Source organism: Triticum aestivum, chromosome 1B (assembly GCF_018294505.1).
Source record: "Triticum aestivum cultivar Chinese Spring chromosome 1B, IWGSC CS RefSeq v2.1, whole genome shotgun sequence".
Taxonomy (NCBI): Eukaryota; Viridiplantae; Streptophyta; class Magnoliopsida; order Poales; family Poaceae; genus Triticum; species Triticum aestivum.
This window is the reverse complement of record NC_057795.1, coordinates 634,914,555-634,984,518: the sequence shown is the minus strand read 5'-3', so window position 1 is coordinate 634,984,518 and position 69,964 is coordinate 634,914,555. Positions and strand designations below refer to the sequence as shown.

The 69,964-nt window shown below is 43.9% G+C and overlaps 3 protein-coding genes and 1 long non-coding RNA gene across 11 annotated transcripts; 2 read left to right on the top strand and 2 right to left on the bottom strand.

Annotated features, from left to right (window-relative positions):
- Nucleotides 1-12,153: 12,153 nt before the first annotated feature.
- On the top strand, nucleotides 12,154-15,414 carry LOC123143994 (heat stress transcription factor A-2c). Of its 2 annotated transcripts, XM_044563013.1 has the most exons (6): nucleotides 12,154-12,493; nucleotides 12,576-12,902; nucleotides 13,541-13,614; nucleotides 13,736-14,593; nucleotides 14,846-14,956; nucleotides 15,081-15,414. In XM_044563013.1, the coding sequence occupies exons 2-4, from the start codon at nucleotides 12,782-12,784 to the stop codon at nucleotides 14,510-14,512; spliced, it is 972 nt and encodes a 323-aa protein (XP_044418948.1). In that variant the 5' UTR covers nucleotides 12,154-12,493; nucleotides 12,576-12,781; the 3' UTR covers nucleotides 14,513-14,593; nucleotides 14,846-14,956; nucleotides 15,081-15,414. The 2 variants fall into 2 exon arrangements, with proteins under 2 accessions (XP_044418948.1, XP_044418941.1); XM_044563006.1 differs by lacking the exon at nucleotides 13,541-13,614 and having other exon boundaries at nucleotides 12,156-12,493.
- Nucleotides 15,415-16,343: 929 nt separating this feature from the next.
- Nucleotides 16,344-20,037, bottom strand: LOC123143990 (uncharacterized). The gene is made up of 7 exons (XM_044562994.1): nucleotides 19,901-20,037; nucleotides 19,615-19,658; nucleotides 18,577-18,703; nucleotides 18,196-18,362; nucleotides 17,394-17,709; nucleotides 16,758-16,924; nucleotides 16,344-16,662 (listed from the first exon to the last, which is right to left on the bottom strand). The coding sequence occupies exons 2-7, from the start codon at nucleotides 19,634-19,636 to the stop codon at nucleotides 16,511-16,513; spliced, it is 951 nt and encodes a 316-aa protein (XP_044418929.1). The 5' UTR covers nucleotides 19,637-19,658; nucleotides 19,901-20,037; the 3' UTR covers nucleotides 16,344-16,510.
- Nucleotides 20,038-53,353: 33,316 nt separating this feature from the next.
- Nucleotides 53,354-57,169, bottom strand: LOC123097751 (uncharacterized). Of its 2 annotated transcripts, none has more exons than XM_044519576.1 (7): nucleotides 56,994-57,169; nucleotides 56,612-56,655; nucleotides 55,832-55,958; nucleotides 55,162-55,379; nucleotides 54,414-54,729; nucleotides 53,795-53,961; nucleotides 53,354-53,698 (listed from the first exon to the last, which is right to left on the bottom strand). In XM_044519576.1, exons 2-7 carry the CDS (start codon nucleotides 56,631-56,633, stop codon nucleotides 53,547-53,549), a joined length of 1,002 nt encoding a protein of 333 aa, XP_044375511.1. In that variant the 5' UTR covers nucleotides 56,634-56,655; nucleotides 56,994-57,169; the 3' UTR covers nucleotides 53,354-53,546. The 2 variants fall into 2 exon arrangements, with proteins under 2 accessions (XP_044375511.1, XP_044375519.1); XM_044519584.1 differs by having other exon boundaries at nucleotides 56,612-56,650.
- A 1,189-nt stretch (nucleotides 57,170-58,358) lies between these two features.
- On the top strand, nucleotides 58,359-62,131 carry LOC123143971 (uncharacterized). Of its 6 annotated transcripts, none has more exons than XR_006471166.1 (4): nucleotides 58,359-59,804; nucleotides 60,222-60,340; nucleotides 61,483-61,731; nucleotides 61,810-62,131. It is a non-coding gene; the product is annotated as an uncharacterized lncRNA (long non-coding RNA). The 6 variants fall into 6 exon arrangements; XR_006471179.1 differs by lacking the exon at nucleotides 61,810-62,131 and having other exon boundaries at nucleotides 58,359-58,838; nucleotides 59,679-59,804; nucleotides 61,483-61,759; XR_006471181.1 differs by lacking the exon at nucleotides 61,810-62,131 and having other exon boundaries at nucleotides 58,359-58,838; nucleotides 59,642-59,804; nucleotides 61,483-61,759.
- The last annotated feature ends 7,833 nt before the right edge of the window (nucleotides 62,132-69,964 follow it).

The window sequence follows — 69,964 nt, the reverse complement described above, 5'->3', positions numbered from 1 at the left end:
ACTTCAGATCCTCTTCAGTTTTTTTTTTTTTTGAGGGGTTCAGATCCTCTTCCTTTGCTTCTGGGAGCTGCCTCCTATGTGCGCCCGACTGGGCCGGCCCATTACGGTGCCCCGCGAATGCGATAGTAAAATATCGCAAAAAAGGCAGTTCGCGCTTTGCTTTTCCTGGAAATCAAACTTTACGACTGAAGATGACTCATGACAAAAATGCATCGCCAGAATTCAAAAACTAAATAGCGGTAGGAGACTTAACACTATCTGAAAGAATCCCAAACAATATTCTAAAATTTGAGTTGTTTACCGAAATTACGAAACATTTTCGACAAACCTGAACAATTCCCGAAATGGCGAACACATTTTGAAATTTCTGAACTTTTTCCGTAAACATGAACATTTTCTGAATTTTTGAACAAAAATTTGAAATCATGAACATATTTTGAATTTTAAGAACAAATTTCAAAATGGAGAACAACTTTGAAAATCGTAAACTAATTTGAAACGCAAACAATTTTTTTGATACGTGAATAAAATTTTGGAAATGAGAACATTTTCTGAAATTTGTGAACAATATTTTAAAATAGGAACATTTTTTGAAATCCGGTCATCATTTAAAGTTCTGATAAAATGAACAAAATATTTCGATTTTTTTAAAGTAACAGAAACATTTTTTAAATTCCCAAACGATCTTTTAAAAAAGCAAAAAAAAAATTGAATATATGATTTTTTTTAAATCACGACTATTTTTTAAAAAATTGAGCATTTTAAAAGCACAAAGGTTTTAAGTTTCCGAACAATTTTTGAAACATGAACATTAAAAAAAGAATTTAAACTTGAAATATAAAAATGAAACAAAAAAGAAAAGGAAAAGAAAAGAAAAGAAAAAGAAAGAAGAAAAAAAAATTGAAAAAAAAAGAAAAACCAAATGGAAAACAGAAAACTGGTTCGGGAAACCTTCTAGAAGGTTCCAAAAGCAGAAAAATCCGGCTGGGAAACTCTAGAACATTCCCAAAACCAGAAATGTTGGAACACGTTAATGGGCCGGCCCAGGTTACCGCTCGATCGCGAGCTCTATGCGAAACGTCGATTGTTCGACGCAAAATGCGTCGAATAGGATATTCAGTTGCTTCTTTCCATCGTCGCAACACAACTCTATGATACCTGATACACGTAAACGGTCCACTGCTCCGCAAACCTACCTGGATGCCTTTTAGTTAACCGGACCGAGAGGCTGTGGACCATGTGGCCACGAGAGGACGAGTTTGTAACGAACTTACCTCTCAAACTACTACGTTCTCTTCCTCCTTTGATTCATGTCTCAAAAAAATCTCTCTACTTTGATTCCACCTGAAGTGTCGCCTCCTAGCGCGGTCGGCGGGCGCTAGAGCATGGTGATGGAGCTCCTGGTTCGATCGTTTCTGCCCTTTTTTCCTCCCTTTGCGTACTATGATGTCGGAGATGTGTTACTCTCCTTTCATCTCCCTTGTTGGTCTTTCTTCTCGTCCTCCTCCACCTTTCCGACAACACAGATTGGCACAGCAGCAACTCCATTCTGCTCTCGAGCGGAGGCTAGATGGTGGAAATCTGGAAGAGATCGGCGCGAAGGAGGCAACAATGGAGTAAATGGTAAAAAAAACTATCACAATACGGGCTAGGGTTATGGAAAACTACCACTTCACTTGATTTTTAAAATGCTACCACAAATTTGGTTCGCTGTTCCAAAAAACGACCATGTCACACTGATGACTATGTTGGTTAACTTTAAGCGTTATTATGATAGCTTGGGTCCACTCGTCAGGTTGACCATTGACAGGTTATGATAGGCGGGGCCCAAATATTTTTTGAAAGGCAATTAGATCCCTACAGTAAAAACTAAAAGCAATTAAGTCACTGAAAAGAAGTAATCGGGTCCCTACAAAATTAAAAACTCAAGCAATCGGGTCCTCGTCGGCGAGCTTGTCGCCAGAGCCGATGAAGGGACCTTTGCTGATCATCCGGCGTTGCTTTTGGACGTGGTTGCGACAGCTGTGGCCGGCGGGAATTAGTAGCGGCGGTGGCGGCGGGCTGGAACCGCCCGTGCTCCCTGGCTACTCCCCGCCCGTGCTCGAGCTCGTGGCCAAGGTGGGTGTGGTCGATGGGTGCGACAGCTTGCGGTGCATCCTGGTGGCGTTTGGCCGGGGCGTCGACGGCTACGGAGCTCCTCCCCCTCTCTGCTGCAAATCCCCATAACCCCGGTTGTCCTCCCGCGGGTGCTGCCATGGGCGAGTATGAGCTCGACTCCGACCACCGGCGAGCCACTCCGAGCCGCCCACTCGTCGCCCTCCTTCCATCTTCTCCGTGTTCATGGCGTGTTGGGGCCGGCCTGGCGGCCCTGGCCTGGTGCTGGCTGACCCTGGAGTTTGAGTTAGATCAAAGCTAATATGTGGAGTAAATAAAAACCGAGGGAGCACTACACTTCCTTTCTCCACCCGTGTTTATTACGACCCCTCTTATTTTGTCTTAATGTTCGATGTGTAAATTTAACAAGCAAAATGTGAAGCATATGTCACAAAAATTACATCGTCGAAAAGGTTTTTCAAATACAAATCCAACAATATATTTACCATATAATTTATATTTTATATTAATCATATATATTTTTTTGCAAAAACATATAGACGATTATAATAAACTAAGGGTCAATAAACCCAAACAGAGATTGTACAAGATAATGTAGTATGCGTGGTGGATCTCGGCCCTTACCGGTGGGAGGGCTCTGTTTTCAGTTGTTCCTTCTGTTGGGGAACGTAGCAGAAATTCAAAAATTTTCCTACGTATCACCAAGATCTATCTATGGAGAGACCAGCAACGAGTAGAAAGGAGAGTGCATCTACATACCCTTGTAGATCGCTAAGTGGAAGCGTTCAAGTGAACGGGGTTGATGGAGTCGTACTCGTCGTGATTCAGATCACCGATGATCCTAGTGCCGAACGGACGGCACCTCCGCGTTCAACACACGTACAGCTCGACGATGTCTCCCACGCCTTGATCCAGCAAGGAGAGAGGGAGAGGTTGAGGAAGACTCCATCCAGCAGCAGCACAACGGCGTGGTGATGATGGAGGAGCGTGGCAATCCTGCAGGGCTTCGCCAAGCACCTACGGGAGAGGAGGAGGTGTCACGGGAGGGAGGGAGGCGCCAAGGGCTCAGGTATGGATGCCCTCCCTCCCCTCCACTATATATAGGGGCATGGGAGAGGGGGGAGGCGCAGCCTTGCCCCTTCCTCCAAGGAAGGGGTGCGGCTAAGAGGGGGGGAGGAGTCCATCCTCCCCAAGGCACCTCGGAGGTGCCTTCCCCCTTTAGGACTCTCCCCTTTTTCCTATATCTTGGCGCATGGGCCTCTAGGGGCTGGTGCCCTTGGCCCATGTAGGCCAAGGCGCACCCCCTACAGCCCATGTGGCCCCCCGGGGCAGGTGGCCCCACCCGGTGGGCCCCCGGGACCCTTCCGGTGGTCCCGGTACAATACCGATGACCTCGAAACTTGTCCCGATGGCCGAAACAGGACTTCCTATATATAAATCTTTACCTCCGGACCATTTCGGAACTCCTCGTGACGTACGGGATCTCATCCGGGACTCCGAACAACATTCGGTAACCACATACAAGCTTCCTTTATAACCCTAGCGTCATCGAACCTTAAGTGTGTAGACCCTACGGGTTCGGGAGACATGCAGACATGACCGAGACGTTCTCCGGTCAATAACCAACAGCGGGATCTGGATACCCATGTTGGCTCCCACATGTTCCACGATGATCTCATCGGATGAACCACGATGTCAAGGACTCAATCGATCCCGTATACAATTCCCTTTGTCTAGCGGTATGGTACTTGCCCGAGATTCGATCGTCGGTATACCGATACCTTGTTCAATCTCGTTACCGGCAAGTCTCTTTACTCGTTCCATAACACATCATCCCGTGATCAACCCCTTGGTCACATTGTGCACATTATGATGATGTCCTACCGAGTGGGCCCAGAGATACCTCTCCGTTTACCCGGAGTGACAAAATCCCAATCTCGATTCGTGCCAACCCAACAGACACTTTCAGAGATACCCGTAGTGTACCTTTATAGCCACCCAGTTACGTTGTGACGTTTGGCACACCCAAAGCACTCCTACGGTATCCGGGAGTTGCACAATCTCATGGTCTAAGGAAATGATACTTGACATTAGAAAAGCTTTAGCATACGAACTACATGATCTTGTGCTAGGCTTAGGATTGGGTCTTGTCCATCACATCATTCTCCTAATGATGTGATCCCCTTATCAACGACATCCAATGTCCATGGTCAGGAAACCGTAACCATCTATTGATTAACGAGCTAGTCAACTAGAGGCTTACTAGGGACATGGTGTTGTCTATGTATCCACACATGTATCTGAGTTTCCTATCAATACAATTCTAGCATGGATAATAAACGATTATCATGAACAAGGAAATATAATAATAATCAATTTATTATTGCCTCTAGGGCATATTTCCAACAGTCTCCCACTTGCACTAGAGTCAATAATCTAGTTCACATCGATATGTGATTAACACTCAAGGTCACATCCCCATGTGACTAACACCCAAAGAGTTTACTAGAGTCAATAATCTAGTTCACATTTACCATGTGATTAACACTCGATGAGTTCTGGGTTTGATCATGTTATGCTTGTGAGAGAGGTTATAGTCAACGGGTCTGAACCTTTCAGATCTGTGTGTGCTTTACAAATCTCTATGTCATCTCCTAGATGCAGCTACCACGCTCTATTTGGAGCTATTCCAAATAACTGTTCTACTTGGAGCTATTCTAAATTGTTGCTCCATTATACGTATCCGGTATCTCTACTCAGAGCTATCCGGATAGGTGTTAAGCTTGCATCGACGTAACCCTTTACGACGAACCCCTTTACCACCTCCATAATTGAGAAAATTCCTTAGTCCACTAGTTACTAAGGATAACTTTGACCGTTGTCCTGTGATCCATTCTTGGATCACTCTTGTACCCCTTGACTGACTCATGGCAAGGCACACTTCAGGTGCAGTACACAGCATAGCATACTGAAGAGCCTACGTCTTAAGCATAGGGGACGACCTTCGTCCTTTCTCTCTATTCTGCCGTGGTCGAGCTTTAAGTCTTAACTTCGTACCTTACAACTCTGGCAAGAACTCCTTCTTTGACTGGTCCATCTTGAACACCTTCAAGATCATGTCAAGGTATGTGCTCATTTGAAAGTACTATTAAGCGTTTTGATCTATCCTTATAGATCTTGATGCTCAATGTTCAAGTAGCTTAATCCAGGTTTTTCATTGAAAACACTTTCCAAATAACCCTATATGCTTTCCAGAAATTCTACGTCATTTCTGATCATTAATATGTCAACAACATATACTCATCAGAAATTCTATAGTGCTCCCACTCACTTCTTAGGAAATACAAGTTTCTCATAAACTTTGTATACACCCAAAATCTTTGATCATCATCAAAGCATACATTCCAACTCCGAGATGCTCACTCCAGTCCTCAGAAGGATTGCTGGAGCTTTGCATACTTATTAGCATATTTCAGGATAGACAAAACCTTCCGGTTGTATCACATACAACCTTTCCTCAAGCATCATCGAGGAAACAATGTTTTGACATCCTATCTGCAAGATTTCATAAATAATGCAGTAATTGCTAATATAATTCCAACAGACTCTTAGCATCGCTACGAGTGAGAAAGTCTCATCGCAGTCAACTCCTTGAACTTGTCAGAAAACATCTTAATGACAAGTCGAGCTTTCTTAATGGTGACATTTACCATCATTGTCCGTCTTCCTTTTAAAATCCATCTATACTCAACAGCCTTACGACCATCAAGTAGTTCTTCCAAAGTCTACACTTTGTTTTCATACATGGATCCTCTCTCGGGTTTTATGGCCTTGAGCCATTTATCGGAATCCGGGCCCACCATCGCTTCTCCATAGCTCGTAGGTTCATTGTTGTCTAGCAACATGACTTCCAAGACAGGATTACTGTACCACTCTGAAGTAGTACGTATCCTTGTCATCCCACGAGGTTTGGTAGTGACTCGATCCGAAGTTTCATGATCACTATCATAAACTTCCACTTCAGTTGGTGTACGTGCCACAGGAACAACTTCCTGTGCCCTGCTACACACTTGTTGAAGTGATGGTTCAATAACCTCATCAAGTCTCCACCATCCTCCCACTCAACTTTTCGAGAGAAACCTTTCCTCGAAAAAGGACCCGATTCAAGAAACAATCCCTATTGCTTTCGGATCTGAATTAGGAGGTATACCCAACTATTTTTGGGTGTCCTATGAAGATGCATTTTATCCGCTTTGGGTTCGAGCTTATCAACCTGAAACCTTTTCACATAAGCGCCGCAGCCCCAAACTTTCAAGAAACGGCAACTTAGGTTTCTCCAAACCATAGTTCATACGGTGTCGTCTCAACGAAATTATGTGGTGCCCTATTTAAAGTGAATGTGGTTGTCTCTAATGCCTAACCCATAAACTATCGTGGTAATTCGATAAGAGACATCATGGTATGCATCATATCCAATAGGGTGCAGTTATGATGTTCGGACACACCATCACACTATGGTGTTCCAGGCTGTATCGGTTGTGAAACAATTTCCACAATGTCTTAATTCTGTGCCAAACTCGTGATTCAGATATTCATCTCTATGATCATACCATAGATCTTTTATCCTCTTGTCACGAGGATCTTTCAACTTCACACTGAAATTACTTGAACCTTTCAATAATTCAGACTCGTGATTCATCAAGTAAATATACTCAACATCTACTTGAATCATCTGTGAAGTAAGAACATAACGATATTCACTGCATGCCTCAGCACTCATTGGACTGCACACATCAAAATGTGTTACTTCCAACAAGTTGCTATCTTGTTCCATCTTACTGAAAACGAGGCTTTTCAGTCATCTTGCCCATGTGGTATGATTTGCATGTCCCAAGTGATTCAAAATCAAGTGAGTCAAAACGGTCCATTTGCATGGAGTTTCTTCATGCATATACACCAATAGACATGGTTCGCATGTCTCAAACTTTTCAAAAACGAGTGAGCCCAAAGATCCATCAATATGGAGCTTCTTCATGCGTTTTATACCGATATGACTTACGTGGCAGTGCCACAAGTAGGTGGTACTATCATTACTATCTTTTGGCATGAACATGTGTATCACTACGATCGAGATTTAATAAACCATTCATTTTAGGTGTAAGACCATTGAAGGTATTATTCAAATAAACAGAGTAACCATTATTCTCCTTAAATGAATAACCGTATTGCGATAGACGCAATCCAATCATGTCTATGCTCAACGCAAACACCAAATAACAATTATTTAGGTTTAACACCAATCTCTTTGGTAGAGGGAGCGTGCGATGCTTGATCATATCAAGCTTGGAAAAACTTCCAACACATATCGTCAACTCACCTTTAGCTAGTCTCCGTTTATTCCGTAGCCTTTTGTTTCGAGTTACTAACACTTAGCAACCGAACCGGTATCTAATACCCTGGTGCTACTAGGAGTACTAGCAAAGTACACATTAACACAATGTATATCCAATATACTTCTATCGACCTTGCCAGCCTTCTTATCTACCAAGTATCTAGGGTAATTCTGCTCTAGTGGTTGTTCCCCTTATTACAGAAGCACTTAGTCTCGGGTTAGGGTTTTACCTTGGGTTTCTTCACTAGAGCAGCAGCTGATTTGCCGTTTCATGAAGTATCCCTTCTTGCCCTTGCCCTTCTTGAAACTAGTGGTTTCACCAACCATCAACAAATTGATGCTCCTTCTTGATTTCTACTTTCGCGGTGTCAAACATCGCGAATACCTCAAGGATCATCATATCTATCCTTGATATGTTATAGTTCATCACGAAGCTCTAACAGCTTGGTGGCAATGACTTTGGAGAACCATCACTGTCTTATCTGGAAGATCAACTCCCACTCGATTCAAATGATTGTTGTACTCAGACAATCTGAGCACAAGCTCAACAATTGAGCTTTTCTCCTTAGTTTGCAGGTTAAGAAAGTCATCGGAGGTCTTATACCTCTTGACATGGGCATGAGCCTGAAATCCCAATTTCAGCCCTCAAAACATCTCATATGTTTCGCGATGTTTCAAAAACGTCTTTGGTGCCTCAACTCTAAACCGTTTAACTGAACTATCACGTAGTTATCAAAACGTGTATGTCAGATGTTCGCAACAACCACAGACAACGTTCGAGGTTCAGCACACTGAGCGGTGCATTAAGGACATAAGCCTTCTATGAAGCAATGAGGACAATCCTCAGTTTACGGACCTAGTCCGCATAATTGCTACTATCAACTTTCAACTAATTTTTCTCTAGGAACATATCTAAATAGTAGAACTATAGCATGAGCTACGACATAATTTGCAAAAACCTTTTGACTATGTTCAGGATAATTAAGTTCATCTTATGAACTCCCACTCAGATAGACATCCCTCTAGTCATCTAAGTGATTACATGATCCGAGTCAAACTAGGCCGTGTCCGATCATCACGTGAGACGGACTAGTCATCATCGGTGAACATCTTCATGTTGATCGTATCTTCTATACGACTCATGTTCGACCTTTCGGTCTCCGTGTTCCGAGGCCATGTCTGTACATGCTAGGCTCGTCAAGTTAACCCTAAGTGTTTCACGTGTGTAAATCTGTCTTACACCCGTTGTATGTGAACGTTAGAATCTAACACCCGATCATCACGTGGTGCTTCGAAACACGAACCGTCGCAACGGTGCACAGTTAGGGGAGAACACTTCTTGAAATTGTTGTAAGGGATCATCTTACTTACTACCGTCGTTCTAAGCAAATAAGATGTATAAACATGATAAACATCACATGCAATCAAATAGTGACATGATATGGCCAATATCATTTTGCTCCTTTTGATCTTCATCTTCGGGGCTCCATGATCATCATCGTCACCGGCATGACACCATGATCTCCATCATCGTGTCTTCATGAAGTTGCCTCGCCAACTATTACTTCTACTACTATGGCTAACGGTTAGCAATAAAGTAAAGTAATTACATGACGTTTAAGTTGACACGCAAGTCACAAATAAATAAAGACAACTCCTATGGCTCCTGCCGGTTGTCATACTCATCGACATGCAAGTCGTGATTCCTATTACAAGAACATGATCAATCTCATACATCACATATATCATTCATCACATCCTTTTTGACCATATCACATCACATAGCATACCCTGCAAAAACAAGTTAGACGTCCTCTAATTGTTGTTTGCATGTTTTACGTGGCTGCTATGGGTTTCTAGCAAGAACGTTTCTTACCTACGCATGAACCACAACGTGATATGCCAATTGCTATTTACCCTTCATAAGGACCCTTTTCATCGAATCCGATCCGACTAAAGTGGGAGAGACAGACACCCGCCAGCCACCTTATGCAACTAGTGCATGTTTGTCGGTGGAACCGGTCTCACGTAAGCGTACGTGTAAGGTTGGTCCGGGCCGCTTCATCCCACGATGCCGCCGAATCAAGATAAGACTAGTAACGGCAAGCATATTGAACAATATCGACGCCCACAACTACTTTGTGTTCTACTCGTGCAAAGAATCTACGCAATAGACCTAGCTCATGATGCCACTGTTGGGGAACGTAGCAGAAATTCAAAAATTTTCCTACGTATCACCAAGATCTATCTATGGAGAGACCAGCAACGAGTAGAAAGGAGAGTGCATCTACATACCCTTGTAGATCGCTAAGCGGAAGCATTCAAGTGAACGGGGTTGATGGAGTCGTACTCGTCGTGATTCAGATCACCGATGATCCTAGTGCCGAACGGACGGCACCTCCGCGTTCAACACACGTACAGCTCGACGATGTCTCCCACGCCTTGATCCAGCAAGGAGAGAGGGAGAGGTTGAGGAAGACTCCATCCAGCAGCAGCACAACGGCGTGGTGATGATGGAGGAGCGTGGCAATCCTGCAGGGCTTCGCCAAGCACCTACGGGAGAGGAGGAGGTGTCACGGGAGGGAGGGAGGCGCCAAGGGCTCAGGTATGGATGCCCTCCCTCCCCTCCACTATATATAGGGGCAGGGGAGAGGGGGGAGGCGCAGCCTTGCCCCTTCCTCCAAGGAAGGGGTGCGGCTAAGAGGGGGGGAGGAGTCCATCCTCCCCAAGGCACCTCGGAGGTGCCTTCCCCCTTTAGGACTCTCCCCTTTTTCCTATATCTTGGCGCATGGGCCTCTAGGGGCTGGTGCCCTTGGCCCATGTAGGCCAAGGCGCACCCCCTACAGCCCCATGTGGCCCCCCGGGGCAGGTGGCCCCACCCGGTGGGCCCCCGGGACCCTTCCGGTGGTCCCGGTACAATACCGATGACCCCGAAACTTGTCCCGATGGCCGAAACAGGACTTCCTATATATAAATCTTTACCTCCGGACCATTCCGGAACTCCTCGTGACATCCGGGATCTCATCCGGGACTCCGAACAACATTCGGTAACCACATACAAGCTTCCTTTATAACCCTAGCATCATCGAACCTTAAGTGTGTAGACCCTACGGGTTCGGGAGACATGCAGACATGACCGAGACGTTCTCCGGTCAATAACCAACAGCGGGATCTGGATACCCATGTTGGCTCCCACATGTTCCACGATGATCTCATCGGATGAACCACGATGTCAAGGACTCAATCGATCCCGTATACAATTCCCTTTGTCTAGCGGTATGGTACTTGCCCGAGATTCGATCGTCGGTATATCGATACCTTGTTCAATCTCGTTACCGGCAAGTCTCTTTACTCGTTCCATAACACATCATCCCGTGATCAACCCCTTGGTCACATTGTGCACATTATGATGATGTCCTACCGAGTGGGCCCAGAGATACCTCTCCGTTTACACGGAGTGACAAAATCTCAATCTCGATTCGTGCCAACCCAACAGACACTTTCAGAGATACCCGTAGTGTACCTTTATAGCCACCCAGTTACGTTGTGACGTTTGGCACACCCAAAGCACTCCTACGGTATCCGGGAGTTGCACAATCTCATGGTCTAAGGAAATGATACTTGACATTAGAAAAGCTTTAGCATACGAACTACATGATCTTGTGCTAGGCTTAGGATTGGGTCTTGTCCATCACATCATTCTCCTAATGATGTGATCCCGTTATCAACGACATCCAATGTCCATGGTCAGGAAACCGTAACCATCTATTGATCAACGAGCTAGTCAACTAGAGGCTTACTAGGGACATGGTGTTGTCTATGTATCCACACATGTATCCGAGTTTCCTATCAATACAATTCTAGCATGGATAATAAACGATTATCATGAACAAGGAAATATAATAATAATCAATTTATTATTGCCTCTAGGGCATATTTCCAACACCTTCACATTTTGTTAGGGTTTGTGTCCTGCTCAGGAAGACGAGATGGCGGCGCTTCCCTGAAGATGAAATAAGGTTCTCCCCGCCCAGCCCCCGTCCATGGTGTGTCTAGCATCATCGATGGGCGTGAGGAGGTGTGTCACCGACGGATCTGTTCTTGGTGGATTTGCTCGGATCTGGTCGTAGTTCGTCTATGTTCATGTGTTTTTATGTTGGATCCTTCCGATCTACACTACTCTTCTTCGGCGGCAGTTTCTATTCTGCTGCGCTGGTCCTTTGGGATCTTAGCATGACGACTTCCCGACTGTCTAATACAACAAGTTTTCCCCCGGCTTCGACGAGGAAGGACAATGACAGCGGCGCACCTTTGGCTTGCTTCAGTACTTGCAGCCGTTGTTAGGTGGTCTACAGATTTGAATGTAATTTTGTAGTATTATTTATGGTTTCGTTTTACTATTATGATCGAAGATGAATAGATTCTAAGTTTTCTAAAGAAAAGTATGTGCGATTTGACTCAGGGTACAAGTGCAACAACTGTGCAAGCATGTGCGTTGCTGATTGGCAGACGACACCACCATGCACAAGTTTTTTTTTTAGGCGTGTGCAGTAACAGAAAACAGAAAAATCTAGGCCCGCGCTCCGAGGAATCTTTCCAAGGCATAAAACAACGAAGCAGTTGGGCCATGCCCCGGTGAGCTGTCGACCGGCGGTTGGGCCTGCTGGCCGAGCCGCAGCCCGGCCACTTGGGCGAAAGAATCACCCATCCTCCAGAACCTTCCGAGGCCACGCGCCCGGCGCGCGATCTAGAACCTTCCACAGCCTTCCCGACGCCTCCCGACGCGCGCGCACTGTACGGACGGGTATTTAGCACTGCGGCCGCCACTCCACCCCGCCGCCCGACGAAATTCACCCACCGTCTCCCTCATTTCTTTACCCACCCGCCCACCATTTCTTTACCGCACGACAAAGATCTATCCCGCCGCCTTCGATTCCACCCGAGATATCCCGCGATTCCACCCGAGCTTCAGCGGGAGCAGAGTTGGTCGGTGTCCGATCCGAGCTTCTTCTTTCCCGGCGCCGCCGGCAGAGTTTCTTGGGCTTGATTCGTGTTCTTGCTTGGGCAGGCGGGGGTCATGGAGGCGGCGGTGGCGGGGGGCGTTGTGAAGGAGGAGGAGCTGCTGCTGCACGAGGAGCAGCCGCCGGCGGGGCCGCAGCAGCAGGACGGGGCGCTGCCGCGGCCGATGGAGGGGCTGCACGAGGCCGGGCCGCCGCCGTTCCTCACCAAGACGTACGACCTGGTGGAGGACCCGGCCACGGACCAGGTCGTGTCATGGGGCCGCGCCGGCAACACCTTCGTCGTCTGGGACCCGCACGTCTTCGCCGAGGCACTGCTCCCGCGCCTCTTCAAGCACTCCAACTTCTCCAGCTTCGTCCGCCAGCTCAACACCTATGTGAGTACTCAACGCCCTCTTGCCTCCTGTGTCCTGGTGCTGATTAGTCTTGCTAACTTCTTCTAGTCATGGTGCTTATTTGGGACTTGTTTTGGTAATAAGGGATGGAGAGGTAGAATCATCTTTTAAGCTACTTATTAATTAATCAATCGATCTTGCTACTTTTTTTGTCTTGTCATGGCTGCAATTAAGCATATGCGTGTTTGTATTAACAAGTCGGCATCATATATTCATATTCATTTCATCTGTAGCTAGTCTTGGTAAATCGGCAGCATTTCAGACAAGCACTGTGCTCTTCAGATTGCGATATGAGAACTGGATCTGTTGCTGTCCAGGGTAATGCACTGTGCTTCTGTGTGTGTTGTATTGTACTCTACTTGAGATTATTTAATTAATAAGTGTAAAATAAGCCAACCACTAGTGTAAAAGGGCTTTGCAGCTTTAATGCAAGTATACATCCTAGTTCTAAAACTTTTAACATTGTACTGATTATGTGTGTGTGTGGAAATCTTCTGAATGTGCTTATTCTTGAAGCAATATGTCCTGCAACGAGCTTCATCCGACGGTGAGGCATGGAGATGAACTCTCCAGAAAAAATTGTATCATCCTGACATCATTCCTTGAACCTCTTATTGTAGCTACTAGATGGAACAAGATACTGGATGAAGTACAGGAACCAGATTGTTTTGTTCTAGAAGACTCTACTGATGATGTAGTGTACTGATGATCAAGCTATAATCTAGAAGTTACAGCATAGCCATGTTGCCTTGTGACTGTTGTGAGTTCTGTCCATGGCCTAACCGTGGTCGTTACTTACCTCTTGCAATCTGCAGGGATTCAGAAAGGTTGATCCTGACAGATGGGAGTTTGCAAATGAAGGTTTCCTTAGGGGTCAGAGGCATCTTCTCAAGATGATCAAGAGAAGGAAGCCGCCATCCAACGCGCCCTCATCGCAGCAGCAGGCCCTCACATCTTGCCTGGAGGTTGGCGAGTTTGGATTTGAGGAAGAGATTGACAGGCTCAAGCGCGACAAGAACCTCTTGATCACAGAGGTAGTGAAGCTAAGGCAGGAGCAGCAAGCTACTAAGGATAACGTGCAAGCCATGGAAGGCAGGCTACGAGCTGCTGAACAGAGACAGGCCCAGATGATGGGGTTCTTGGCAAGAGCAATGTGTAACCCACACTTCTTCCAACAATTAGTCCAGAAGCAAGATAAGAGGAAGGAGCTTGAGGATGCCATCTCGAAGAAAAGAAGGCGGCCTATAGACAATGCTCCATTTTATGGTCCCGCGGCGACAACAAGTCAGAGCGAGCAACTTGATTCACAGTTCCTGTTTGATTCTGGTGTCCTCAGTGAACCTGGAATGAATGGGATGGAGAATTTAGCGCAGAACATTCAGGAGCTTGGGCAGGGCAAAACAGACGAGGAGAAGAAGGATGAAGCTAATGGGCAGTTGGATATCAACAACGATTTCTGGGCAGAGCTATTTTCTGATGATTTTGGAGACGGAGACGGGTCTGGGCTGTCAGAGTTGGAGGGAAGGAGACCTGAAGATATCGACGAACTGGCACAGCAGTTGGGGTATCTGAGTTCTACTAGCCCGCAGTAGAGTTTTGTTCACAGTGGTTCACTTCAACCAACAAACATTGCTTCTTCAGTACTACTATTGCAGATCATCTTGAACAACCTGGTATATTTCGTGTTCAATGACACAAATATCATAATCTTACTAATAAGTGTAGTGAAAATATCGTAATATGCTAATTAACGCAGTGACACATGTATTGCCATAAGTCTGCAAGACTGAGAGTTAGTGTAGTGGTTGGATCTTTGAGAACATGGTTGAAATCTACATGCCTGTTTTCATTCTCGATTGGTCTGGTTTATGGCTTTCCCTCTTTTGCTATACTTACTGAAGCTTTCTCGTTTGTTCATTAACCAGATTTAGTTGATTGGTGGCAACATGACTGGCTATCTGAGGTGTTCCATACCGGAGATTGGACCGTGTTGATGGCACCTCTGGGTAGAGAGTAGAAGCTGAAGACTAATTGCTGTAAGTACTCACCTGCCTCTCTCCACTTGCTCAAGTCGTGTCATTTAGGAATTGTTCTAGAATTCCTGCAAAAAAAAGAGAGAATTGTTCTAGAATATAACAATGCTCGCTTTCTTCGATGCAGGCGTCGCTTGATGGAGACCCATGACGTGTATTGAATGGGTACCTAAACTCGCAACTCTGAAGAAGATGGTCCAGATCGTCGACATTCGGTTGGTCTTGAGCTGGTGTTCAGCAGCAGTAGCTGTGGAAGTGTGTTACTGTATATACTCGTTGGGTGAAGTTTTGTTGTGGAAGTCTGGTCTGTAGTCAGCCGTTGGCATCTGGGTGTGGGTTTACCCATTTCTCCTGCTGCTGTCCATTTGCCAATTTACCTTACTTTTAGGGCCTGTGTCCTGTGTGATGATTGGTAGTGTATGCTGGAACCTCTGTTATATTGAGATAATAAATGTTGATAACCTTTGCAAGGTACTCCCTCCATTTGGAATTACTTGTCTTGAAAATAGATGTATCTAGAACTAAAATACGTCTAGATACATCCATTTCTGCGACAAGTAATTCCGAACGGAGGGAGTATTGGCTAGTGTTCTTATTATTGAACTCGAAGCTAAGCACAATCACCCTTTAGGCAATGTGCACTGATAGGCAGTTTTTTATCAATCATGTTTAAGTTGATGGATGTAGCCATGCTAACACATGATCTGCTAGCCGCTTCACACGAGGAAAACTTGGACATGCCAACATACATTCAACCCTGAACCACAAAGGCGACCAAGCAGTTCAGTTATAATGTAACATAATTATCTTTTTCTCATGCCAAAGCAATGACTATTATCGAAAAAGGCTTTCGCCCCGCTCTATATATAAAGCAACGATCAATCACAGCCCAAGTACAAATGCATCCCACGACAACACACACCCACCCAAGGCGGGACACATAGGCGCTAAGCGCAACAACACCACCCCTGACACTACAAGAGCAATCAGGGTCCTCCACCGCAAAGAGATGAAGCCGCATATAACGAACCATGTGCTCCAAGGCGGTGCCTTCAAGAGGGTTACGACGCTAACACGCCGCCACCGCCCGACCCGAGGATCAGAGTTTCCCCTAGAGCAACACGATGACTGATGAGAGCTAACCCATCTCTGAACCCTTACGATGACTGCGCTAACCCATCTTTGAACCCTTATGAGCATACATATGTATGCGACGGGGAAGATTTCTGTGGAACGTCCCCTCCCTATGCGTGTCCATAAACAAATATAGCACTTAACCTCTTGTTGGCTGACATTTAAAAATGCATGAGGCCATGATTACATGATCGACGGAACATCATCCATCCAAACATTGAAGTACTTGTAAATAGAAATATATTAGAGGCAATGTACCTAGAAATCCTTTCTCAACTTACTAGTTCATCTTTATACTACCATAAGAACATCAAACAAATCAGCAACACCATCTCATATATATAACTCTAACTAGTAGTAGGATGACTCTACATCTACCCGCAAAAAAAAGGATGACTCTACATCAGGCCACGAGGTAAAGATCTAGCCATCATTCGACGACCCGAAGATAGTGAAATCTGCCTTGAGGACGCACTTCGATTCTATAAGATAGCCTCTGGACATACCCTGGAGTTCCTTGAGTGGCAAGAAGTTGAACCATCCCCACCCTTCTCGATGTGTACACACCAAAAGATCTGCCATCACCTCAAAAGTAAGATCAACGGTAATTATCAGGGGGTTACAAACAGTATTTCACACACCGCACTATAGTCGCTAGGGAGATCTTAACCTGTAGTTCTAGTGAAGTATTTCCCAGTCTTTTGGTCTAGGATGGACAGCGTAATTTGAACCACCTTCCTGGACTCGATAAAGAGCTCATCCAAGGACTCCAGGTACAATCCCAAGGCGAGGCAATCAGTACTGCGCCTCTCACCATGTGGATACATGCCGATGTACCTATTGACAAGAATGGGAAGTGATACTTCAAATACAATTGGGTACCCGGGTAAATGTATTTGAAGAATGTAGTTAGTTATGACATCAGAAAGTTGTGTCTGAGCTTGTGTGTAGGCAGGTACACCCATTAACTCTGAACACGACTTGGTGGCATCAAAATTAGAGTATTACAATTATACAAAAAATCTAAGCAAAAGATGACTACAGTACAATATAGTAAAAATGTTACTGTAAATATACTTGAAGTAGAGTTCTTTGGTTCCATGCTTAGAGATCAAACTAAGATGTCCAGTTGGAATATCTGAAGGGATAACAGACCTTGCCTTGCACAAAGACTTGGCCATCGGTAATGTCTGTTGACACAAAGCACTAAAAAATGCTTCTGTCCACTATGTGTAAGCAATCATGTCGGATAACACATGCATGGTATATATATAATTAGTGATGCAACTGGTAACAGGGTGAATACCATTTATGCCCGCCAACTTCAAATGTAGGAGAACGGACAAAGTTCTGAGAGTCCAATTCTAGGAAATTGTTTATGGTCCAAGTGTAAGTCCCTTTGATGAATCCCTTCTTCTGCACAAAGAGGTTCTGAACTGTGGTAGCCTTCTTTTGAACCACGACGGCCTTCTTTTCAGGAGAAGAGACATCAATTTTTAATATCTCCACACCAAAGACACAACTATCATCAACTAGAAAAGCAGATGATTTCAGTAGCTCCTGAAGAGGAATCAAGCATTCCTTTTTCGATTGGGCATTGTTGAAAGCGAAGTTGTAGCTAGCTGTGTTTAGGTAAAAGTTAGAAAATTAGAGAAATACAAACTTGAAAATATTCCAAGTAACATATAATCAACTTTCCCCCGCAAGCAAAAAACATATAATCAACTTTCACCCCAGTTAAGCATTTAAGGAGAGATGAAAATAGTGAAATCCATCCAAATAAAGATTATCAAAGTAAAAGAGAACATGTATATGTACTCTGGAACACCAGGATATTGTTTGAATCAGAAGAGTCTCAAGCGTGACACAAATGGCAGTCAACAGATAAACTTAACATAGAAAAACATATGAAGCAACTTGTTAATGGGAAAAGTAAATGACCATGTTACGACATTTATAGCTATTGATTTGTAATGATGGAATTTATAACTCAAACTTGTGATGCACTAAGACTATATATAGAGTCATAGCTAATAGGATGGGTCTACTTTTTGTGTGTGTGGGGAAATAGGATGGATGTACTTGAAAAAACACATTCACGAGTCTACCTTTGTATCCACAATACATTCCATTTGAATTGTTGAATATTGACAACTCAAACACTGCATGCATCGTTTGACCTTGCTCCAAGTCTCCCTTGGATATCATAAGAGAAAGAGCAACATATAGATTTTCTTTATCATCTTGTTTGTGCTTTGGAGTCAGTAGCAAGCACCTGCGAAGGGAATTTAAGAAGAACCAGGTAAGTCTAGAAGTCATAACTGAATCAAACCTAATTTCCTCATTTCATGCATGCTTCATTGTCTGGCTGTTTTCACGGGTTTGCGTGATTGTGATTGATATTTGAACCCGACCGAAACATGACCGCATGATATTTATACATATAATACATTAACTTTGTACAGTTCCTTTTGTGTTATGATGCGTACCAATTGTACCCAGAGCAGTGAAAAAGAGCGGATATCGCCGAGGTAGCTTTCGTCTCAAGTAGCGCAGAGAAGTCATGAACCTTCCACTCTAAGTCTGGAACATGGGTCTTTCCTAGTGGTGCGGGAGCTGAAATTTGAAAAATGCATAAATCAAAATTGTATAACAGAGAAAAGAAAAGGAGTTTGTGGTATGAGCAAATTTATGTCCAGGTTGTAGTTCCAGCAGATAAACAAGTTGCAATATTCACCATGGGGAAAATGGAATGGTGCAGAATAGTTCTCTATGTTCAGATTATGTGAATGAAAATCTTGCATCCAGTGATTTGTGAGAAGTGACCACTAATATTCTTGGTAGTTATCATGTCACGAATCTAGGATACAAACGACCGAACATGCACTTTTCTCTTCTTTTCTGTTTGTTTTGAAGAGGCCACTTTTCTCGTATATCTAAATAAATATTGAGAACTAATTAAGGGCTAGCTCTTGGCAAGAGTGGCCAGGTTGTTGAACCCGCCCACCCGCGTTTAAATCCTTCCCATGGCCATGGGGATGCTATATATCCGAGTTTATTCGCGGAGAATCTTACTTCTATCTAACAGCGGAAAGTTAACGGAGGGATTCTCCCCCCTTTAGCCTCTTTTTTCATATATAAATAGTCTCTACTGTTAGTTGTAATCAATAAGCATTACGATCGAGGACCAGCACCGTAATGCATTGATGGTGTTTCTCCAAAAGGGTGCTGCATTCAACACATCAGTATGCAGTCATCTTGCCGATTCATCAACATGATGGTGACGGCAAGCGCTTCCTCAATTTAAATAAAGTTATAGTCTCGTACTCCCTCCATCTCAAAATAAAGTGTCGCAACTTTCTGTACTAACTTTAATACGAAGTTGTATTAAAGTTGAGACACTTATTTTGGAACGGAAGGAGTATGTTTTAACCTGACATGTACTTAAAAGGGTTTGGTGTGAATCGCGTCAGACTTTTTGTTCATAGCAGAAACAGTCTAAAGCTGGATTGGGCGGGCAAACGTACCTGTGCTGCCGGAGTTGCCCATGGCTCCGCCCCTTCCTCTTCGCCTGCAAATGAAATTGGTGGTCATCGCACCATGGTAAGGGCACAATAAAATTTGTACTATTCATATCGCCACAGTGCAGAGGTACAAGACAATTGATACGGTGGCTTCAGTAGGTAAGTCATCAAACAAATAACAGCAAGAACCTAAACCCGATTTGTTTCGCAGATGATCAGCAAGGAAGTAAGTCGAAACCCTCATACGACATAGAAGGGGAAAGCAAAAGTGGGAGAGAGGAGAAAAGACCTGGCTGGCTGGCTGGACTTGGGTGCAGATTGCACAACGGCTTGGCTTCCTCAGACGGACGGACCGACGGCGTCGGTTGGGGCTCTGCGAGCTCAGGGAGCGGGGGTGGGGTTTATGGAGGGAGGCTGCCTCCTCTTCCCCGAATTCTACGGCTGGTTTCCGGTAATCGGGATTCCGGGATTTTTGTCCCCCCCTCGGTCAGTCTGGACGCGGCCCGGTTGGCCTTTGGACCGGCCGCCAGCGGGTCCATCTCAGCGAGAAAGGAACAGGCCAACATTCTTGGCTTGGCTCGGCCCGTCAGCCATCAGGCCCATTTTTCCTACTGTCTTATTTTTGCTCTGTTTCTAAATAGAGCAAAAATAAGACAATTAGGAGCTAAATTTTGAACATCTTGGAAAAGAGGTTCAAATAGACCAAGAGAAAGCAAGTTTTTCCACATGTCGAATGAAAGTTTATTGATGGATCAAATATGATGTTAACGGAATTTTGTGAGCATTTCGTCTGATATTGTTTGATTCGGGTGTCCTCAGTGAACCTGGAATACATGGAATGGACAATTTATCGCAGAACATTCAGGAGCTTGGGCATGGCAAAACCGACGAGGAGAACAATGATGAAGCTAATGGGCAGGTGGAGCTCAACAAACGAATTCTGGGCAGAGCTGATGATTTTGGAGACGGAGACGGGTCCATGGGGAATCATTCTTGTTCAGTTTGTGATAATTCTGGTGTTGCTTTTATCATGTGGTCGCATGTAGAAACACATTGATCACTTTATTGTTAGTAAGTAGGCATTTGTACTAAAGCGCTACCTTGTGATTTCAAAAGAAGTTCGTGTGAACTATTTTATATAATGGTTATGTGACATTGTTCTTAAACACTGTAATGCTTGTTTATGTATTGTATATAAATTTTTGCGGCAGGGATCAGGGAAAAAGCAATAAAAAGTTGTCTGGGAACGGATCTTTGCCGAGAGCCACTCTCGGCAAAGTGGCATCCCCCTGCTGTTTGTTGTGGCGTCTTTGCCGAGAGCCGCTCTCGGCAAACAGCTAACGGAACCAACCGACGTGAAAGTTAGTTTATTTTGCCGAGCTGTACTGTTCGGCTCTCGACAAAGTCTTTGCCGAGTGCTCGTATCCTGGCTCCCGGCAAATTCCTGTTTGCCTGAGAGGTGTACGCTAGGTGACTTTTGCCGAGTGTAGCACTCGGCAAAGGCTTTGCCGGCGATTATAGGCCCTTTGCCGAGTGTCCGCGGCACTCGGCGTATAACTAAATTCGATTAGTGAGTATACCAAAGGAATGGCAAAGACATCGGAGGATGTTTCCTTTTAACAATGGCGGGCGTCTTACTGCAGATGCGTTTTTCCTTTCTGCGGGGAACAACCAAGCATTTATTGGGAGATCTAGCTTAATTAAGGCAAGAGGGCTAGCTAAGAGTCTAGGGCTACCTCCAAGAACCGCGCGGAGATTTCCTTGGTCCCGGGAGATGCGTGGTCCAGCATGTGTCCGAGGGATCCGGTTTGCCTGCTCTCTTCCCATGCTCTCATCCGTGCTCCCACTTCATCCTACGACTGTCTTTTTTCTCTTTCTTTTTCTAATCTAATCATCTCCCCTCCCCCTGATTTTAAGGGGGTGGGGCCGGGTTTTATTTTGTTCCAATCAAAACAAGCCACGTACGTGGGAGCATGGATGGGCACACGCCAGGGGAGCAGACAAGTCTCGTCCGTGTCCGAGCCACCGGACGGATCCATCATAAGATAACGTCACGCTTTTTATAACCTGACGGTGTGCGTGTGTGGGCAAATCCAGGCCGGTCCTAAATTTTCTCCTTTTCACTGCATACTTTTTATAAAACGTGACGGTGTTGAACTAGGATAAAGCTACAAATGAGTTAGACTAACTCGATAAAATTTTACATTTCAAAAAGAAGATCTCGATAAATTTTTACGTTTATCATGGCAATGCGGAACACGAGCTCTTCGTCATCCAGCGTGGAGGAGCTTGAGTCATTCCTGACAAGCGCCACACTATCAATGTCGTCGGACTCGCTGTCTGATCTTTGGTCGGCCATGGTGGAGGGAAGGGGAGAGGGAGGGCAGGAGATGGGGCGGTGGAGCGGAGAGGTCGAGAGGGTGATGGTTTGACTAGGGTTTGTCGTTCAGGTGAGGTATTTATGGGGGCAAAGGTGGGGATGTGGCGTGGGCCCGTCCGGCGTGGCGACAGCGTCCGGTGGCGTCTGGTTCACGCCATATCCGTCTCAAATATGGACCGTGTATGGGGTGCCGGTTAGAGTAGACGTTTGGTTGTATTTGCCTAGTCCGATTGGGTATCGTTTTTCAGTCGGATAATGACCATGGAGGCGGCCTGAACGTTTGGGTTGGAATATGGAGCCTCCGCTTGCAACCGGACTCATTAAATATCACCTCCCAAATATTCCCGGACACGTCCAGACATGTCCACGTACGATGCATGGTGACCCCTCAATTGTCTGCGTCGACGGGCATGTCCCTCATGTGCGACGGTGGACAACTGTCTTGCCGCTGCAACTCGGGCGAGGGGCAGTATCGCCGATTATCTTAGACTCGGGCCGAACATCATCGGCTCGATGATCCACCGCAGAGGTTCCATGGCCAGCCCGAGAATGTCTGATGCAAAGGGCATGTAGTGCCAGCCACCGCTCGCTGGCTCCAAAGCCACCGCATCGAGACATCAGCACTCACTTGCACGGATGCACGTGCGATGAAGCAAAACTAGAATCTCAATAAGATGCTCATGTGGTCCCACTCATAGTCATTGTCTGTGGAAGCAGAATCGGTCGACAAAATATACTCTTCGTTGGCGCGGAATCTGAAGGTATAACATCCTACGGCTTGTCGCGATGATACGTCTCAACGTATCTACTTTTCCAAACACTATTGCCCTTGTTTTGGACTCTAACTTGCATGATTTGAATGGAACTAATCCGGACTGATGCTGTTTTCAGCAGAACTATCATGGTGTTATTTTTGTGCAGAAATAAAAGTTCTCGGAATGACCTGAAACTCCACGGAGTCACGTTTTGGAATTAATAAAAAATATTGGTGAAAGAATCAACGTAAGGGGGCCCACGCCCTATCCACGATGGTGCAGGGTGTAACCACCCCCTTGGGGCGCGCCCCCTGCCTTGTGGCCCCCCTGGACCTCCACCGAGATCAACTTCAACTCCATATATTCATGTTCGAGGAGAAAAAAAATCAGAGAGGAGGATTCATCGCGTTTTACGATACAGAACCGCCGCCAAGCCCTAATCTTCCTCGGGAGGGCTGATCTGGAGTCCATTCGGGGCTCCGAAGAGGGGAATCCATCGCGCCATCGTCATCATCAACCATCCTTCATCACCAATTTCATGATGCTCACCGACGTGCGTGAGTAATCCCATCGTAGGCTTGCTGGACGGTGATGGGTCGAATGAGATTTACCATGTAATTGAGTTACTTTTGTTAGGGTTTGATCCCTAGTATCCATTATGTTCTAAGATTGATGTTGTTGTGACTTTTCCATGCTTAATGCTTGTCACTAGGGCCCGAGTGCCATGATTTTAGATCTGAACCTATTATGTTTTCACGAATATATGTGAGTTCTGTTGGGGAATGTTGCATAAAATAAAAATTTTCCTACGTTCACCAAGATCAATCTATGAGTTCATCTAGCAACGAGAGAGAGGAGTGCATCTACATACCCTTGTAGATCGCGAGCGGAAGCGTTCAAGAGAACGAGGTTGAGGGAGTCGTACTCGTCGTGATCCAAATCACCGGAGATCCTAGCGCCGAACGGACGGCACCTCCGCGTTCAACACACGTACGGTCAGCGTGACGTCTCCTCCTTCTTGATCCAGCAAGGGGGGAAGGAGAGGTTGATGAAGATCCAGCAGCACGACGGCGTGGTGGTGGATGCAGTAGGGTTCCGGCAGGGCTTCGCCAAGCGTTTGTGGGAGGAAAAGGTGTAGCAAGGGGGAAGGGAGGCGCCAAGTGCAAGGGTGCGGCTGGCCTCCCTCCCCCCTCTTTATATAGGGACCCCAGGGGGGGTGGGGGGGGGGTGGCCCTAGGAGATGGGATCTCCTAGGGGGGCGGCGGCCAAGGGGGAAACTTGCCCCCCAAGGCAAGTGGAGGCGCCCCCTCCCCTAGGGTTCCCAACCCTAGGCGCAGGGGGGCCCAAAGGGGGGCGCACCAGCCCACCAGGGGCTGGTTCCCCTCCCACTTCAACCCATGGGGACCTCCGGGATAGGTGGCCCCACCCGGTGGACCCCCGGGACCCTTCCGGTGGTCCCGGCACAATACCGGTGACCCCCGAAACTTTCCCAATGGCCGAAACTCGACTTCCCATATATAATTCTTTACCTCTGGACCATTTCGGAACTCCTCGTGACGTCTGGGATCTCATCCGGGGACTCCGAACAACTTTCGGTTTGCTGCATACTAATATCTCTACAACCCTAGCGTCACAGAACCTTAAGTGTGTAGACCCTACGGGTTCGGGAGACACGTAGACATGACCGAGACGGCTCTCCGGTCAATAACCAACAGCGGGATCTGGATACCCATGTTGGCTCCCACATGCTCCTCGATGATCTCATTGGATGAACCACGATTTCAAGGATTCAAGCAATCCCGTATACAATTCCCTTTGTCAATTGATACGTTACTTGCCCGAGATTCGATCATCGGTATCCCAATACCTCATTCAATCTCATTACCGGCAAGTCACTTTACTCGTACCGTAATGCATGATCCCGTGACCAGACACTTGGTCACTTTGAGCTCATTATGATGATGCATTACCGAGTGGCCCCAGAGATACCTTTCCGTCATATGGAGTGACAAATCCCAGTCTCGATCCATGTCAACCCAACAGACACTTTCAGAGATACCCGTAGTATACCTTTATAGTCACCCAGTTACGTTGTGGCGTTTGGTACACCCAAAGCACTCCTACGGTATCCGGGAGTTACACGATCTCATGGTCTAAGGAAAAGATACTTGACATCAGAAAAGCTCTAGCAAATGAACTACACGATCTTGTGCTATGCTTAGGATTGAGTCTTGTCCATCACATCATTCTCCTAATGATGTGATCGCGTTATCAACGACATCTAATGTCCATAGTCAGGAAACCATGACTATCTGTTGATGAACGAGCTAGTCAACTAGAGGCTCACTAGGGACATATTGGTCTATGTATTCACACATGTATTACGATTTCCGGATAACACAATTATAGCATGAATAAAAGACAATTATCATGAACAAGGAAATATAATAATAATCCTTTTATTATTGCTTCTAGGGCATATTTCCAACAAGTTCTTGATCCTATCTTGCAAGTTAATAGTCACCTACTATGTGTTATGATCCGACAAACCCCGGAGTGACAATAGTCGGGACACTTCCAGGTGATGACTGTAGTTTGAGGGGTTCGTGTATTCACTAAGTGATAATGCTTTGGTACGGTACTCTATTAAAATAAGGTCTTAATATCCCTTAGTTTCCAATAGGACCCCGCTGCTATGGGAGGGTAGGACAAAAAATGTCTTGCAAGATCTTTTTCATAAGCACGTATGACTATATTCAGAATACATGCCTACATTACATTGATGAGCTAGAGCTAGTTCTGTGTTACCCTATGTTATAACTGTTGCATGATGAATTGCATCCGACATAATTATCCATCATTGATCCATTGCCTACGAGCTTTTCACATATTGATATTTGCTTGGTTACTTCTCCGTTGCCACTGTTACTTTTGCCACCGTTACCGTTACTTTCATACTACTTTGCTAGTAAATATTTTGCTGCAGATATTAAGTCTTTCAGATGTGGTTGAATTGACGACTCAGCTGCAATACTTGAGAATATTCTTTGGTTCCCCTTGTGTCAAATCAATAAATTTGGATTGAATATTCTATCCTCGAAAACTGTTGTGATCCCCTATACTTGTGGGTTATCACGCGACAATCGCCCAAGCGAAGAGTTACACTCCACACTTGTAAATGCAATTCACGTAGATATGTACTCTCCCGTGTATATACGAATAAGGTTTGACACGAAGGATAGGTGCAACAAAAAAACAAATGTTGGACAGGGAAAAATGCAAGAAGAAAGTAGCCGTTGGGGGTTCGCACCCTTGCCCGCGCGAAAGGCATCAGTAACAAGAATTGGCAGCGTGCACCGCTGGGGTTAAATAGGGTGCGTTCCACGGGTCGCAACCAGGGCTGGCCCATAGGTCGGGCAAAAGGGGCGACCGCCCGGGGCCCCAAGAGGGGAGGGCCTGAACTATAAATTATACTAGTAAACAGTATATGATAAATTACATTTGAAAGATTATTAAATTCAATTGGCAGGAGTGCAAGTTCGCAACACATAATAATAGTTTACACCACGCGGAGGCAAACCAACTCGGCTGGCAAAGTTTAGATACACTAGTCTCTCTTTATGTTATATGTCTTAATATCATAATGCCATTTATGATAATTAGTTTTCATTGCTTAAACCAATCCATAATTTTTCATTTGAGGAACATATAGTACATCTCATTTGCACCTAATCAAACTAAGTGAATCTATATGATATTGTCAGATATAATTCGAATCATACGCAAAAGTACACTCAAGAACATATTTGGTTCTTAGATGACTCTATTACTAAACCCAACTTGCATGTCACATTTGATATACCCTAGAAGTTTCTAGGAATATGGTTGCCTGATATATAGTAGAAACCTCCATTAAAATATTTATGATTTAGAAATCTCTACCACGACATTCAATGATATTAAAACATATATGGACACGCACATTGATATGCAAATATATGTATATACACTATTTAATTTATGCAATATTATAAAATTAGTTTGAATGATTTTTTTTAACAAAGAAGATATTTTTTGGTATATCTTACAATTCAACTTTTGTAAAATCAAAATTTTCAAAGATGTATTACAATTGTAAAACAATCAATAATGTAACAATTGTTTGAAAACATTGTTATGTGGCTAAGTAATAGAAGAATTATATTAATTAAAATTGCTAAATGTACACTTAGTTTAAATAAAATAGTATAAATATTTGGTATAAAAAATGGCCGCAACCCACCAAAGACGTAGAGTACTATCCTCTTGAGTCCAAGTCCTCCTGGCATCCGACATGGACCCTCTGGCGCGTCGTCGGTTGGTCGACGATGACTAGACTCTCCGGTGCACGACCACCATGTTCTACTTCACCTGCTCCGCGCCACATTGCAGCCACGCTGCGGCGGTCACCATCAGGCTGACCACCACCTTGGAGGATGAGATTCGGTTGTCCGGGTACATAACTCCACTTGTTTATTCGTTCGCCAATCTGTTATTTGTTCCACATCGGCGTTCGTCAACCTGTTCTTTGTTCCACATTGGCGTTCGTCAACCTGTTCTTTGTTCCACATCAGCCACTTGCCTTGATTTCAGCGATCCGAAAGTCGTCTTGTTTCTCACTTGGATGTTGTTTCTCGTGACTGGCGAGTATTCTTGGGGTAGAAAGGAACGGATTTTGCTTCGGTGATTCTTGATTGCTGCAAACCCTAAGACGTCTCTTGATCCTTGGGGTAGATTCTTGATCCAGTACTGGCAGTCTCTTTTCTCTTGAGAAGTAATACTACTCCCCCGATGTTGTTTTTCTTTTCAAGAACCATGGCCGTCGTGATTACTAGGTTTGTCGTCGTCCGATTCATTAGGTACGGGTGATTGCTAGGTTTGCCGTCATCCAATTCGTGATATACTCGGTGCTTCCATTCGCAGGTACGGGCGATTCATGCCCCCCCCCCCCCCGCGGTCCGTGCAGAGGACATGAAGGGGTGCGGGTTTGCACTGGATGGCGTGCAGCGCCTCAAATCGGATGACGACAAGTGGTTGGCGACCACAACTCCCACTATGGACGATCTTCGTCTGAAGGGAGCATGCGACTACAGCTTTTGCAGCAGGGGATGTGCGAGGACCGCCAAATATTGTTCTATCGATTGCAAGGTTCGGAAAGTGCTATTCTACAGTAATTGACATAATAACTCATCATCATCATCATCATCATCATCATCATCATAATATCATTAACAAATTATCATCATAATACATCATTGTCATGTAACAACTCCTCCTCCTCATCATTTTCGTCCATGAGACATCATATAACAACTTGGTCACTAGTTATAATAACAACTCCTCCTCATTGTCATCATAGTACTCATAATCACTACTCCTCCTCAGCATCACCATCAACTCTAACACATTGTAGCACATAGTAAAAACTTCTCATCATCATCATAGTCATATATAATCAACACTAACTAATTGTTCTTAATACGTAGGACCTACTCCCGCTGCTCTCTCTTAGGTAAAATAGCATAAAACATGTGTAGCGCTCCTACTTCATCATATTGGAGAATGCATATGAACCTGTCTCCTAATTGTGGGTTGCGCTTCTGATTGGTGCCCCTTAGTATTTCTCTGCTGCAATCCTTCACAATTTTGCTCCAGTCTTTGACTATTAAGAGTTGCTCGCTTCGAGAAATGACGAATGCACTAATGTGCAATGCAGGATATCTTGGCCGTAAGCTAACCATTCTCATGCGACCTTTAGACTCGATCCAACGAGGCACAACACTCATCAGGAGTCCCTCTTGAAGAACATTGTAGTAACATACTTAGCAATAAAGTTTAGCTTAAAAAATAATGTATGCAAAAGATGCACCGAGGATACCATCCTTCCTAAATAGATGTGACCGTAGTTCAATACGCACACTAGTCACTGGTACGCGTCAGTGCTATAGAAACGGTTTCAAACCCCTTTCCGCGATGGCATTTGGAACCGTCGCCAAGTGAGTGTGGGCAATAGGGGGGCCCTTCCCACATGATCCAGAAACCGTCGGGGATATGCCCTCCTGGCACACACGCTCGGCATAATGAGGTCGTGTGCGACCGACGAGCGAGCAAATACGGTTATACGTACAGTAGTGCTGAAAGCAATTGTACAGGTGAAATCGTTTCCGGTCGTAAGTACATCCCACACAGTCAGCCCTTGCTAAACATTTCCGTTCATATGTACATTCCACATAGTCTATCCAAGGAATACGTTTCCATTAGTATGTACAACCCACACAGTTAATCCAAGAAGTACCAAACATTTGCGATGCGCACAATATCACAAACAGTCAATAATTTCGAAGTGTGTGTGATAAGGTGACTATCGCAAAAATTTAATAAGAAAGAACTGTGTGCGATGTTTTTGTTAATCACACACGTTTTTTCTTGGCTGATCGTGTGTGTAGTGGAGATTGATCGCACAAGTTTTTTCCTGGCTGATTGTGTGTGCGGTGGAGATTGATCGCACACGTAGTGGATCCTAGAAACGTGTCTGATCTCCATGTCTATCGCAGACATTTCGCTTTTGCAAACTATGTGTAGTGTAATCCTTAATTAATCCCTCATTTAAAAATCACCTTTTTGAATTTGAAAGTTGGCAATCACTTATTTCATATCCAACCAGGTTTATTACAAATATAGGTTCAACCACGAATGCATAATTCGATGTACAGGTACATATAGTGAAGAACTACAGAAGCACCAAGTAAAGAATGATGAACCACACTTGTACTAAAGATTGTAAAGAGAGAGACGAAAGACATTCTGGTTGCTGGAGAAGCTGAAGGGGGATGCCCATATTGTGCCCTCCTCCATGCGTAATGCACGCACGACTCTAGGCCAACCCCTTGTGATGGCTGCCCATCCATCCATCAATGTCTTCATTACGACTTCTCAATGCTCATTGTAGTCTAGATGAAATACTTTAACCTTCATTGTGTGTCCACCAATCATGTACTTTGCGAGGTAGTCTTGAGTGAACTGCTTCGGGAACCACTATGAATGAAAAAGATTCAGACATTCTTGTCTAACAACTCAGTATGGGCAGTAAAAAGAGAAGGCTGCAGAGTTTGTAGTTACCATCCTACAGCTCACTGTTGTGTTGGATAGAGCATAAACAAATAATTTGCTTGCCACCATTCGTATCTTTTTGCCAATAATCCTTATTAGTTTCCTCACTTGATGCTTATTCATGAATATCTCATTGCCCCATACGCAAAAAGGGTCGATGCATGAATCCTTGCCAAGGGCATATGTACCTACAAGCAACAAGTCAATATTAGAAGCTAACAAGTGTCCAGGCCTGGATCTATATGCACTACATTATGGAGACGGGGGAGTACAAGTCGAGGGATGAAGCTAACCTCGGCGGAAAATGGTGGCCACTCCCGTTGTTGTCTTGCATAAGTAGTGGAAAGGCATGATAAGTACGACAACCTTAACATCAAACAAATATAGCAAAGGTAAAAAAATATGATCTCCAAATGATAGCTTGAATGTGTTGGTTTCAGCATGCTGTTAAAGCATATATAAAATGGAAGGCAATGTTACCGACAACAGTCTTAACAACCATCAAATATTGCAATTCAAACTGGTATTGTTGACAATGAATAGAACGTAGGTAATGCTTAAACATCACTGGATAAATGTGTAAAACTAAAATAAATGGCATGCGTTAACTACACCAGGCATAAATGGAACCAAATATAGCGGTTCAAACTGGTATTGATGCAGTCGAGCGGCACAGTTCCGACTTGCACATAATGAACAACACATTGTGAATGACTGAAATAAATAAGGCATAAATGATCAGTATAACAACCAAATATAGCCATTGAAAACTGGACAGATTCTCACTAGAACCAACCTAACAAGCAAATATAGATAAACAGGGCATATGCTTGAAAACTGGACAAATGCTCACTGCAACCAACCTAACAAGCAAATATAGATAAACAAGGCATCTGCTTGAAAACTGGAGAAATGCTAAAAAAGCAACCTGACAACCAAATACAGATAAACAAGGCATCTGCTTGATAACTGGAAAAATGCTCACTGCAACCAAACTAAGACAAAATACATATAAACAAGGCATCGGCTTGATAACTGAAAAAATGCTCACTGCAACCAACCTAACAACCCAACACAGATAAACAAGGCATCTACTCACTATAAACAACCAAATATAGCCATTCGTGAAACTGAAGTGGACAATTCATACTTAAACATCACATAGCCCTATTGAACAATACATTTTTGCATAACTAAAATAATTAAACATGGCACAGTTATAGCACCACACGACAAATGCTACTACAATAAAGGGTACGAGTTGGCAAGCTAGAAAAGGTAAGATTTGCTGATAGGATGTTGACTCACATTTCATGGACGGGATCCTTCCAGTTGGAAGAGCATAGAACCATGGTGGAAGAACCTTTGTGGGTGCCCTCCTCGTGGTTGTGGTCGATGAGATCTGACTTGGCAATTGAGGATTCCAAGCCGCCGCCGTAGAACATGTCCTTCAGAAATGACAAAATGGGCTCGATGGCGTATAAGGATCACAAATCCTTGATCGCTTGGCGGAGGAGATCAGCGGTAGGGCCATCAAAGAGATCGACGGCGGTTGAACCAGAGGGGTTGGGAATGGACCACGTAACCTGTGACATGACCCGCGTGAAGCTGTCATTGTCGACGAGCTTGATGTCGTAGCCAGCTTTCCCGAGATACAGTAATAAGCAAGGCCGCTGACATGAAGCCTTCGACATGGCAACGTAGTCAACGTCTTCACCGGCTTCCGCGGTGACATGTTGCTCCGGGATCGACAGGTCAGGGCAAACGGAGGCCACCTCGCCAACGTCCGCCGGAGAGGCCATGATAAACCACTTCTTGGCCGAACGCTCGTCGGGCTCCCCAGGATACGTGGTCGAGCTTAGGCTGCGACATTCTGGAGGAGGGGATGTGGATTTGGCGGGGAGGAACACCGCATGCCTCATCTAAAAACTCAGGGGAGTGGGAAGACGGTATGGGAATCGCTGGGTAACCTGAACTTTATTATCTAAGCTAGGAGGAACGGGCAGACCAACATGGGTTGGCGGCGGCGCCGGCGGCCGCGATCTAGGGTTCTAGGGGAGGGGCGGGTGGGGAGACTGTGGTGGGTGCGGGGGGTGGTGGTGTTTGAGGATACGCCGCGACTACTAAAATTTTTAGTAATGGTGGGCGGAGATGGTGGTGGACGATGGAGGGCGACGATTCAAATGCCTCGGCTACTGCAATTTTACTATAAGGTCGGTGCTGGAGGAGTGTGGGCGACGGTTGAAGTACGGCGGCTACTAAAATTTGGGTAAATGAATTGATGCGGGGCGGGAGTGGCCAAGATCGCGCATGGTCCAATAAGAATATGCGTGTATGATAATAACGAAAAGTGGCGGAACCGCCATTTTTTGCAATGCTCAAGGCGGATAGTTTGTTTTTATATTTCTAGCTCGTTGGTCTATCACACATGGTTCATCCTATTTTCTAAATAAACTCACCCGCCTTTAGCTTGCGCAGTCGTGGTGATTTTACAGCGCACTTGCATCACACATGGTTAAGCCAGTACCTGCACCATTTTGCTCGCGCTTGCACAGTCATGGTGATTTTACAGTGCACTTGCATCGCACACGGTTAAACCAGTACCTCCACCATTTGCTCGCGCTTGCACAGTTGTGGTGATTTCACAGTGCACTTGCATCGCACACGGTTAAGCCAGTATCTGCACCATTTTGCTCGCACTTGCGCAGTCGTGGTGATTTTGCAGCCCACTTGCATCGCACACAGTTGAGCCAGTACCTGCACCATTTTGCTCGCGCTTGCGCAGTCGTGGTGATTTTACAGCGCACTTGCATCACACACGGTTAAGCCAGTACCTGCATCATCTTTCTCGCGCTTGCGCAGTCGTGGTGATTTCAGAGCGCACTTGCGTCGCACACGTTTAAACCAGTACCTCCACCATTTGCTCGCGCTTTCGCAGCCGTGCTGATTTTACAGCGCATTTGCATTGCACACGGTTAAGCCAGTACCTGCACCATTTTGCTCACTCTGGTCACCCTATGGGACCTACTCCCTCCTATCATGCACATTTGTTCTTTTAGAAACTGTGTGCGATGGTTGGTGTGTCGCCGCCTAGCCTTCAATGAGCACTGACACTTGTAGAGGGAAACCGATGGGAGAAGAGGCGGGAAACCGATGAGAGGAGTGGCGGGAAACAGTAGCCTGTTTAGAAAACGTACAAGAGAAGGAAGCGTGAGCTAGACGACGCATGCGCACAGTGCTTACCCATGTACTGCATGTGGTGTCGAAAGGGCTAAGGGTTGTCGTTCGATCTGGGAGCATCCAACGGTGCAGACGTACGATCCGTGGGGTTTTGGTTCTGGCCAATCAGAACGCACGGCTCAGATCGCGGGCGGCATCGGCCACGCTTTTGTAGGCACACGACTTTCGTTTGACCTTTTTATACACTAATTGAGTTTCCTACACATTTAATGTCCATAATTCAAATCTGAACTTCAAATACATGCTCTAGTTCACCAAAATGGCTAGAAAAATTATATATTAAAGTTGGCATGGTGTCACGTCATGAAAGTTGTCATGGTGTCACGTCATGGCGCATATATGTCGTGGTAAAAACATTGTCCAATTTGGGCCAAACTTTATTATAAACCTCTTACAAACTCTAAAAAGATTGAAAGTTGGCATGATATCATCATTTCACTCACATAGCATGTTCTAAAAAGTTGAGAGGGTTACATCAAAAACTGGATGCACTTTGTGTGCAAAATGGACAATCTCTTTCGAAGTATCAGGGTTTCGAACAAAAACTCATTTGTTACAAAGGGATTTCACTTTTTTGAACTTATTTGAACTCCAGACTTTTGTGTGTTCAAAATGCACCATTCAAAACCACTTCATCAATTTTCAACCCTTTCTGACTTCATTTGGCATTTTTCATGCATTTACTGATTTTTTGAGCTAAATGACCCTAAAATTGAAAAGCACTTCAAATGAACTCTGAAATGGTTGAAAGTTGGCATGGTATCAACATTTCATCAGCATAACATGTTCTAAAAAGTTGAGAGGGTTAAGGCAAAAACTGGATGCACTTCGTGTGCAAAATGGACAATCTCTTTCGAAGGCATGGTGTCACGTCATGGCACATATATGTCGTGGTAAAAACATTGTCCAATTTGGGCCAAGCTTTATTACGAACTTCTTACAAATCGGAGCTTCTCTCAACAAGAAGCCTTGTGGTTCCGATAGGGAAACATGTTCCCCTTGTTGTCGAAATGTAATTAGGGCCTCTTTTCGCCTTGTATTTTCTTCTATGGGCAACATGGAACTACATGATATTCATGCTGAAATTTAAACTTATTCAGGGTTCGTTTGACCTTTTTATACACTAATTGAGTTTCCTAGACATTTAATGTCCATAATTCAAATCTGAACTACAAATATGTGCTCAAGTTCACCAAAATGACTTGAAAAATTGTACATGCATGTGTCCTTGGGTGTATGTTTAATTAGGTCCCATGCCAGGAATGGGAACGAATTACAACCGTACCGGCGTCCTGGCAAACATTTGGAATCTTTGGTTTTAAATCCCCATAAAATCCAAAACTCTCTAGAAAGTCATGAAAAGTGGCATGGTGTCACGTCATGGCGCATATATGGCGTGGTAAAAACATTTCCAATTTGGGCCAAGCTTTATTATGAACCTCTTACAAATTGGAGCTTCTCTCAACAAGAAGCCTTGTGGTTCCGATAGGAAACGTGTTCCCCTTGTTGTCGAAACGTAATCATGACCTCTTTTCGCCTTGTATTTTCTTCTACAGGCAACATGGAACTACATGATATCCATGCTGAAATTTAAACTTATTCAGGGTTCATTTGGCCTTTTTATACACTAATTGAGTTTCCTAGGCATTTAATATCCATAATTCAAATCTGAACTACAATACATGCTCAAGTTCACCAAAATGGCTAGAAAAATTGTACATGCATGTGTCCTTGGATGCATGTTTAAGTAGGTCCCATGCCAGGAATGTGAAGAATTACAACCGTACCGGTGTCCTGGCTCGTCCTCAAACATTTGGAATCTCGGGTTTTATATCCCCATAAAATCCAAAACTCACCAGAAAGTCATCAAATGTGGCATGGTGTCACGTCATGGCACATATATGTCGTGGTAAAAACATTGCCAATTTGGGCCAAGTTTTATTACAAACCTCTTACAAACCGGAGCTTCTATCAAGGAAGCCTGATGGTTTCGGTAGGGAAACATGTTTCCCTTGTGGCGAAACGTAGTCGCTCCCTCTTTTCGCCTTGTATTTTCTTCTACGGGCAACATGGAATGACATGATATTCATGCCGAAATTTAAACTTATTCATGATTCGTTTGGCCTTTTTATAAACTAATTGAGTTTCCTAAGCATTTAATGTCCATAATTCAAATCTGAAGTACAAATACATGCTCCAGTTCACCAAAATGGATAGAAAAACTATACATGCATGTGTCCTTGGGTGCATGTTTAGGTCCCATGCAAGGAATGAAAACGAATTACAACCTGACCTGCGTCTTGGCTCATCCTCAAACATTTGGTATCTCGGGTTTTAAATCACCATAAAATCCAAAACTCACCAGAAAGTCATTAAAGGTGGCATGGTGTCACGTCATGGCACATATATGTCGTGGTAAAAACATTACAAATTTGGGCCAAGGTTTATTACAAACCTCTTACGAACTGGAGCCTGTCGCAAGAACCCTCGTGGTTTCAATAGGGAAACGTGCCCCCTTGTGGGCCAAACGATAATCACTTCATCTTCTAGCCTCGTATTTTTTCTACATGCAACACGTACGAAACAACAGGAGATTCACGCTGAACTTTGAAATTATTCAAGGTTTGTTTTATCCTTTTTATTCATTAATTGAGTTTTCTAGGCATTTAATGTCCATAATTCAAATCCGAACTATAAATACATGCTTCATGCACCAAAATGGCTAGAAAAAACGTACATGTGTCCTTGGGGTGCATGTTTAGGGTTCGTTTGGCCATTGTATATATTATTAATTTAGTTTCTATGCATTAAATATAGTCCATAATTCAAATTTGAACTACAAGCACAAAATGGGTGGTAAATCATACATGTGTCATTGGGTGCATGTTTAGGTCTCATTTAAGGAATGTGAATGAATTACAAACTTGTCGTCTTCCTGAAACATTGAGAATCTCGGTTTTTAAATCCTATTAAATCAAAAACTCACCCAACAAACATGAAACTTGGCATGGTTTCATGACATGACACATATATGCCGTGGTAAAAAAATCGTCCAGTTTGAGAAGAGGCGCACACATTAGTAGCCAACGAAGTCATTTGTGAAACAATAAGCTGACACGTTAATATCACAAATGGTTGTATCATATGAACCGTATCAATATTTAACCATACTCAGTGGTGTGCATGCAGCTGTTTGATTAGATGGGACGAGCGCGAGAAGTCCGCCGTGCAGGCCCGACGGGACACGTGCGATCAGTCCGCCGCGCAGGCTCGATGGTACGCGTGCATCCTGTCCATCTCGTAGGCTCGACGGGACACGTGTGAGCAGCAAGGCCGCCCATGCTCACCGGGAAGCGAGCTCTTTGACCTCCATGCACCAGCCGCAACCCGCCTCGCTCAAAACTTCGTCATTAATGGGTTAATTAAAGCGCCTGGACGAAGGTTTTTTTAGGGGTGGACGGAGGGTGTTTGGTTGTGATCCCATGGCAGCATTTGCTTTGTTCTTGTTTTCAACTCATATTCCGGCCAAATTTAAATTGCCACATAGGGCAACGGATAATACGACGACAAATAAAATGGTAACAGATAGTACGACGACAAATTTACAATGGCGCAGATAATAATTGTCTTACATATTCCGAATAATTTTAAATGCCACATACGGTAAAGTTCGGAAGACACGGGGGCAAGAGAAGAAGGAAATCATAGACAACGATCTAGATTGCTACTATATCTACTCTTCGATGGATGGCCGGGCGATGACATCCTCCAGCTCCTTCCTCATTTCCTCACGGCTTTACTTGAAAGTAACCATGGATTCCTCCACCTCCTGCTCGCGCTTGATCCGGATCTTCCTCAAGTCACCCATCAGTTCCTCGATGACCGCTGTCAGCGTCACCCCCGAGGCACTGCTCTCCTCATGCAACATCTTCCAGCTGGCGGCCTCCTCCTCCTTCTCGGTGAGCGCCTTGAGGAGCTTCGCATTGTCACCCATGAGTTGCTCGACGAGGCCGGTCGCCTTGTCAACCGAGGCATTGCTGATCTCGAGCAGCTTCATCAAGCCATCGACCAACTCCTGCTGCTTAATGAGGCCAGCAAGAATGTCATCATCGCTGGCCAAGGACTTCAGCAACGCCAGCTTGTTGCGCTCGTCGATGTGGCGAGTGCACTTGTGAGATCCCTCGCGTGCCCGTGAGAGCTCGTTCGAGGGCTCCGCGGCGCTCCGAGACATCTCTGCTGCGGCTGCCGCTTCGCGACGGGAACTCTCTAGTGCTTCCGCGGCCTTGTTCTTTGCTGCCTGGTTATATGCCCACCCGAAACTCCTCCTACCGGTCATGGCGGAACAACTTGACAGGAAAGACCAGTTTTGTAGGTGATGAAGAGAGGAATTGTGAAGTAATTTTCGAGTGGGTAGTTTTTATAGCCCGGTGCTAAGTGTGAACACATATTAGTTTGATCGATGTGAACACATATTAGTTTGACCTATGTGAATAGATTTGCAATTACTTATTGCGTTGTAATCTGCAATGTGAGGAGAAACAAAGTCAAAATTTATTAATGGTTCTGGGCCCACAAAGCCCCGTTTTTGTTGTTCTGTCTCATCGCAAACAGTTTTTTTGGATCAACCGTATGCCACGCATCGGAAGCCTGAAACGTGGGCCCTTGTTCTCGGATGTACGTGTACGTGTCTGCCCACTATCACACACGGTCATGATATCACCATCGTGTCCTATGGATGCGTTGTCGCGTCCCCCACGGGGTGCCAGAAGGTTGACCACGTGGTTGCTTGCCATGGCGTCCCTGCTTTTTTATCTTTTTTTTGCGGGTCCGTGGCGTCCCTACGCGCGCCGATGAGGAAAATTTACAATGGCAATGGTTAATAATTGTCTTACATATTCAGGATAATTTAAAATGCCGCATGTGTCAAGGCACAAAACACTCACGACCTACTTATGCATACAATTATAATAAAATATAGGCTAAAAAGCTGAGTCGGCGGCCTTCCGACGACGGTCTTCTTGGACTCCATGATCAGCATATCACCCTTGCGGCCGTTTATTATGTGTAACTTACTAATCATCGCACACGAGTTCTCGCAGATGCATCGTGTGCGATACTCCTAGCCACCGCAAGCAACTAGTTTGCATTTTTTCAAAGTTTTTTGTACCAACAGAATCACACATGAACTTATTATAGTAACTGTCTGTGTTATAATTTCTCATTCCAAATAGTTCATCCGAGTGGGCTGTTTTCTGTGTATCATACACATCTGGTTTACACGAATTGTTTGTGTTCTTTTGGCTGATCGCAAATGCCGCATATCACACACATCTTGTTAATATGAACCGTTTATGTTCTCTTGCTTAATTGAAAATAGTTTGTCCGAGTGAACCGTATGCCGTATATCACACACACCTTGATCTCGCTGACCGTTTCTGTTGCATTCTCTAATAGCACACAGTTCATCGGAGCGAACTGTATGTCGTATATCACATAAACATTGATATGGCTGCCCGTTTATGTTGTTCTTCCTCATCGCAAACAGTTCTGCTGAATCAACTATATGCCTTTCATCGCACACGCAACTAAAATCTGAACCGTGTTTGATGCATCCGTCATCGCAATTGTTTTGGACATTTTTGACTGTTCTCTGACACCACCGTTTGTGATTATTGCATCGTACACAGTTTCTCGAAGGGTCTCTAATCGTAGTGTCACGTTAGCATCATCCTGCAGTAGTGAGTGGTCACACGTTTTGAGTACTAATATCTCAAAGTCCAGGAAAATAATCTTTCTAGGCAATATCAAGATCCTCAAGCCATGAAACATAATGACTTATCTCCTCGTAGTTTAGTTCAGCCCCAGAACAGTAGTAGGTGTATTCTACCAAGTGTCGGATATGTTTGCTTGAATGGAAATAAGCTGTCAATAGAAATTAGTTGTCAACTATTTTTAAATAAATAATAGAAATTATTTAATGAATATAGTTGAGAAACTCACATAATGGTAGAACTGGAGGCGTCTGCACATCGACCCAGATGTCGATATTACCTTCAATTTCATCTTCCGGACTGATATCAAAGGTGATAAGCATATTGTTGGGGAACGTAGCAGAAATTCAAAAATTTTCCTACGTAACACCAAGATCTATCTATGGAGAGACCAGCAACGAGTAGAAAGGAGAGTGCATCTACATACCCTTGTAGATCGCTAAGCGGAAGCGTTCAAGTGAACGGGGTTGATGGAGTCGTACTCGTCGTGATTCAGATCACCGATGATCAAGTGCCGAACGGACGGCACCTCCGCGTTCAACACACGTACAGCCCGGTGACGTCTCCCACGCCTTGATCCAGCAAGGAGAGAGGGAGAGGTTGAGGAAGACTCCATCCAGCAGCAGCACAACGGCGTGGTGGTGGTGGAGGAGCGTGGCAATCCCGCAGGGCTTCGCCAAGCACCACGGGTGAGGAGAATAACTTGGGAGAGAGGGAGGTGCTGCACCAAAGGCATAAGGTGTGTTTGGGAGGCCCTCCTACCCCACTATATATAGGGATCCCAAGGGGGGGGGGTGCGCCAGCCCCTAGGAGATCCAATCTCTAAGGGGGCGGCGGCCAGGGGAGGAGTCCTCCCCCCCAAGGCACCTAGGAGGTGCCTTCCCCTGCTGGGACTCTTCCTTTAGGGTTTCCCCAGGCGCATGGGCCTCTTGGGGCTGGTGCCCTTGGCCCATGTAGGCCAAGGCGCACCCCCTACAGCCCATGTGGCCCCCCGGGGCAGGTGGCCCCACCCGGTGGGCCCCCGGGACCCTTCCGGTGGTCCCGGTACAATACCGATGACCCCGAAACTTGTCCCGATGGCCGAAACAGGACTTCCTATATATAAATCTTTACCTCCGGACCATTCCGGAACTCCTCGTGACGTCCGGGATCTCATCCGGGACTCCGAACAACATTCGGTAACCACATACAAACTTCCTTTATAACCCTAGCGTCATCGAACCTTAAGTGTGTAGACCCTACGGGTTCGGGAGACATGCAGACATGACCGAGACGTTCTCCAGTTAATAACCAACATCGGGATCTGGATACCCATGTTGGCTCCCACATGTTCCACGATGATCTCATCGGATGAACCACGATGTCAAGGACTCAATCGATCCCGTATACAATTCCCTTTGTCTAGCGGTATTTTACTTGCCCGAGATTCGATCGTCGGTATACCGATACCTTGTTCAATCTCGTTACCGGCAAGTCACTTTACTCGTTCCGTAACACATCATCCTGTGATCAACTCCTTGGTCACATTGCGCATATGATGATGTCCTACCGAGTGGGCCCAGAGATACCTCTCCGTTTACACGGAGTGACAAATCCCAGTCTCGATCCGCATAAAACAATAGATACTTTCGGAGATACCTGTAGTGCACCTTTATAGTCACCCAGTTACGTTGTGACGTTTGATACACCCAAAGCACTCCTACGGTATCCAGGAGTTACACAATCTCATGGTCAAAGGAAGAGATACTTGACATTGGCAAAGCTCTAGCAAACGAACTACACGATCTTTGTGCTATGCTTAGGATTGGGTCTTGTCCATCACATCATTCTCCTAATGATGTGATCCCGTTATCAACGACATCCAATGTCCATAGCCAGGAAACAATGACTATCTGTTGATCACAACGAGCTAGTCAACTAGAGGCTCACTAGGGACATATTGTGGTCTATGTATTCACACGTGTATTACGATTTCCGGATAATACAGTTATAGCATGAATAAAAGACAATTATCATGAACAAGGAAATATAAGAATAATACTTTTATTATTGCCTCTAGGGCATATTTCCAACAGTCTCCCACTTGCACTAGAGTCAATAATCTAGTTCACATCGCCATGTGATTAACACTCACAGGTCACATCGCCATGTGACTAATACCCAAGAGTTTACTAGAGTCAGTAGTCTAGTTCACATCACTATGTGATTAACACTCAATGAGTTTTATGTTTGATCATGTTGCTTGTGAGAGAGGTTTTAGTCAACGGGTCTGAACCTTTCAGATCCGTGTGTGCTTTACAAATCTCTATGTCATCTCCTAGATGCAGCTACCACGCTCTATTTGGAGCTATTCCAAACAACTGTTCTACTTGGAGCTATTCTAAATTATTGCTCCATTATATGTATCCGGTCTCTCTACTCAGAGCTATCCGGATAGGTGTCAAGCTTGCATCGACGTAACCTTTACGACGAACTCTTTTACCACCTCCATAATCGAGAAAATTCCTTAGTCCACTAGTTACTAAGGATAACTTTGACCGCTGTCTGTGATCCATTCATGGATCACTCTTGTACCCCTTGACTGACTCATGGCAAGGCACACTTCAGGCGCGGTACACAGCACAACATACTATAGAGCCTACGTCTGAAGCATAGGGGACGACCTTCGTCCTTTCTCTCTATTCTGCCGTGGTCGAGCTTTAAGTCTTAACTTCGTACCTTACAATTCAGGCAAGAACTTCTTCTTTGACTGATTCATCTTGAATACCTTCAAGATCATGTCAAGGTATGTGCTCATTTGAAAGTATTATTAAGCATTTTGATCTATCCTTATAGATCTTGATGCTCAATGTTCAAGTAGCTTAATCCAGGCTTTCCATTGAAAAACACTTTCAAAATAACCCTATATGCTTTCTAGAAATTCTACATCATCTCTGATCATCAATATGTCAACAACATATACTCATCAGAAATTCTATAGTGCTCCCACTCACTTCTTTGGAAATACAAGTTTCTCATAAACTTTGTATAAATCCAAAATCTTTGATCATCTCATCAAAGCGTACATTCCAACTCCGAGATGCTTACTCCAGTCCTTAGAAGGATCGCTGGAGCTAGCATACCTTTTAGCATCCTTAGGATCGACAAAACTTTTCTGATTGTATTGCATACAACCTTTCCTTACGAAAACTAGTAAGGAAACTTGTCTTGACATCCATCTGCCAGATTTCATAAATGCAGCTAATGCTAACATGATTCCGACGGACTTTAAGCATCGCTACGAGTGAGAAAATCTCATCGTAGTCAACTCCTTGAACTTGTCGGAAAACACTTCGCCACAAGTCGAGCTTCATAGATGGTGACATTACCATCCACGTCCGTCTTCTTCTTAAAAGATCCATTTATCTCAATGGATTGCCGATCATCGGGCAAGTCCATCAAAGTCCATGCTTTGTTCTGATATATGGATACTATCTCGGATTTCATGGCTTCTAACCATTTGTCGGAATTCGGGCCCACCATCGCTTCTCCATAGCTCGTAGGTTCATTGTTGTCTAGCAACATGACCTTCAAGACAGGATCACCTTACCACTCCGAAGTAGTACGTGTCCTTGTCGTCCTACGAGGTTTGGTAGTGACTTGATCCGAAGTTTCATGATCAATATCATAAGCTTCCACTTCAATTGGTGTGGGTGCCACAGGAACAACTTCCTGTGCCCTGCCACACACTAGTTGAAGAGACGGTTCAATAACCTCATCAAGTCTCCACCATCCTCCCACTCAACTCTTTCGAGAGAAACCTTTCCTCGAGAAAGGACCAGATTCAAGAAACAATCCATATTGCTTTCGGATCTGAATTAGGAGGTATACCCAACTGTTTTGGGTTTCCTATGAAGATGCATTTTATCCGCTTTGGGTTCGAGCTTATCAACCTGAAACTTTTTCATATAAGCGTCGCAGCCCCAAACTTTTAAGAAACGACAACTTAGGTTTCTCTAAACCATAATTCATACGGTGTCATCTCAACGGAATTACGCGGTGCCCTATTTAAAGTGAATGTGGTTGTCTCTAATGCCTAACCCATGAACGATAGTGGTAATTCGATAAGAGACATCATGGTACGCACCATATCCAATAGGGTGCAACTATGATGTTCGGACACACCATCACACTATGGTGTTCCAGGCGGTATTAATTATGAAACAATTTCCACAATGTCTTAATTGTGTGCCAAAACTCGTAACTCAGATATTCATCTCTATGATCATATCATAGACATTTTATCCTCTTGTCACAATGATCTTCTACTTCACTCTGAAATTACTTGAACCATTCAATAATTCAGACTTGTGTTTCATCAAGTAAATATTCTCAACATCTACTCGAGTCATCTGTGAAGTAAGAACATAACGATATTCACTGCATGCCTCAGCACTTATTGGACTGCACACATCAAAATGTGTTACTTCCAACAAGTTGCTATCTTGTTCCATCTTATTGAAACCGAGGCTTTTCAGTCATCTTGCCTATGTGGTATGATTTGCATATCTCAAGTGATTCAAAATCAAGTGAGTTCAAACGGTCCATTTGCATGGAGTTTCTTCATGCATATATACCAATAGACATGGTTCGCATGTCTCAAACTTTTCAAAAATGAGTGAGTCCAAAGATCCATCAACATGGAGCTTCTTCATGCGTTTTATACCATTATGACTTACGTGGCAGTGCCACAAGTAAGTGGTACTATCATTACTATCTTATATCTTTTGGCATGAAAATGTGTATCCCTACGATCAAGATTCAATAAACCATTCCTTTAGGTGCAAGAGCACTTATTCAGGTTTAATACTAATCTTGATGGTAGAGGGAGCGTGCGATGTTAGATCACATCAAACTTGGAAACACTTCCAACACATATCGTCAGCTCACCTTTAGCCAGTCTCCGTTTTATTCCGTAGCTTTTATTTCGATTTAGCAACCGAACCGGTATCTAATACCCTGGTGCTACTAGGAGTACTAGTAAAGTATACATTAACATAATGTATATCCAATATACTTCTATCGACCTTGCCAGCCTTCTCATCTACCAAGTATCTAGGGTAATCCTGCTCCAGTGGTTGTTCCCCTTATTACAGAAGCACTTAGTCTCGGGTTTGGGTTCAACCTTTGGGTTTCTTCACTTGAGCAGCAGCTGAATTGCCGTTTCATGAAGTATCCCTTTGTTCCCTTGCCCTTCTTGAAACTAGTGGTTTCACCAACCATCAACAATTGATGCTCCTTCTTGATTTCTACTTTCGCGGTGTCAAACATCATGAATATTTCAAGGATCATCATATCTATCCCTGATATGTTATAGTTCATCACGAAGCTCTAGCAGCTCGGTGGCAATGACTTTGGGGAAACATCACTATCTCATCTGGAAGATCAACTCCCACTCGATTCAAGTGATTGTTGCACTCAGACAATCTGAGCACAAGCTCAACGATTGAGCTTTTCTCCCTTAGTTTGCAGGCTAAGAAAATTGTCGGAGGTCTCATACCTGTTGATGTGGGCACGATCCTGAAATCCCAATTTCAGCTCTCGAAACATCTCATATGTTCCGCGATGTTTCGAAAACGTCTTTGGTGCCTCAATTCTAAACCGTTTAACTGAACTATCACGTAGTTATCAAAACGTGTATGTTCGATGTTCGAAACATCCACAAACGACGTTTGGGGTTCAGCACATTGAGCGGTGCATTAAGGACATAAGCTTTCTACTGTCCGCATAATTGCTACTTCAACTTTCAACTATATTTTCTCTAGGAACATATCTAAACAGTAGAGCTATAGCGTGAGCTACGACATAATTTGCAAAAGGTCTTTTGACTATGTTCAGGATAATTAAGTTCATCTTATGAACTCCCACTCAGATAGACATCCCTCTGGTCATCTAAGTGATCACATGATCCGAGTCAACTAGGCCGTGTCCGATCATCACGTGAGACGGACTAGTCATCATCGGTGAACATCTTCATGTTGATCGTATCTACTATACGACTCATGCTCGACCTTTCGGTCTCCGTGTTCCGAGGCCATGTCTGCACATGCTAGGCTCGTCAAGTTAACCCTAAGTGTTTTCGCTGTGTAAAACTGTCTTACACCCGTTGTATGTGAACGTAAGAATCCATCACACCCGATCATCACGTGGTGCTTAGAAGCGACGAACTGTAGCAACAGTGCACAGTTAGGGGAGAACACTTCTTGAAATTGTTGTAAGGGATCATCTTATTTACTACCGTCGTTCTAAGTAAACAAGATGCATAAACATGATAAACATCACATGCAATCAAATAGTGACATGATATGGCCAATATCATTTTGCTCCTTTTGATCTTCATCTTCGGGGCTCCATGATCATCATCGTCACCGGCATGACACCATGATCTCCATCATCATGATCTCCATCATCATGTCTTCATGAAGTTGTCACGCCAACGACTACTTCTACTTCTATGACTAACGCGTTTAGCAATAAAGTAAAGTAGTTTACATGGCGTTCTTCAATGACACGCAGGTCATACAATAAATAAAGACAACTCCTATGGCTCCTGCCGGTTGTCATACTCATCGACATGCAAGTCGTGAATCCTATTACAAGAACATGATCAATCTCATACATCACATATATATCATTCATCACATCCTTTTGGCCATATCACATCACATATCATTCATCACATTCTTCTTGGCCATATCACATCACATAGCATACCCTGCAAAAACAAGTTAGACGTCCTCTAATTGTTGTTTGCATGTTTTACGTGGCTGCTATGGGTTTCTAGCAAGAACGTTTCTTACCTACGCAAAACCACAACGTGATATGCCAATTGCTATTTACCCTTCATAAGGACCCTTTTCATCGAATCCGTTCCGACTAAAGTGGGAGAGACTGGCACCCGCTAGCCACCTTATGCACCAAGTGCATGTCAATCGGTGGAACCTGTCTCACATAAGAGTACGTGTAAGGTCGGTCCGGGCCGCTTCATCCCACAATACCGTCGAAACAAGATTGGACTAGTAACGGTAAGGATATTGAACAACATCAACGCCCACAACTACTTTGTGTTCTACTCGTGCAAAGAATCTACGCAATAGACCTAGCTCTGATACCACTGTTGGGGAACGTAGCAGAAATTCAAAAATTTTCCTACGTAACACCAAGATCTATCTATGGAGAGACCAGCAACGAGTAGAAAGGAGAGTGCATCTACATACCCTTGTAGATCGCTAAGCGGAAGCGTTCAAGTGAACGGGGTTGATGGAGTCGTACTCGTCGTGATTCAGATCACTGATGATCAAGTGCCGAACGGACGGCACCTCCGCGTTCAACACACATACAGCCCGGTGACGTCTCCCACGCCTTGATCCAGCAAGGAGAGAGGGAGAGGTTGAGGAAGACTCCATCCAGCAGCAGCACAACGGCGTGGTGGTGGTGGAGGAGCGTGGCAATCCTGCAGGGCTTCGCCAAGCACCACGGGTGAGGAGAATAACTTGGGAGAGAGGGAGGTGCTGCACCAAAGGCATAAGGTGTGTTTGGGAGGCCCTCCTACCCCACTATATATAGGGATCCCAAGGGGGGGGGTGCGCCAGCCCCTAGGAGATCCAATCTCTAAGGGGGCGGCGGCCAGGGGAGGAGTCCTCCCCCCCCAAGGCACCTAGGAGGTGCCTTCCCCTGCTGGGACTCTTCCTTTAGGGTTTCCCCAGGCGCATGGGCCTCTTGGGGCTGGTGCCCTTGGCCCATGTAGGCCAAGGCACACCCCCTACAGCCCATGTGGCCCCCCGGGGCAGGTGGCCCCACCCGGTGGGCCCCCGGGACCCTTCCGGTGGTCCCGGTACAATACCGATGACCCCGAAACTTGTCCCAATGGCCGAAACATGACTTCCTATATATAAATCTTTACCTCCGGACCATTCCGGAACTCCTCGTGACGTCCGGGATCTCATCCGGGACTCCGAACAACATTCGGTAACCACATACAAACTTCCTTTATAACCCTAGCGTCATCGAACCTTAAGTGTGTAGACCCTACGGGTTCGGGAGACATGCAGACATGACCGAAACATTCTCCAGTCAATAACCAACAGCGGGATCTGGATACCCATGTTGGCTCCCACATGTTCCACGATGATCTCATCGGATGAACCATGATGTCAAGGACTCAATCGATCCCGTATACAATTCCCTTTGTCTAGCGGTATTTTACTTGCCCGAGATTCGATCGTCGGTATACCGATACCTTGTTCAATCTCGTTACCGGCAAGTCACTTTACTTGTTCCGTAACACATCATCCTGTGATCAACTCCTTGGTCACATTGCGCATATGATGATGTCCTACCGAGTGGGCCCAGAGATACCTCTCCGTTTACACGGAGTGACAAATCCCAGTCTCGATCCGCATAAAACAATAGATACTTTCGGAGATACCTGTAGTGCACCTTTATAGTCACCCAGTTACGTTGTGACGTTTGATACACCCAAAGCACTCCTACGGTATCCAGGAGTTATACGATCTCATGGTCAAAGGAAGAGATACTTGACATTGGCAAAGATCTAGCAAACGAACTACACGATCTTTGTGCTATGCTTAGGATTGGGTCTTGTCCATCACATCATTCTCCTAATGATGTGATCCCGTTATCAACGACATCCAATGTCCATAGCCAGGAAATAATGACTATCTGTTGATCACAACGAGCTAGTCAACTAGAGGCTCACTAGGGACATATTGTGGTCTATGTATTCACACGTGTATTACGATTTCCGGATAATACAGTTATAGCATGAATAAAAGACAATTATCATGAACAAGGAAATATAATAATAATACTTTTATTATTGCCTCTAGGGCATATTTCCAACACATATTAGGCTCAAATGCTTATGCCTTGCATAGTGCTCCCCAATTTTTTGGATTCAAAATGGGAGTAGGTCTCTGTATTGTATAATTTTACGGCAAAAGTATAATCATGCTCGGTCCTCAAGTGAACTCTCTTTACCTCCATACTTTCCATAGTACTGAAACCAATCTTATCCAAGACATACATTCTTGCGTGGCAGGGGATACGCTAGTAGAATTGTAAATAAAATAAAATTATAAGTTGAAGCAAAAGAAGCAGAAGCCATGCTTAATTACTAAAAAAGACTTGTCGTTGTGACTTACTATATCCACTTCGAGGGTCTCATCCAGCATGATGCTGAAGCGCCTACCATCAACTAGGTGTGGCTAGTCGCACATGCCACACTCGTCTTCGCAGTATTCACACATATCGAATTCCCTTTCGTCGTCAGACATTTCCTATAAATAAACAAAATATAAACACAATAAACCACTTACTATAAATAAACCAGTTCTATTATGCATTTTACAACATATCACTATTACTCAACACACAAATCACTATTACTCAATATGCAACGGGTTGACTTTAGGTCTGTCGAGTCTTCCTTTCTAAACTCTCATCTCACGTATATGGTGGGCACTCCCTCTCTGATATTGCGAACGTCGATGATGGTTGCTATTCCTTCTTCCCCTAGTTCATAACAAAGGTCTAGCACAAAGAGAAGAAGGAGAAGTGACCCCCACGACAACAGTCGGCATTCTTGTTCTCTCATATATGGTGGACACTCCCTCACCGATTTTTCGACCGTCGATGATGGTCGCTAATCCTTCTTCCCCTAGTGCATAACAAAGGTCTAGCACAAGGAGAAGAAGGAAAAGCGACCCCCACGACAACAGTCACCATTCTTCTTCTCTCATATATGGTGGAGACTCTCCCTCAATGATTTTTTGACTGTCATGTATGGACCCCCGACAGACTTAAAGTCAACTCAAAATGTCATTTAATTCTCTTTCTATCAAATTCGGGGCACTCGATATTTCCTAGAAATTCTAGCACAAGTCTTAAATTCACGGAAAAATCCGGCATGACCTTTGCAAAAGTAGGACATATCGAGCGCCTGAAATTTGCTGGAACGGAAATGAATCAACACTCCGGCAAAACATAGGCCACTCGGAAATGAGTCAACACTTCGCACATGAGCATAAACTGGTGCTCATTGCATTTCAATGGTTCAATATTGACAAAAACATTTCAATATATGTTATAACCCGAACAATTCATTTGGTTAAGAAGCATAACTAAATACCCTAGTTCTACTCTATTGAATACCGAGGAGTGGAGAAAGAGGAGGTGGACTTTTAGCTCACAGACTCGGGTGTAGAGGAAGTAGAGGTAGCTCGGATGACGATCACTCCAAGGAGACACGACTCTACAAAGCCTGCATATTCCACCGAGTAAAATTTTAATTAGATCATCAAATCTCATATAGCATTCTTTTATGACAAGTGATAATGACATAAATTCAACTAGTTCTATTAATTCAACTAGTTCAACTAAGCACTTACTAAAAATAAACTAGTTCTATTAACTTTTTTACTAAAAACAAACTAGTTCTATAGTAAAATTTTAATTAGATCATCAAATCTCATATACCTAATTTTCTTACTAAAAATAAACTAGTTCTATTAATTCAACTAGTTCAACTAAGCACTTACTATAAATAAAAACAATTAATTTTCTTACTAATTCAACTACTTCTATTAAGCACTTCCTAAATAAACTATTTCTATTAAACACTTACTAAAAATAGTAAAAACAGTAAAAATAGAGAGGAGGAGGAGGAGGAGGGCGGTGGGAGGAGGGAGGAGGAGGAGGGAGGAGGGGGTGGGAGGAGGGAGGAGAGAGGAGGAGGGCTGCCGACGGAGGGCTTGGCCGGAGGAGGAGGGAGGAGGGAGGAGGGGGCGGCCGGAGGAGGAGGGAGGGGCGCGGTAGGGAGGAGGGAGGAGGAGGAGGGAGGAGAGAGAGGAGGAGCAGGGATGGAGGGACTACCTCAGTGGAGGAGGAGCAGGAGCGTCGGCGGCGGCGGCGACAGCGGTGGTCAGAGAATAGCGGCGGCGGTGGACGACGGGGGGTGCGGGGGAGAGTGAGAGTGGAGAGGGAGAGTGGGGGCGGCCGGTTGGGGAAGATAGGTGGCGTTTAGCAGTAGCGCGTGTTAGGATAAATCGCTACTGCTAAACTCCATAGCAGTAGATTTTTTTACTTGAGACGCGCTACTGCTACGCCTGTAGCAGTACCGCTTTCTGCAAAACGCGCTACTGCTAAGCATGTAAAAAAATCAAAAATACATTGGTCATCAATGATCTTTTTGTGTAGAATCTAAATTGTCAATAGGAATCTTCGCCGGTTTATTTCTATTACAGCCACATATTCTACACATAGAGTTCAGTGAAAATCAAGTGGTTGTGATGGTTTGAGAAGTAACATATTTAAGGTGGTAAACACCCTGTTCACGGAGCAAGGTGGGACTAAACTTAGTTGCAACAAGTGGAACTTAACAGCAGCGAGTGTTGGCGAAAAGCGCTGCTGCTAAGTTCAATAGCAGTACCGCGTTTACAAAACAGGCGCTATTACTATACCTAGTCTGGCGGCAACGTCGTGGCAATATTAGTAGTAGCGCTGTTTTTTCCTAGCGCGCTACTGCTATGTGGGTATCAGTAGCACGGTTTTAGTCTCTACTACTAAGTAGCAGTAGCGCGTTATTTTAAGCGGCACTGCTGGTAAGATTCTGTGTATAAGGTTTTCCCTAGTAGTGTTGGAGGGAATGAGACCTGAAGATATCGATGAACTGGTTTAGTAGTTGGTGTATCTGAGTTCTACAAGCCTGCGGTAGTGTTTTGTTCACAATGGTTCTCACTTCAACCAACACAACAAACATTGCTTCTTTAGTAGTACCTACTACCGCAGATCATCTTGGACAATCTGGTATATTTCGCGTTAAATGACACTAATATCATGATGTTGCTAACAAGTGTAGTGAATAAAATACGGCAACATGTCTAATTAAGTTCAGTGACATATGTACGCTTTTCATTCTTGTTTATGGTTTGCCCCCTCTTTTGCTATTTACTGAAGCTTTCATGTTTGTTCCTTAACTAGACTTAGTTGATTGGTGGCAACATGACTGGCTATCTGAGGTTTTCCATACCGGAGCTTGGACCTTGTTGATGACACCTCTGGGTAGAGAGAGTAGAGGCTGAAGACTAATTGCTGTAAGTACTCTACTCACACTCCTTACTTGCTCGAGTCATGTCATTTAAAAATTGTGCTACAGAATATAACAATGCTCGATTTCTTCGGTGCAGGTGTCGCTTGATGGAGGCCCATGATGTGTAGCGAATGCTCACCTAAACTCCGACTCTGAAGAAGATGGTGCAGGTCGTCGAGCTGGTGTTCAGCAGCAGTAGCTGTGGAAGTGTTTTACTGTATATACTCGTTGGGTGAAGTTTTGTTGTGAAAGTCTGGTCTTTAGTTAGATACTGGCATCTGGGTGTGGATTTAGCCATTTCTCCTGCTGTTGTCCATTTGCCAATTTACCTTACCTTTAGGGCATGATCGAGTCCCGTGTGATGATTGATAGTGTATGCTGGAACCTCTGTGTTGTTCAGATGTATTTTTATTGAGATAATCTATATTGATAAACTTTGCAAGGTAGTATCGATTAGTGTTTTTATTATTGAACTCGAAGCTAAGGCACAATCACCGTTAAGCCAATGCGCCCTGGCAGGCAGTTATTCATCGTTTTCTAATGTTACTTGCAAACAATTATCTGTTTCTTATGCTAACTATCAGGCAATCTGTAGTTGTAAAATCACCAAGTTACACTCTGCTGACTGTCCGAAGGGTTTCTGATGTGCACAGTATACATGTGTTAGGGGAGTGGGCTTGCAAGACCCTTATAATCTTGTATATATACTTAAATTTTACTGACAGCTACTGAATTCGGACCAGTCTGGTTGTTACTCCATCATTTTTGATCTATTGTTACTTAAAAACTCCCCTAACACATGTATACTGTGCACATCATTACTGAATTCTGTAGTTTGAATCGGAAAGTCACGAGCCTTCTTTACTTAAAAACTCATCTGGTCAATCTGTCGCCGCTGTTGCTGCTGCTGTCTTTGTCGATGACAGAGACAAGTCTGAAATTCCCAGGTAGGTCATCCACGACTATACCCGGTTACATGTAGCTGTCGACTGAAAATCCAATGGGCATGCACGGGTCAGGGTCATCAACTCTGCTTTGTTGAGCAGGGGAGGGGGAACCACTCAAAAACACTACTTCCCAACAACACCGCATGACAGTCACCAACTTATGATAGCCTCTGACGTACAAGGGTGCTCATCCTACATTACCTGAATGTTTGTGAAGAGAAAGTCACAGGACAACAACAGTGTGCAGTTTGACATTTCAGGAGTATAACTGTTTTTTTAAAGGAGGATGTACCCCCGGCCTCTGCATCTGGTCGATGCATGCAGTCATATTATTAATTATTCCCAAAGACCTTAAAAGGTAATTCATCAATAAGCCTGAAGCCACCATCATGGCAATGCCTGTTGCTACTCCTATCCCTTGATGAAGGGGTACCGAATGTCCGAGCCTAATACAAACAGACATCACAACAAAGCCTAACATCTAAATTCGGATGCCCCATCCAAGCCACTACCTAGACTGGGCCACACACCGGTCCGGCACACTCCTAGTGAGCACCGCACGCTGCAAGGACCGTCACCTCCATCTTCTATCGACCCATCCTTAGAGCAGAACTGATGCATCGACCTTACCAGACCTCTCTACCATCGACGCCACCACGACGCCTGACAGCGTCGCCCTCCTGCGCGAGTCCGTCAACCCGCATCGGACGCCAAGCCTCCACTATGCCACGCCGCCGAGACCCGTCGTCATCGATGCATAAGATGAAACCCCGCTCCGCCTCTAGGCCCTTCCAATCAACACATACTCCAAAACGATGCCCTCAATAGGGAGAACGGCAACATAGTTTCCATCATCATCCGATCTGGGAGACCCAGATCCAGGGTTTCCCTCGAAGTAGATGCCTCCTGGAGGAAGAGGGGCACGCCAACTGCAGCTGCCCACGAACACGAGCCGTGCCCACGACCACTTAGCTCTCTGGATGGCGCCTTCAAGAAGGACACGACGCCATGAGCGCCGTCGCCGCCCTAGGGTTTTCACCCGAGAAACCATGGAGTGGGAAAAGGTGGGGGCGGACCCGAACGACGTCTCCAGGAAGAGAAGAGTATAACTGATGTCTTCCCAAAAGAAAAAATAGACGGCACAACTGTTTGACATTTCTGTGCAACGTCCCCTCCCTATGCACGCGTCCATAAACAAATAACACTTAACCGCCGACGTTTGAAAATGCCTGAGGCAATGACGATGGGATCATGGAACAACATGCAAAAGAAACTCATCAACTGACAACATGATCATAGGAACATCATCGATACACACATTGAAGTACTTGCAAATGATACATTAGAGGCAATATACCTAGAAATCATTCTTGACTTCTTGTGAACTAGTTCATCTTTAATTCCATAAGAAGTTTAAGAACATCAAACAAATCAGCAACACCATCTCATATATATAACTCTATCTAGTTTTTTTTTGAAAGAATAACTCTAACTAGTAGTAGGATGAAGGCGCATTAACTCTGCATCAGGCCACAAGGTAAAGATCTAGCCGTCGTTGGATGATCCAAATATAGTGAGATCTGCCTTGAGGACGCACTTTGACTCTATAAGATACCCTCTGGACATATCCTTGAGTTCCTTGAGTGGCAGGAAGTTGTACCATCCCCAGCCTTCTGGACGTATACATGGCACGAGACCTGCCATCACCACAAAAGTAAGATCAACTGTAATTATCAGGGGGTTACAAACAGTATTTCACACACTGCACTGGTAGTTTCTAGGGAGAGCTGAACCTGTAGTTCTAGTGAAGTATTTCCCACTCTTTTGGTCGAGGATGGACAGAGTTATTTGAACCACCTTTCTGGACTCAATAAAGAGCTCATCCGAGGAGTCCAGGCACAAAGCCAAGCTGAGGTAATCAGTGCTGCGCTTGTCACCATGCGGATACATGCCGATGTACCTGTTGACAAGAATGGGAAGTGACACTTCTTACAATTGGGTACCCGGGAAAATGTATTTGAAGAATGTGGTTAGTTACGAAATCAGAAAGTTGTGGCAGAGATTCTCAAAAAATAAGAAAGCTGTGGTTGAGCTTGGGTGTAGGTAGGTACACCCATTAACTTCGAACACGACTTGGCGGCATTAAAATTAGAGTCTTATACAATATACAATTATACAAAAATCTAAGAAAAAATGACTACAATACAATATAATAAAATGTTACTGTAAATATACTAGAATTAGAGTTCTTTGGTCCCATGCTTAAAGATCAAACTAAAATGTCCAACTGACAATAGACCTTGCCTTGCACAAAGACCTGGACATCAGCCATCGGTATGGTATAAGCTAAAGAAATACTGTCGGATAACACATGCATAGTATTTATTATAAATTGTGATGCAAGGTGAATACCATTTATGCCCACCAACTTCAAATGTAGGAGAGCGGATAAATTGCTGAGACTCCAATTCTAGGAAATTGTTCATGGTCCAAGTGTATGTCCCTTTGATGAATCCCTTCTTCTGGACAAAGAGGTTCTCAACTGTGGTAGCCTTCTTTTGTACCACAACGGACTTCCTTTCAGGAGAAGAGACATCAATTTTTAATATCTCCACACCGAAGACACAGCTATCATCCACTAAAAACGCGGATGATTTCAGTAGCTCCTGAAGAGGAATCAAACATTCCTTGTTCGAGTACATATTCTTGTCATTGAAGTTGTAGCTAGCTGTGTTTAGGTAAAAGTTAGAAAACTAGAGAAATAAAAGCTTGAAAATATCCACACTTCCCCGCAAAAAAACATATAATCAACTTTCACCGTAGTTAAGCATTTAAGGAGAGATCAAAGTAGTGAAATCCATCAAAATAAAGATTATCAAAGTAAAAAACAACATGCATATATGAAATGTGGAACGCTGCTCGAATGAGAAGAGTCTCAAGTGTGACTCACAGTACAGAAGGCCGACGGATAAACTTAACAGTAAAGAAATTATGAAGTGACTTGTTAACAGGGAAAAATTAATTGATGATGTTACGACATTAACTTGTGATGCACTAAGACTATGGACCCCCCCCCCCCCCCCCCAAAGCTAATAGGATGAATGTATATTTTTTGCGGCGAAATAGGATGGATGTACTTGAAACAGGTTCATAAGTCTACCTTTGGATCCACAGTACATTCCTTTCGAATGGTTGAATATAGACAACTCAAACTCTGCATGCAATGTGTGACCTAGCTCCAAGCATACCCGGGATATTCCGAGGGAAAGAGCAACATATGGATTTCCTTTATCATCTTGACTGTGCTTTGGAGTCACTTGAACATCATGTTTGTTCTTTGGAGTCACTTGATTGTGCTTTGGAGTCACTTGCAGACACCTGGGAAGGGAATTGAAGAAAACAAAGTAAGTCTAGAAGTGAATCAAGCCTAATTTCTTCACTTCATGCATCCTATCAAGCTTCATTGTCTGGCTGTTTTCATGGGTTTGGGTGATTGTGATTGACATTCTAACCTGACTGAAACATGAGTTGTGAGTAATCAACACCCTAGATTATTATGTACTCCCTCCGTTTCTAAATATTTGTCTTTTTAGAGATTTCAAATGAAGTACCACATACGGATGTATATAGATATATTTTAGAGTGTGGATTCATTCATTTTGCTTCGTATGTAGTCACTTGTTGAAATCTCCAGAAAGACAAATATTTAGTAATAGAGGGAGTACTTAGCTAACAGACTGTTACTATATCCACTACTATAAAAAATCAGATCATATTTATACATCTAATACGTTAATTTTGTAAAGCTCCGTTTGCTTTGTGATGCGTACCATTTGTACCCAGAGCAGTGAAAAGGAGTAGATGACGCCGACGTAGCTTCTGTCTCGAGTAGCGCTGAGAAATCATGAACCTTCCATTCCAAATCTGGAACATGGGTCTTTCCTAGCGGTGCGGGGGCTGAAATTTGACAAGTGCATAAATCAAAGTAATATAACAGAGGAAAAAAGGAGTGTGGTATGAGCAAATTTATGTGCAGGTTGCAGTTGCAGATAAACAAGTTGCAGATAAACAAATTTATGTCTTGCATACGGTGATTTGTGAGAAGTGGCCAATAATATATCGTGGTAGTTATCATGTCATGAATCTTGGGTACAAACGACAGTACATGCACTTCTCTCTTCTTTTTTGTTTGTAGGCCACTTTTCTCATGTCTATAAATAAATAGTGAGAACTAAGTGCTAGCTCAGTGGCAGGAGTTCAGGTGTTAAACCGGCCCGCCCACCCACCCACCCGCGCTTGAATCCCCCCATGGAGACTCCGCCGGGGTGCTATCTGAGTTTATTCGTGGAGAGTTCTCACTTCTGCCTAACAGCGGAAAGTTAAGGGAGGGATCCTTAGCCCCTTTTTCCAACACATGAGTATGCACTATGCAGTCATCTCGTCAATTCATCGGCATGATGGTGACGGCAAGTGCTTCCTCAATTTAAAGGTACAACATCGTATTTTTAGCCTGACATGTACTTGAAAGGGATTGTTGTGGGTTGCGTATGACTTTTTGGTTTATAGCAGGAACAGTCTGAAGTTGAATTGGGCGGACAAGTGAAACATACCTGTGCTGCCGGAGTTGCCCATAGCTCCGCCCCTTGCTCCTGGCCTGCAAGTGAAATCGATCATCACGCCATGCATACTAAGGGCACAATGAAGAAGATATTCAACTTGATAAAGATAGTTCATAGGTTGATCATATCAAACAGCTACAAGGCACCCCAAAATCATACGTATATATTGCCACAATGCAGAATTGCAGAGGTACAAGATACAATTGATTCGCGGTTTCAGCGGGCAAGTCAAACGAATATCAAGAACCTAATTAAACCCGATTTGTTTCGCAGACGATCAGCAAGGAAGTCAGTACTAAGTCGAACTGCATGCAAGCCCTGGAAGTTGAAACCCGTAGAAGGCGAAAGCGAAAGTGGGAGAGAGGAGAAAGACCTGGCTGGCTGGACTAGGGCGCAGATTGCACGATGGCTTGGCTTCCTCGGAGGTAGCCTCTGCTCGTAGAGGACGGCGTCTGTTGGGGTTGCCAGCTGATGGGGAGGGGGTGGGGTTTATGGTTATGGATTGGAGGTAGCCTCTGCTCCGAATTCTACAGCTTGGCAAAAAAGTAACAATTCTACAGCTTGGAACCTATCTCTCTATCTTTCCCTACTAATAAAGCACAGAGTGCTTCTGCCCGTACGTCGGCGTTTTTGCGAAAAAGCCCCTTTGTTTGTGAGAATTCAACCCGCAGTCCTATCTTAAGTGGATATCTGAGAAAACGTTTCGTTTTTGCACAAAACACCCTGGCGTTCAGAGTATTCAACGCGCGGTCTGAGCAGATTTGTAAAGAAAAAAAAACACAACCACACACGCACGGGCTCACCTCCTCTCCCTCTCGCCCATGAAGTCGCCGCCGCCGCCGCCGCCGCCCACGCCGGCCGCTTTCGGCGAGCTCCAGCGCCGCACAGCACGCCCCCGAGCCCCCCCAAGCTCCGCGCCTCCCTCCTCTCCGTCCAGATTCTCCGCTCCCGGCCTCTACTGCCCGCTCGCAACCACACCCCCGTGGCTAGGGTTTCGGGCAGTGCTTCGCCGGCCCGTCTCCGGCGGCCCCAGGTTCATCCCTCCTTCCCCTTTCTTGGCCGGGATCCTCCACCCCTACATCTCACCTTCTCTTCATATCCTCTGTTGCAGATGCAGATGGAGCACGCCATGGGATTTCCCCATCCACCACGCTCGCTGCCGTCAAGGGCAGGAAGGAACCCTAGCCAGCAGCACCTCCTCACCTCGGATGATGCCTCTGCTGCACCAAGATAGGGCAAGCAATCCCCATCTGCTCTCTATCTCTCCCATTAGCACAAGTCCATTTTTTAAACAAAATTCTGCTACTGCGCCAAATAGTCCATGAACAGATATATTTTTTATTTGTGAACTGATATCCTTCAAAACATAAATAGTGTATATATGTGCTATTTTCATTTTTGTTCCCTTCTCATTTTTGTGCTTTTATTTGCAAGCTCATAAAATAGTTACAGTAAAAATGCCAGTGTGTGCGAGGTCACTATTGACAAGTCATTGTAGTGCTACTACTGCATTAATCTTAGCTGTGAAGCTATGGTCTGTTCTTTGGTACAACAATGAAATGTTAATATGTTATTCTCCTTTTATGCTTTGTGTCAGTGCACTGTGGTATGACGCCAACACTTATTTGGCACCTACATTGCATCGACAATTTGTCAGCTTAAAGTTTGTACCATCGAGAATTTTCACGCTTTACACCTGCACCTATATCGCTATACGATAAATATGTTTTGGTGTCTAAAATGGTCTTGGTACTGAACCTGACTGATAATGTATTTGGTGTATCTTTTCTGTAGAATTAGTACCAGAGTTCTATTTGTATTATTAATTGTGTAGAGCTGATAATTAGACCATAGAGTCGCTGTTGATTTGGTTTATTCCTTGGCAGATCATTTAAGTACTTTATCTTATTACAAAAACTGAACGAAAATATAGCAGCAATACATTTCATGACATAGTGTTATCCGTGCAAGAAAATTGCTTGATTGATTATTAATAAATGTAAGCAATCTATCATGTAGGTTTTGTTCGATCCTACACTTAAAGAAAATCATACTGAAGATCTGAGCTTAAGTGTTCCAACAGCTGAAGCACCAGCTCAAGATGAAGGGAATCTCTTAATATGATTGTAGATCCATTCCCGTAAAGTGCAGTTAGAATATGGAATCCACCTCGAACTCGGTTTAAAAACAGAAAGCATATGGAATTTTGCTCTATCAGGTAGCAATTTGGTTGTTCAATCCATCCATAGTTACATTTGAAGATATATTGTTGAATTTCCTTATTTTGTGAATACAAGTCTGAACTTTTAGGACATCTGGCACATGAGTTTGAACCATCCAATTATAGTGCTACTAATTTTGGGTCACTACATCATGCAATACTACGGATGCTGTTCAACATGGCAAAGTTGGATTTTTTTATTCTTTTTTCAGATTAGAATCACTTTAGCAATGCCATATAGATAATACAAGATGTGGCAAAGTGTTGCATTCAATAGAGATTACAGTGATAAATTGGTGAAATTAGTTTGCTCTCTGATCTCTGTTAGCTTTAACTCGCTAGGAAGCCATGTAGTCCTATTTTTAGTACTAGGAGGAGAACGTATATTAAATATATGCCATCCAGGGAATTGATCTCTGTTGTGCTGGGGCAAACTAAACCAGAGCAAGCACTTACTCAAGGCAAGGAGCAGTGCTCATACTTGCTCATGGTTGAGGTAGATTCAGGTTAAATTTTATGTGTTGATTCCCTTCTCTTTCACATGTCTAGGTCTTTGTGCCTGATCAAGCTGTTCTTTGACAAGTATTATCTTTGAGTGATGCCATGTTGGTAATAAAATACTATATAACTCACATTTCTTATATGTTCCTTTTTCATTTTTGTCCTTTCATTTGAAAGCTCATATGGTCAATTTTGGAGGCGACTACATGTATATACTGCTGATGTTACATGTAAACAAATTCGATGCTTTCATGCATATGACCGTGCACATCACCGAACCCTTTCCATTCTATTGCAAGGTCAAATAGTTTTTCGTGTTCTAACTCTTTGGGATAGTCTGCTGTTATTTGGTTCATCGTCGCGCCTCAAGTTTCCAACAGCGCCGTGGCTATACACCGTCGACTTCGCCGGAAATCCTTCTGCACATACTCTACTGTCCGCCGAAACTTTGTCTGACCTGAGGTACATACTACAGTGTCATCAATTTGTATCTGTCATCAACTACTTACTTCTTAAGTATGTATGTCGTCAACTATACTACTTATTAAAAGGGAGAAATAGATGATATGTTAGAGATAGATGAAACAATAGCCCTGTGAAACAGAGGATTCTGCTTTCTATGTGAGTATCTTGGTGCATTCTTGTTTCTGTATAAAATGCAGAGGTCATGAACGACAACTGATCTTGGATTTGAGTTTCTTTTAATCTTTAAATGATGTACAGGGCCAACAAATTCAGTTATTTGGTTTTGTAACTTGTGGTGAAAAAAGAGGTGAGGTAGAGAGAGAGAGAGAGAGATGTGCACATCGCCGAACCATTTCTATTCTATTGCAAGGTCAAATAGTTTTTCGTGTTCTAACTCTCTGGAATAATCTGCAGTTATTTGGCTCATCTTCACGCCTCAAGTTTCCGACAGCGCCGTGGCTGTACACCGCCGACTTCGCCGGAAATCTGTCTGCACATACTCTACTATCCGCCGAAACTTCGTCTGACCTGAGGTACATACTACAGTGTCATCGATTTGTATCTGTCATCAACTACTTACTTCTTAAGTCTGTATAGCATCAACTATACTACTTATTAAAAGGGAGAAAGAGAGGATATGTTAGAGCTAGATGAAACAATAGTACTGTGAAAGAGAGGATTCTGCTCTCTATGTGAGTATCTTGGTGCATGCTTGTTTCTAAATAAAATGCAGAGATCATGAATGAATTAAAACATGCTCTCTGATGTTTTCAGTTAAAGTAGTATCAGTTGTATACTTGTATACACCCCATTTGAAAAATAGTATGTATATGCTCCTTGCAAACTACTACGTAAATCTAAACGTTTTACATAAGACTGTCCGTCTAGATACAATAACTAATTAGTATTTTAATAACTAGAATTGCATGGCTTGATCGCTCTGCTTGGGTCTTCTCTTATGTCTGAGTGCACCATGTGCGGTTTAAATAAGTCTTCTAACTGTTTGGGCTAATTTGCGTTCTGTTTTGATTTGAGCTGATGGGGATGAGATGTGACCCCGCTGCTGGGCGTCGCAAATGCCACTGCTCCAATGTGTGCCCCAGCTTCGGTGATGTACGGGCGAGGCAACACAATTTGGAGCAGTGACCCTCCTTCCAAGAAATCAAGTTTTTTCGTTCAGATTTTAGAGCTCGAGTTTCAGCTTAGTTCAAGGATAGAAAAGCATAGTCCTTATGGATTCAACAAGGAAGACCATTAGCCGCCACCTTTTCAGAATTGGATGGTGTGGTGCACCTTCATCCTGCTGTCCAATTCCTTAGCTTATTTGCTTTAACTGTACTACAGTTATATAGCAGGATAAGGATCCAATCTTGTGATGCCTCTCCATTTGCACCATCGTCAAAAGTTGCACATGAGTTGATTCAGACTTTCAGAATTCATAGAACACCTAGAGTTAATCGGCCTGAAGGTATATCATATCCTAAGGGAAGGGGACCCGGTTCAGATTTGTCACTACTATGTGCTGTTGGATAGCCATGGTATGTATTAGTTTTGTTTTACCACAGTTTGATTCTTGGGAGTTGGGATATCAGGTGTATACATTACTTTTCTTATGAATTTGTTCTCTTTTAGTGCACTATCTATCTATCTAATCTATCTATCGAACTTTGCAAAGAAATAGATGGCGACGGCTCAGCGGCGTCGTGGTGAATGGCGAAGCTTCTCAAATGGACGGAAGAGAGGTGGTGACGCGCGGCTGGGAGACGTACATATTTAACGAAATACGATTCATAAGGTTTCATATTAACAAAAAATGATGGTCTTTGTAGAGTAATATGAACATTTTGTTGATTCCAGGACAACTTTATTCTCCAATACGAATCTGTAAGAAAAGATATGACATACATTTGTGCAAATTGATAATGTAAGCTCATCTCGAAACTTTATTCTTTTTTCAAGTTTGATTTACTTGGTCGTGCTAACTTCCATTCTGTCAAAACAGGCTTTTCTGTTGAAAAAACAGGATATGTAGGAAATGAAATGGTGTCTCATAATTCATTGGATGTAGACCAGTAGGGTCAATTACAAATTGTTGGCTGTAAATGACTTTCAGTTTCTAGCTTTCATAAAATTTAGACATGTACTCTTTAACAGTATGTTGTGGTTGATGGTGGTCCTATGTGCTGGTTCAAATGATCATGTTGGATAATATTGCTTTTACTAGCAGTTGCAGTGCTCTTATTATTTTATTTCCACAAATATCACCATGTTTTGCTATTGATGTAATGCTATATTCCTTGACTGAAATCAAACCCTTTAGTTGCTACTGTGGTGCTTTTATTATTGTTATATTCCAGAAAGTTGCAGTTTATTTGCTCTAAAACTACTCCATGGATGATAGTTTATGCTGCTGATCACTGCACGATTCTAATCAAACGGTCTGTTGCAGTTTGATTATATGCATGGATGGCTCGATCTCACTGTCGTCCAAAGATCTTCTTATGGGTGTTGTGTGCATATATTCAATAATGGTTTAAGTTTCAATTAAAATCGTTAACTGGACTCCCATGATTGCGGTGGCGTATTATTCGGCAAAACGTGCTGCTTGGACGAAACAATTGATCAACTCTGACCGCAGCTGGTAGGGGGCACCAAACAGAGACTGCTTGCCCCGCCTCTCCCCCTCCCAGCCCCATGGGGAACTCTCCATTACGGCGCACCACTAGAGGAAGGGATAGGCCCATTTCGACATAGGAGGTAGACACGACGTGGCGGCGGCGCAGAGCACTTTGCCAAGGGAGACTTAAGAATGGATAACGATAAGGAAGATGAGTTCGTGCGTCCATATTTTAATAAAAGTTAACGTCAAGTGCTTTATTGGGCCAAGCCCAAATAGTTAAAAAAAATCTTCCCAATTAAACAACCATACGTAAAAATTGCCTAACAAAGATGCTATAAAAATATCTGTAATTTTTTAACACAATAAAAATAGCTTTAAAATGTTCACGGTTTTACATATGTTCACACTATCTTTGTTTAAAAAAAATATGTTCGCATTTTCTACAAAACTTAAAAATTCCCAAAAAAGTTCCATTTTTTACTAAAACAAAGTCCATCTAGAAATGTACAACCAAAAACAAAATATTCTTTTCATAAAAAACATCTATTAAAAAAATCCCGTAAAAAATGTTCTTTTTTAGAGAAATGTTCAAATTTTCATAAAAACGTTAACTATTCTTAAAAAGTGTTCCAATTTTTATGAAAATGTTAACTTTTATTAAAAATAAGGATTTTTCACGGTTAACCTTATTATGGACATTTATTAAAACTAAATATAAAAAAGATGCACAATGGTGCATGAAGCTGGTTGTGCCTTTTTTTGCCCGGTGCAACGCACGGGCATTTGTACTAGTATAACCAACTCGTGGATATATCGCAACGTACGAGTGGTTTCCCGTAACCGGACGGATTCCAGGATTTTAGGAGCCCCTTTCCTCCACTCTTCTACCGAGGGTGCCCCTTTTCTTTTTAGTTACTTTTTATTTGGGATTTAAAAAAAAGTTTCCAAAAATAGAAGATGTTCGTGGATTTAAAAATGTTCGTGAAATAAAACATGTTAGTGTATTCAAAAAATGCTTGTGATTTTGAAAAAATGTTCATGATTTTAAAAAACTGATCAGGAAATCAGAAATCGTTTGGGATTCAAAACATGTTCGTGATTTTGAAAAATTGTTTATGATTTTTTTTTGCAAAATCATAAAATGTTTCTGGTAACCAGACGATTCTGGGATTTTAGGAAAAGGCCCACGGTGCCGGTGTCCCCCTCCCTCTCTCTCCTCTCTTTCTACCTAGGACTGAGCCGTTCCATGCCTCGTCGGTCATCAGTTCAGACGCGGTCCGGATTCGATCCGAATGGACCGGCTAGCAGTGGGCCCAACTTCTCAATAAATAAATAAATTAGCCACTATTTAGTCAAAAGTGGCAAACCTAAAAATAAAGTCAAAAGTGGCACCAACAGATATGGCATAATCATCAAAGGAATCATTGCACTGGTGATAGATTTTGACATATGCGAATTTATATTTGAAGGTCGTGCCATGAGTTTTGAAGCTCATAGTCTGGATTAATTTTCTTGTTCTTTAGATCATGGTCGCCACCTGTGGCTGGGGCCCCCATGACCCTTATATCATCCCTATAAACCTTACATTTGATTAATAAAGTTTTGTTTACCACTACAAAAGCCTCTATTTAGTCTTTTGTTCCCACAACAAGTAGAGCATACATAAGACAGTTAGGACTTAGGAGCTACATTTTGAAACATGTTGGAAGTATAGTTACCAGTTGTTGACCTCCTCCGCATTCGTGTGTAACTTGATGTTCCCAACATGCTCCTCATCCTCATCCCTGAGCTAAAATTGTACTCCCTCCGTTCCTTGATATAAGGTGTATAGATTTTTGAGAAAAAGTCCAAAATATAAAGTGTATTGCGTTGCACCACTCGTTTAGATAATTTTTTTAGGGATTTGATTACATTTTCTTATATTAGGTAAGCTCCTCTATTTTCTCATGTCAATTAGTCAGGTGAAATCTTGACCAAAACTTGTGAAATTTTTCCTCAACGTGCGTTCTTTAATTTCCGTGCCAAAAACTATACACCCTATATTTAGGAACGGAGAGAGTAGAACTTAGCCAAATCCGCACATGACATCCAATATACAGAATAAGAAAACATGTAAGAAAAAAAGATAGAAAACATACCACCCATTCAAGTATCGGTGTGCACCCTTGATATAAATTGCACCACACACCAAACCTTCAACCATACCAGGTTTTAGAGGACTCATATAGTCATCTAATAGCACCCAAGTTGAAAAATCTAAGTTCAAGGGTGACCATTTGACAAGTTCATATAGAAAATTAAAAATGTCAAGTTGACATACCTAAAATCTTCCCACGTGTGCTAAAAGTTGACTCTGAAGATACAGGGGTAGCCAGGATAGTTAGGAACCTTTTTTCCAATTTTGCAACAATTGGTACCTAAGTGTTGGGGAACGTTGCAGAAAATAAAATTCTTCCTACGGTTTCACCAAGATCAATCTATGAGTTCATCTAGCAACGAGAGAGAGGAGTGCATCTACATACCCTTGTAGATCGAGCGGAAGCGTTCAAGAGAACGGGGTTGAGGGAGTCGTACTCATCGTGATCCAAATCACCGGCGATCCTAGCGCCGAACGGACGGCACCTCCGCGTTCAACACACGTACGGTCAGCGAGACGTCTCCTTCTTCTTGATCCAGCAAGGGGGAAGGAGAGGTTGATGAAGATCCAGCAGCACGACGACGTGGTGGTGGATGCAGCAGGGATCCCGGCAGGGCTTCGCCAAGTGTCTGTGGGAGGGAGAGGTGTAGCAAGGGGGAAGGGAGGCACCAAGTGCAAGGGTGCAGCTGCCCTCCCTCCCCCTTTATATAGGGTCCTCAGGGGGGGCGCCGGCCCTAGGAGATTGAACCTCCAAGGGGGGCAGCGGCCAAGGGGGTGCCTTGCCCCCCAAGGCAAGTGGAGGCGCCCCCCACCCTACGGTTTCCAACCCTAGGCGCAGGGGGCCCAAGGGGGGGGGGCGCACCAGCCCACCAGGGGCTGGTTCCCCTCCCACTTCAGCCCATGGGGCCCTCCGGGATAGGTGGCCCCACCCGGTGGACCCCCGGGACCCTTCTGGTGGTCCCGGTACAATACCAGTGACCCCCGAAACTTTCCCGATGGCCGAAACTCGACTTCCCATATATAATTCTTTACCTCCGGACCATTCCGGAACTCCTCGTGACGTCCGGGATCTCATCCAGGACTCCGAACAACTTTCGGTTTGCTGCATACTAATATCTCTACAACCCTAGCGTCACCGAACCTTAAGTGTGTAGACCCTACGGGTTCGGGAGACACGTAGACATGACCGAGACGGCTCTCCGGTCAATAAACAACAGCGGGATCTGGATATCCATGTTGGCTCCCACATGCTCCTTGATGATCTCATCGGATGAACCACGATGTCGAGGATTGAAGCAACCCCGTATACAATTCCCTTTGTCAATCGGTACGATACATGCCCGAGATTCGATCGGTATCCCAATACCTCGTTTAATCTCGTTACCGACAAGTCACTTTACTCGTGCCATAATGCATGATCCCGTGACCAGACACTTGGTCACTTTGAGCTCATTATGATGATGCATTATCGAGTGGGCCCAGAGATACCTCTCCGTCATACGGAGTGACAAATCCCAGTTTCGATCCGTGTCAACTCAACAGACACTTTCGGAGATAGCCGTAGTATACCTTTATAGTCACCCAGTTATGTTGTGACGTTTGGTACACCCAAAGCACTCCTACGGTATCCGGGAGTTACACGATCTCATGGTCTAAGGAAAAGATACTTGACATTGGAAAAGCTCTAGCAAACGAACTACACGATCTTGTGCTATGCTTAGGATTGGGTCTTGTCCATCACATCATTCTCCTAGTGATGTGATCCTGTTATCAATGACATCCAATGTCCATAGTCAGGAAACCATGACTATCTATTGATCAACGGGCTAGTCATCTAGAGGCTCACTAGGGACATGTTGTGGTCTATGTATTCACACATGTATTACGATTTCCGGATAACACAATTATAGCATGAATAAATGACAATTATCATGAACAAGGAAATATAATAATAATCCTTTTATTATTGCCTCTAGGGCATATTTCCAACAATCTCCCACTTGCACTAGAGTCAATAATCTAGTTACATTGTGATGAATCGAACACCCATAGAGTTCTTGTGTTGATCATGTTTTGCTCGCGGAAGAGGTTTAGTCAACGGATCTGCGACATTCAGATCCGTATGCACTTTGCAAATATCTATGTCTCCATCTTGAACATTTTCACGGATGGAGTTGAAACGACGCTTGATGTTCCTGGTCTTCTTGTGAAACCTGGGCTCCACTACTAGGAAAAGGCCTACTAATGGTGCACTAGTTTTGCCTACTAATGGCGCATTACCAGTGTGCCATTAGTATCACGCCACTAGATTTTTTTACTAATGGCGCACCACTGGTGCGCCATTAGAATCTGGTATTCTAATGGCGCACCACTTAGTGCGCCATTAGTATTGCCCACAGTGCGCCACTATTATCTGCTATACTTATAGCGCACCACATGGTAGTGCGCCATTAGTAACAATTTTTTAAATTTTTTTTGTTTTTTCTTAATCTCAGGTCACTATTTCACATATGAGATATTCAACACATATATATACAACAAGCATCCATATAACAATCATATCCAACACACAAGTTTCATCATATATACATACATAGCCAACACATAGTTCCGTCGTTACATATTACAAAAGTTTCACATTGTTCATCCAACACCGTTATCCATCAATTCACAAAAGTTTCACATTGATACAAAATAAAAACACAAATGGAAAAGAAGCACTCCATCCACGCAAGCTTCCGTCAATTAAATCAAATCTGCAAAATGATAAACAAGAAGTTAGAAGAAGAAGAACTTAGGTAACTTAGGTAAAATGAAGCTAACCTATGTCATTTTGGAAAAGAAGAAGAATAAGAAAAAGACTATAAGCTTATTATGTAAAACTTGATCATTTTGTGCTAACATAAGTTATTTTGGAGCTAACCTATAGGAAACTAAGCATATAAGCTCTTAGTTAGTATATTAGAGCCAACTTAGGTAAAATGAAGCTAATCTATGTCATTTTGGAAAAGAAGAAGAATAAGAAAAAGACTATAAGCTTATTATGTAAACTTGATCATTTTGTGCTAACATAAGTTATTTTGGAGCTAACCTATAGGAAACTAAGCATATAAGCTCTTAGTTAGTATATTAGAGCCAACTTAGGTAAAATGAAGCTAACCTATGTCATTTTGGAAAAGAAGAAGAATAAGAAAAAGACTATAAGCTTATTATGTAAACTTGATTATTTTGTGCTAACATAAGTTATTTTGGAGCTAACCTATAGGAAACTAAGCATATAAGCTCTAAGTTAGTATATTAGAGCCAACTTAGGTAAAAATGAAGCTAACCTATGTCATTTTGGAAAAGAAGAAGAATAAGAAAAAGACTATAAGCTTATTATGTAAACTTGATCATTTTGTGCTAACATAAGTTATTTTGGAGCTAACCTATAGGAAACTAAGCATATAAGCTCTAAGTTAGTATATTATAGCCAACTTAGGTAAAAATGAAGCTAACCTATAGGAAACTAAGCATATTAGAGATAACATAGGTAACTAAGTATATATACATATATATATATATATATATATATCATTTTGGATAGCTAACCTATAGGAGATCTGACATACCTAACAAAGTTCAGTTCTCATGCATTGTTCTTCTCCTTCTTCTCCTTCCTCTCCCTGTTGCGCCTAGAGCGGCGAGGTGGTGGAGGCAGTGGAGGGAGTGGGATGTAGTCTTCTACCACAATTGGCGTGGTCATGTCGCCCAGCTGTGGGATCGCCGGCGCCACCACCGGTGCGTGGTCATTGTCAGACACCACCACCATCGCGAGGCCACCTTCAGGCACGACCATCGCTAGGTCATCCTCAGCCACCTCCATCTCTTGCCCATGGTCAGCCACCACCATCTCTTGCCCTTGGTCAGCCACCACCAGTGCTAGGTCATCCTCAGCCTGATGCCCATCGTCATCCTGCAGCTCCTCATCCTCACTCTGCTCCTCTTCTCCGCACTCCAGTCCGGATCATCCTTCTTGTTGTCTATGCTGCTGCCAGAATTGCTGCTGCTTTCGCTACAGCCAGAATCGCTGCTGCTTTCGCTACAGCCATAGTCGCTGCTGCTTTGGCTGTAGCCAATGTCGCTGCTGCTGCTCCCATTACCTATCCAAAATGCAACAATGACCATTAACAATCGATGTGAGACAAAGCCAAATGTAGAGGAATAAGAAGAGGCAGAACATACCGGCATCATCATCGGCAGCATAGCGCATGCGACACATAGTCTTGTTGAACACCTTCACGATGAGCATGTTGGCGTCGTCGTCGTACCTGAAGAGAAGGAAGTACCCCAGCTGCAGGTCGTAGGCACGGTAGAACTTCTCCCACCCACGAGACAAGTACATGTGGCCCTTCTTGATCACCAACTGCACATCCCACTGCCTGGGAAACCCGCTGCCGGCCTGTCGCAGCTTCACATTATTTGGCGGATCCTCACCCATCAGCATGTTCATAAAACTGTCAGGCAGCCTCTGCAGTTTGGGACAATGAGTGATGTAGCAAACAACAGATTTCATAATGAGATGGGTGAAGGGGAGATCTCTCGTTTTATATACCTGCGTCATGGATGATACTGAAGCCTCAAGTATGATAGTGAAGAACTCGGAAGCATCCAACTCGTACTGCGGTGTCGCAGATCGGCGGTGGCTGCTTCCCGCCATCTCTGATAAGCAGCAGAAGAGACCAATTAGTACCCATGCATGATAACAGGCATTAGTCGCAAGTACCCCATATGTCCTATTTTTAGCAAAGTAAAGCTAAAATTCACGGAAAATTTCAGCATTACCTTTGCTGAAAATAGGACATATGGAGTACCCGAATTTGCCGGAACGGAAGTTAATCGACATTCCGGCAAACTCAAGGGCCTCTCGGGGTACCTGCAAATTCATCACGACACAATGGTCGGAGACAAAACCCAGCAAACTAGCACCACAAAGCACATAACAAAATTCAGTAAATTTCCAGCAACTACTCCTAATGCAAACAAGATTCACCTAGCAAGGTTTATTTGACATGGAGTAGTTTATTTCATAGAGTAAACATTAGCACTATTTGACAGTAAAAGGTTTTAGCTAATTTGAATTAACTGAAAGCAGCAGTACATCATTTTTATTGATAGTAAAATGTTCAAAGAAACAGAAATATCAGTACAATAGCTAGATTACACTATCAGTACACTAGCAGTAAAATGTTCATTTACTTTGAATAAACAAATATTCAAGCAGATTTGCTTGTCCTACTCCTGCAGATCACCAAGCATCTTTTTTAATCCAGCTAATTAACTGAAACTTGCACTAAACTACTGTTGTCCCGCACTACTGCAAGTGCCATACTACTGCAAGTGCTATACTACTGCAGAGAA

Excerpts from the sequence above, each read along its gene's own strand:
- LOC123143994 (XM_044563006.1), top strand. The coding sequence starts at position 12,585 with ATGGAGGCGGCGGTGGCGGGGGGCGTTGTGAAGGAGGAGGAGCTGCTG. Across the intron at positions 12,903-13,735 it reads TCCGCCAGCTCAACACCTAT|GGATTCAGAAAGGTTGATCC; the intron begins GTGAGTACTCAA and ends TGCAATCTGCAG.
- LOC123097751 (XM_044519576.1), bottom strand. The coding sequence starts at position 56,633 with ATGGGCAACTCCGGCAGCACAG. Across the intron at positions 55,380-55,831 it reads CACTGCTCTGGGTACAAATG|GTGTCTGCAAGTGACTCCAA; the intron begins GTACGCATCACA and ends TTCCCTTCCCAG. Across the intron at positions 53,962-54,413 it reads GAAGTTGGTGGGCATAAATG|GTACATCGGCATGTATCCGC; the intron begins GTATTCACCTTG and ends TCTTGTCAACAG.
- LOC123143990 (XM_044562994.1), bottom strand. The coding sequence starts at position 19,636 with ATGGGCAACTCCGGCAGCACAG. Across the intron at positions 18,704-19,614 it reads GGGCAACTCCGGCAGCACAG|CTCCCGCACCACTAGGAAAG; the intron begins GTACGTTTGCCC and ends TTCAAATTTCAG. Across the intron at positions 17,710-18,195 it reads AATGTATTGTGGATACAAAG|CTAGCTACAACTTCGCTTTC; the intron begins GTAGACTCGTGA and ends ACCTAAACACAG.